Raw genomic sequence first — 61032 nt, forward strand, 5'->3', positions numbered from 1 at the left:
TCTGAATTTCATATTGAAGCCCCATCCGCTTTCGACTGTTTTTTTCTTTATCTTTGCAGTTTTACTTTTATAAGGCGAACGAGTTTTTATATATAAATAATGGCTTATTGCAAAGAAATAAAATAGCAATAAAGTAAGGGTGTAAAAAGCATGCATACTTTCCTGTTTACAAATATTAATTATTTTTTTCTTTTTTTTTGTTTTTTTGTTTTTGTTTTTGTGTTTGTTTTTGTTTTTGTCGTTGTATATTTAATTGATGTATTTATTTTTGCCTATTGTACATACTCTGTGCATATAGCCATTAATAAAGTATAAAAATTACAAACGATTTCAATCATCATTGAATATTTTTTTCCGTTAAAAAATTTACAAGCATTGTATTGGTCACTCATTTCTACATCATTTTATTTTTTCAGGCAAAAAAAAATGTCTTATGCAGTTAGACAAAACTGTGTTAAACACCAAATCAGATATTGCACAAAAACGACCTCATTGCTAGCGGAGCGCCAAAATCAGTTTTAAAAGTAATATCGATGTTGGTCAATCATGAAACTCCAGCCGTTTTATTTTCTGTCATGGTTGATTAAGCATTATGTTCGTATTAAGACGTCAACCATCTTGAAATTTTCATTGGTCAATATGTTCGTATTAAGACGTCAACCATCTTGAAATTTTCATTGGTCAACACGGCCGATCTTAAACTATCAAGGTGATTGTTTTTTTATCAAACCAATTATCAGGTTTCTGTATAATTTGTTCCATGCTAAAACCAAAATGAAACAAGAATGGTTGCTAGAAGGACTATCAACTTAATTACGATAAACTTAAAAGATTGATAGTGTTCAATAATTTTGTTATTATTCATGATCGGCGAGCCTACATTATTTTAGCACCCAAAATAGATCGTGCATTAAAACTGCCAAGCTTCATTTCAATAGGTACAATTTTGACGTCTTTGTTTTCGTTCTTAAGGTACAACAACTTTTGGCACATTTATATAAATGAATACTCCGGATTATTGATATTTTTATCGGTAAACGATTCTCTATCACTTTCACTTTTTTTCACTATTTTCATCACTTTATCCTCAGACAGTTTGAAATCAAAACCGCTACAGGAATGCACTGTCTGTATGTAATCCCTTAATATCCTATAGATTAACCTCGATACATGCGAAACTACTTTTTGCCACTGTCGTCTAACCCTTTACCATTACGTTACATTCCAGATGCATCAGGATTTGAATTTTATATTTAACAATCAACCCATTTGAACTAGCAAATATTATGGATAATCAGAATTCATCTTTTTTTAATTGAAAGCATTATTCAAAGTTTCCGAGGATTCTGATGAAGGTCACCTGAACAGACCATGAAAAGGATTAATTGAAGTGACTGGATGCAACAATTGATACGTGTTATTTTAATTAGATTGGTTTTGTATGTGTGTGAGGTTATGTTTTCTTCATGTTCAGTTTTATATTTCATAATATTTTATTTTGTTTGCTACATTGTGCATGTAGATCTTCCTTGTTTCCTGTTTTACATTCAGGCCATATACTTGTATTTTAATGTATCTAAATTGTTCCATTATTGACGCTTCGGTAATTTTTGCCAATATTACTTTATCTTAATGATATCCTCTTCGATAAGCTAAAATAATACGACATCATTTAATAAATAAAATACAAAACTAACTTTGTAATAACAATCTTCATTTCCCAAATTATGGAACTATATAACACTAAATGAAACGGGGGAACAACGTTTCAATATAGTACTTTAAATAAAAAGACTAATTCGGGATAGAAAATAATATTGAAAAAAAAAGAAACAAAGTATCCGACTGTAAATAACTACTTTTTCTTCTCGGACGGCCCCTTTGTTAGAATGGCAACTCGTAGAGTCGTGAGGTCAGCGAGGACTACTAAAACTAATACAGCCAATATTATTCCAATACCAAGGGTAGTACCCATGGAAATTGAAACTTGTCGGTTATCCACAGCGCATGTCTTTTTCCGTTTATACGAAGAAAGTCCTTTCTCCTTAACCAATAATTCTTCTCGTATTCTCTTCTTTTCTTTCATAATGATACTAGCTTTTTCCTCGTCAGTTAGGTTTCCATAGAAAAAATCGAACCAGTAAGTAGAGACTGTGCTACATGGGCATAAACATGAAGGGCTGGAATAACCTAACGTGTGTGTTGTTGAATTATTCATACTTGATGGCGTCGTGAAAGTTGTAGTTGACGTTCTTTCAACATCAGAATTTGGTGTTGTAACGATATCTGTATAATATAAAAGAAAGATATAAAAATTCAAAGGAAGTATGTATAAAGCGTGTTAACACAAGCACATATATATGTATATATAAATACATATATTTCTTTTTGCATTGAATTACTGTATATCGATATGATTTAGTATATAAGATCAATTGGTCTAAACATGAGTGAAATCATAATCATTAAATAACACTAGAACAATAAAGTTGAAAACGATAGCACTTTCCGTATATCCGTTACACCCTTCATTTCGTGCATTATAAAGCTAAGACATCGTTGCTTCTAGCAGGTCGTAGTGGATATCAACCACAAAAATTTCCGAAATTCGTTCGTAATACAGTTTTAGCCAATCATTTGCGTGATATGAGAGACGCTGACCATCAGCTGACTATTCCTATACTTGGTTTATTGTTATTTTCGTGCTAAAATGTATACTGTTAGACCCGATTTGCATATGTGGTATTTGTAATTCATTACGGACTGATGGGTTTCTTAACGCCCTTGGCTATTCTTTGGGGTCTCTCACGGACAGTGTAAAGCATCGAAGCGTTTACACAGTCCTCGAGCATAGTCATACCCGTGAATGTGGGTTATGGTGTATTCGGGGATATTATAGTAGTCGTGTGACCACGTTCATTCATTCAATTCATTAAATGCATTACCAGGTGATTTAATGTCGATACGTGACCTAGTGATCCAATTTGCCAGCAAAATACTTCTCGGGATAAAATCAACAGTTTCAGGTGCATGTAAGACAGATAGGTAAGTCAACTCATTGGTGCATGCCAGTTAATTGATGAGAAATCTCCAAGGCCCAAAAAAAAACTTAAGTTATGTTTCCAATCACAATTCTGAAATTTTTTAGGGTCGGTAGGTAGGGATTTATTTTTATTTTAAACTTTTGAATTAAAGTAAGTCATTACAGTGACACAAAACTCAGAATACAATGAAAACAAAATATGCAAAGACTAAACAACTACATTTTAATAATTTTAGACTTAGTTCACGGCCAAATCTCTTTGGGATTCGGCGCTTGAGATATTTTTTTGTTTTGATGACAGTGGTCTGGTCTGAGCAAATTTTATTATGATATTGTACCCATATGTACATACAAGATGAAATAAATTGCACATGCAACGTTCTTTAAAAAAATGTTTTATAGCCATAGCGATGTCAGATGATGTTTTCCTATGAAAATTCAATAGACATTGATTTTAAATTACACAGATTTACTGTATATGATTATAGATGTAGAGTAACACCATACACTCAATCAACAAATGCAGGCATTAATAAACAGCTACAAGTATGTTAAAAATATATTTTTGATTATTTTTTAAAAGTATTAAAAATAAATATCTACTCTTTTTCTTTTCTTTAATATATTTGCAGACAGACAAATATGGATGAATCGCTTTTCCGAAACCAAACGATACTGGCACTGCCTCTGGATATATTTTATACAGCAGCAAAACAAGTACTATAGTATACAGTTTTTGTCCAAGGAAAACATTTGTCAGGCTACAAATGTGTATAATATTTAGAAGTTGATTAAAATTGTTTGATATAAGATTTAGTTGAAATATCGATTTTAAAGTGTTAACTTTGAGCCAGTATCGATGGATTTAGTCTTAAAGTCCTTCATATACCGGTACTGTAATTTTGTTTCATAAAAATTTCGAATGTTATCTGTTGAGTACATGACTGTGAGTGATTTTTTTTCCATTTTGCAGTTTTTATTCTCTTTTGTTAGAGAAATGTTTAGCTAGGTTTACTGTAAAAACAAAGACCTTATAGATGTAAATTCTTAGCAAATCACAATATGGTCCTAAGGTAGAGTAATTGACCAGCTTTTTAAGAAATTGAAAATGGAGCATTCCAAAACCCCGGTTTAGCCTATATATATACATATATATAGTATAATAGTGTCACCGCAAAACATTGCGTATTGGTATGGTGCTGACAGCGGCGTCTGTGTCGTCGTCCATATTCACTTGGTTTTCGTGGGAGGACTTTATAGTGATGGTTGATCAAATGCTCTGAAATTTTGATATGATCTTACTAACTACTATAGAAATGCTCTTATTTGATTTAGAGTTTATGGCCCCAACCATTTTAAAATAAAAGCTATCCATGTAAATGACAAATACCACACTGTAGGTTTCTGTTAATCTAAAAAAAACTAAGAGCCCAGAATTTTATGAAGCTAACCTGTATAAAGTGAAATGGCCAATCCTTAACATGACATAGCAAGTTCAACACATACATGCAAGTACACCTTTAAGGAAGAAGCATTGTAATATGTATATGACTTGTCTTATGGCAATCCATCGTTGAATTTGTTCCCTATTTAGATGTTTAGTAACACATCTTAATGGATATATATCAACATGTGCATAATTCAATTACTGATATCAATAAATGGAGAAGACAATGAAAACACGTTCAAGACAAATCGTATTTATAATCGTTCAAATTTCCTCTTCAGGCAATACCAGTCTGCGTCCATAATTGCCCTCTGGCAGTGCCAGTCTGCGTCCATACTTGTAAAAGTATAAAAAAAAAGTGTGCGTTTTTTATACTGAAATTTTAAATTAGAAAGCAGGGAATTTTGCCCTACTGCACTACCTTATATGAACTTACAGATTTCATACTGAATATTGCATGTCAAAATCTGTATCACATGTGGTATCAACCCTCGATCTATATCACCCCAAGGGCCTAGGTATGCGATATAGGGTTAACGATATAGGGATTAAACAATAATTTATAATGAATTCAAAAAGGCATATTTTAATCTAAATATATGATATAAATAGATATGACATACCACTTGTAAGGATAAGATTATCGTCGTTTGTAGTAATAACTTTTATGTCATTTGTAGTCATGATATTATCGGCAGTTGTAGTCAGGATGATTTTGGGACTAGTAACTAGAAAAGTTTCTTTCTCTGTTGTTGGCCCTGAAATGAGTAAATAGCAAGGCAATTAATTGAAATGAATAAAAAAAAAGATTGTTCAGGGATGGATAAACGGAAAGCAGTGTTCAACTTGATAAAGCACATGCTATAAATATGCTTTTTTTCTATGTTTTAGATCTGATTCATCCAAACATTTATTACTGAATACGTGCCACAGGTCCAGATATGTTATAATGTAACAGAGATACAATGAAATGCTTTTGATTTCTAAAAAAGAAACCACGGGCTTTAAGCGAAAGTGATGTAATTTTTTATTATTTTTTTTCGAATCAACAGTATTTCATTGTTTCAGTTACTGGAACTATTGTTTTGACGCCTCCGTATTAATCTGTGTTGACTTCCAATCTGGTCTTTTATGTAACTCAAGTGAACTAAATTCGCTTCGGTATATATTTGATATTTTCAACATGGTGCCTCCATTTGTTTAAAGACGTTTCGAGTGGAACTCTGACCTACATCAGCTTAAATCCATATCAAGCTGTTGATAAGTGAACAGTTGATGATACGGAGTTCCAATGACATGGCCTGATACTAGAGCCAGATCCTCAATTCGACTTTTTCGAGTTTCCGATCGGCATATTTAGACATTTTCTAGATATTTTTTTTTCATTGAAAAAGATAAAAAGGGTTATCTACAATTCTTTCTTATTTAGAAAAAAACAAACTTACTCGTATTTCATTTATACATATGTACCCAGCTAGTACGAAAACGTAATACAAATGGTTTTGAAACGTTTTTTTAAAAAAGACTAAAAACATTTCTAATGTTTTTAAAACGTAAATATGTATGGTTGCAGAAATGTAATAATAACGTTTTCAAAAACCATTCATTATAATATTTTTATAACGTTTCCTTAAAAAGACTGAAAGCACCTTTTAGTAATGTTTTTTAAACGTAAAATGTATGGTTGCAGAACTGTTATAATAACGTTTTCAACAATCATTCACTATAATGTTATTACAATGCTTTTCAATATTTTTTTAAAACAATCCAAATTATGAATATTTTAATGCAAAAATCGCATACACAGGTTTAACATGAGATAAGAAATTTGTAGAGTTATCTATATCTTGTAGATGTAGCAACAAAATAAACGAAATTTCAAAGATAGGTTTTGTCAGTTCACTTATTAATCTTCAGGAATCTCAAGCAGCGTCCATTTTCTTTCTTTGGTTTCCTGAAAAAAAATGTACAGGATTAATGGTAAAGTCACAATATACATACCTACAGAAGTTAGGATCTAAATACTGAAAGAAAAAAATATACATACTATCAAGTACATACTACTTGATTTTTTTTGCAACACGTGTATGTGTTAATCATGGACATACTATTGTCTGTAAGATTAAAACATGCTCTTTTGTATCAAGATTTTATTTGCACTTTGAAAAACCATGGATTGAGTTTTTATGCTGAAATTGTGGTGAGCAGAGCTATGTACACCTTTAAAATGTATGTCCTCTTCAAACAGGAAGTGGATATCCACGGAAGTAAACTTCATACCTGTGTTCTATGATTAACACTTCATTGAAGTTCAGCAAAAACAGAGGTGGATCCATGAGGGGCCCAGGGTCCCCGTCATTTGAAAAATAATTTTATTTTTAGAACATTAAAGACACTACCTATAGCGAACCCCTCAAAGGCCATATTTCCCCACCTTTTCGGAGTTTCTGGATCCGCTACTGATTTATTTAAAACAGTTATTGCATACTGCGGTCAAATGAAAGAACAGACATACGAAAAGACAGACAAATGCCATGATCACTTGTCATTTCCAATGAGATTCTCATCACTACATAAAACTTACCTTGAAAAAATAATCATCTTGGATTATTGGAAACATGAAATCATTAAGTATGAGCTTCTTTTTTAATCCTTATTCCCTGCAAAAGAGGGAGATTATCTTGTAAGGTTGTAAAGAAATTAAGTAAAAATGACAAGCATTATGTAATCAAAATTGTGAACTTTATTAGTTTAATCCAAAACCCCGGAGACGGTAAAAACCTACAAGAAACAAAAAAAAAAAAACACAATTTTACAAACATGAATATGCAAACAATTGTAATATTCAAAACTAACAGAACATATTAAATATTGTGAACCAAATTTTGACAATATGTGTTGTGTAAATGTCAATTTGGCTTTCCAAACATGCAGGACATGAAGTAATGTTATAAATTCTACAATTAACTTGCAAAGTTTCAATGCAAAATATCAGCCCAAGTACTCATATACATAATCACAATATTCATACAACTAACATGACAATGGAAAATGGTTTAAACATACATCTAGTATAATGCAAAACTGTTTGAAAATACACATTTTTGACAACAAACGTCTATATTCATTCAGAAGATAGTTGTTCTCTTTGACACATACCTTAAAAGTACCAAGTTTGGTCAGAAATTAACGTAAAGTTTGAATATAAACATTGGCAATACTAGTGACCGGCTTAATATCTAGGACTCTCTTTGTGACGCTCAAAATAAACCTATTTACACAAATTTCGGCAATATAAACATATCAATTAATTCACCGAGACACTTACCTATCATAAGAAAATAATTAAAAGTTAAAAACTTACTCCGTGCGGAGTCAACACCTAATTGTTTAATATGAACTTTGACATGTCAACTTTGTCATCTTTTTCCGGACATGCAATTGAATCAATATTTTACAAAACCGGAACCGGAGAAACACGTAAATTTTCCGGAGCAGTACAAATTTTTGGGGAATTACAAAAACAAAATCAGAAATTACTCGAGTGTTTGACTTCACAGCGTGATGTTGGCTAGTTATTGGGATATTGTCTAGTAATTGGGATATTGTAAGATGACTAACTGACCAGCTATGTTTATAAAACAAGGTTACACAGACTAGTATTAATTCAAAGTACTTTGGCATACAGTTTTAACTATCTAATTATAAAGAATTGTACTTACATCTGGTTAGACAGATTCTTTAAATCGTCTTCAAAATAGTGTATGCTCCTTGCACACGTGTGTAGGATAATGCGCACACTGATTTGTTCTAACCTATTTCAATAGCAGCAAGTGGCACACCATTTACACTATTATCTTATTATTTTTATGGAAATGACATCATCTATATATCATCGATGTTAGTTAATTGAAAGACAAGGAAAAGAAGACTGGGAAGAATTAATTGTAAATCAAATATGCATGACAAATTAAGAAGACTAGTATTACATGTACATATATAATGAATATGTATAATATTCCTGTTCCTGTTCATTTTTTAAAAATTTTAAGTAATGATGTAATTATACATAACCTCTATTGTTTTATAGTGCTAGATTTTCAGAATTTCAATTTCACGGCATATCTATTTTTTTATTCTATATTTGGTATTTATGAGAAAATTGGTTTTTTTTTAATATGTAATTTAAAATAGTTTAGGAACATTTTCTAAATTCGTTTTAAAACGTTTCTTATGAAAATATTTTTCTTACATTTCTACAACTATTTATTGAACATTTCAGAAAACCTTATTAAAACCATTTCTGGAAGTGTTTTTAACCTGTTCCAAAGGAGTGTAACATATAAGAAACATTTTTTATAACAAATAATATATCCAAATAATGTTTGAAAAATAGATCCAAAACCATTACAGTGACATGTTATTTAAACATTTGAAAAACATTTCAATAAAAAATTCTGAAAACCTATTCAAACTTAAACGGTAAAATGTTTCAAAAACGTAATCAAAACATTTTGAAAAAAATCAAAATGTTTTAACAACGATTTTAAAATGTTCTGCTGAAAATGTTTTAGCAAACTACCAATAAACTCTAAATAAAATGTTTCGAAAAATCGAGAAAGGTTCGTGCTACCTGTGTAGTCCTTAAAAGTAATAATCATATTATAGAAAATAAAGTGCATGTTCTCTACTTTGACATTTAGTTCTTATAAAAATATGACACACTAAAAAGGATTTGTGTAGAAGCCGGGCACGTGAAAACAAAAGAGTACTTGCAATATCACATAAATTATTTTGGTATTTTTCATAAACTATGTTACATTATAGATGTGTGGTTACATGTAAGTATCAGTCTCTGTGTAGGGATCAGATAGTGTGTGTTTGAAACATGTTTAACCCGCTTCACATATTGACGCGAAGACCGACGTACGTTGAGCGTACAGGTAAAATCGGTTAAATTAATCTGCGTTGCAAACACCTGGAAGCGCGCTAGACAATCGTTAGTTGTCCGTTACATACGCTTACAGGACGCTGGAATGTAAACAGTAGAAGTCCAGGGAACGCTACAACTATACAATTTCTTTATGCAGCATAAAACATATTTCCACATAAAGCTTGTGTCAAGCGTATATCCGAACGGTATAGACAAGTAATGGATACATTATAAGCGCTGAACGCTCTACAGGTACGTTTGAAATGTGCGCTTGACGTTTTGCGGCTGGTTCTTAACGCTCATCGAACGTATAAAATATCCCAGCACGTGAAAAAAAGCGTATTCTGACATTTACTAAAACCTGTGCTGACATTTTTGTGGCATGCATGTGCATAGAATTGTCATGTAAAACTATGTACAGAAAGACCGATGTTTATTTTTGTTCTCATTTGGCAAGATGGATTGTAACGAAAGAGAGGAGGAGAACTTATATCTTAGCCATGGCTATGCAGCATGTGCAGCAAATCCACCCGAATACACATAATTATCTACAGAGAGTTGAAAGGCGTTGAGGAAGAGGATAGAGGAGACGGTTATGGCAGCAACCATGTATCTCTCGGAAAAAACAATTTGGACACCATGATCAACTATTAATGGAGCTAAGACAAGAGGACCAGACGGGTTTTAAGAATTTGATGCGTATGCCCGTCCAAATTTACGATGGAATTCTTCAAAGGATAGAGCATCGTATCAAAGCAACATACATGGTTCAGGTAAGACATTTATAGTCCGACTGTTTGTCTAGGGTGATGCATGAATATGTCAAAAATCATTAATATTGTTCAGTATATGTTGTCATGTATGAAAATGCATATACATGAAGGCAATACCTGCCGAGCAGGAAAACACAGAAACTATGTGTGGAAGGGTTTGTCGTTCCCGAATTGCCTTTCCTTTTAATGTTTGATACCTGAATCCCGAAAATAGAAAGGATTGATCTTGATTTAACATTATACATGTGTATACATATAACGGAAGTAGGTATGGGGTTTATGTCAAAGAGACAACAACCCACCTTTATTTCTTAATGTGTGATAGATTTGAATGCGTGATACTTCATGAACTTCAAAATACAAAATTTAAGTACGATTATTTGTATTTTTCCGCTTTGTACATTTTGAACCTGAATAGCTTAATAATGAATACGGTGTAAGAGAATGATGAGTAAGTATACCCTATTGTTGATAGTTTTTAGTATACTGATCATGTACATTGATTACCATACATTGCAGGAAATGGTGCCTGTTCTGATGCTCAGTTACATAACTAAATTAAAAGAAGAAGCAGCCTAAGATGGAACTATTGGTTTTCACGATGCCTAACCTCTCTCAGATGACACTGAAGACGTCCCCTACTATATTGTTTGAGATGACGCATTTGTTTGACAAAGCGTTCTTTCATAGAACAATGGGCAGGGAAGAACGAATCTTTAGTTAAAAACTATCGCTAGCACGTCGTATAGTGGAGAATGCGTTTGGAATATTGGCTGATGACTCGATGATGAACACCCAATCAACAGGGATCTTATACCAGGAGCTTGGAGACCAGAACCGAATCTACAGGAAACTCAAAATGTAACCGCTGCTTATATTGACACTTAAAAAGGGAAATTGCAGAGGAACCTGGTCAAACACTGTATTAAGCCGCCTGCTGGGTCAGTTTCCTGGCAATACTGAATGATATTATACTTTTGATTGTACAATTTCAATCTAGCTATTGAAATTATTAGAGCTGACGCAGTGGTTAACAATAAGAACATTTTCTAAAGTTACTATGTTTTTTCCATTAGCATATACTTCCACAACTTACCATTCATTGAGGCATGCATGTGAAATAAAGATAATAACTTTAAACGTAAGTTTCTAAATCAACAAATCAATGTTCCGTTTGATAATATTTTCTCAACTACAAATACTGTACTACATTCATGACAGTTACGCATCTCACTCAGTTATCAATATGAAAGTTCTTGTCGGCAGTTGATAACGGGTTAGAATCCGATTCTGCTTGTAGTGTTGTCCTTTAACCTTCGATCAAATCAGGTATAAGGGGTGTACCTTTTGTGGTTACGACGGCTCGAGTAAATTTGGACTGAACGGGCTGCCAGTATTCACGAATCTTATATTGAGTGGATCAAATGCTGCTGAAATTGTCTCTTTGACGAATGGCCTTGTAATCGGTTTCTTAAGTATTGTTGCATATAGGATGGATCTTATGAAATACCCTCTGTTTAAAAAAAACTAAAGCTTTCCAGTACCCACTTTTCCTCTGGAAAGCTATCTCCCGACTTCTTCCTTAGCCGTGTACAATGATCTCTCAGTGACTTGAACCATGTCTTAAATTCTTCAAAGCCTGTAATATAACAACACACACATACAGAATAATAAACGTGTTCACGGTGTTTGTAAATTGACAATTTACTTACAAATTCATGATGTGGATAGATAAAAGTTCACTCTTTGGGGCAAAATGTAAAGCTCGGTCCATTTAATTGAAAATACTTATTGTTTAATCCCAGGTCAGTTGATTTTTATACCAAAAGATTCTGCTTCTTATCCTCGTTTTTGAAATGCGCGTTTTTTATATTCCATAAGCACGGATTTTCGCGGAACCAAGAAATCAATTCAGTTTCTCCCGTTTGGTCTTTAATGCTCGCTTTTCAGCTCTCATTTTTTCTTATTTCTTTTTTTTTGGGGGGGGGGTGATAGTTTGAGCAGGATCATCCTTTGCTGACCTGGGGTTTTGGTGAGCTTTGGATATCGCTATTAGTACTACTGGTATCAACTGGTTGGATAATTAGACTAACTGAGCAACTATCTGAACTAGCAGTGCGAGTATACTCGACATATACTTTCACCACTTTATGTTCGGGACTTACCTTTTATTAATTTCTTTAATACAACGACTGTGGCCTCTTCCACGTCCTCTTCGTTTAGGTGGCATCACGAAATGACGAAAAATGAAATGTGGGAAAAGCGGGAATATAAAAGCATGAAATCTAAAATAACTCTAATAATAATACGTTCCAGATACGCCCAAATCACGTCGAAGCGTTCGATGTACGTTCGAGACGAGTCATACATACGTTCTAGACACGTTTATCTTGTTGACGTATATTCCGAATGCGCCACTTAAACGCCAGACACAAGCGTAAAATACGCCAGGATATGTTTCACTAGCGCCCAACAAACGCTTATACACGTAATCTTAAATTCTCTTGACACCTGTTTTAAGTACGCTACGAAGATGATTCAAAGGTTGAATACGTGCAAAATATCAACGTGTTTGCGGCGCGTTATGAAAAAGTACTAAACACTCAGTGATGCAGCTATCACCTTATGGAAATAGATTAGGAAATATTTTTTTGGGCATTTACATAATGTGAAATTGCACTATCATATATTCAGGTTCATTATGTATAGTTTAAGACTTGGATCATATTTTGCTAACTTGGGTTTTTGGTGAGCTTTGGATATCGCTATCAGTACTACTGGTATTAGCTGGTTGGATAGTTCGGCTAAGGGGCTAATATCTGGACTAGCGGTGCGACTATGAAACGCCCTCAAAAACCTCAATTTTCAAATGTTTTAATGAAAAAGTACCAAACAGTGATGCAGCTATCACCCTTTGGAAATAGATTAGGAAATATTTATTTTGATATTTTCATAATTTCACAATTATATATTCAGGTTCATCATGTATAGTTCAAGACTTGGAAATAATTCTATTATAATTATCCCTTATCTCTTTAATTGCATTTACTTGTTGACTGTTGTAAAATTATTAATACTTCTTTCAACATGTCACAACACGCCACAGACATTAAAATTACTCAATTCATTTGTCATTTGTTTGATATGAGTTGATCCTTCAATTGTCTGTACTATTTATATGTCTTTACGATTTGTGTTATGTTCAGTTTTAGAGTTTTAGTTTGTAATTTTAGTTCGGATTCTTCGGACTGCGGAAAATAAAAGATTAAGACCGTAAAACCTGTCCGTCCTGTTCGTTGACTAGAGACGACCACATCAACCCGGTCACAGTGATCAAAATGTTGATATCAATAAGAGGAAATTTCTTTGAATGAAACAATAATGTCAGATCGACGGTATTTTTACTTGCATGTTTCAAACGTTTTCTATTTTGTCTGTCTTTCACAGACTTGATATTCCTTATAATAAAAGAATAATCAAGGGATGTTGATAAACTGTCGAGAATTTGGTGTTATTAATTCCCGAACAATGACCACACATAAGTTTTTTTTTAATCGTTCTTGTGTTTCACCGACATATGTTAAGACAAGTGTTACATTATGTGTATACCATTTCCATAAAACCTCTCGAATCCCTGTCGATGGACGAAATTCTAGCCGACCGCAGTTATATACAATAAAACTTTCATATGAAAAGGGCATAATACACTCACCTATCTAGTTAGAAAATGATAACTAAAACTGTGATTTTTCAACACTGTATACTTCTATTCCCCATACTCAGTTAAAGTCCCGACTCAAAAGCATTATACATCGTTGTTTCTCCAAACAATATGGTACACCTATATACAAATATATAGTTCTTGGTAGAGACTCCCAGTAATAATTCCAAATATACAGAAGATGTTTTCAAAATGTTGGAATTTTTTATCGACAACATATCTGTCCAGTGTGGTGGTCGCGTTTTTCAACAAACGGTCGGCATTTAAATGGAAACAAATTGTTCTCCTCTACCTGCTGACCTATTCCTCCACTCTTATGAGGCTGACGTTATAGCTGATCTAATCCAAAAGAATGGTAAAGGAAAAGTATTGACCAAACTTTACTACAAACGTGATGACTTTTCATTCAGAATTGTCAATTTTTCTTTCATCTGTGGCAACATCCATTTAGCACTTGCGTATGGAGTGTTCATATCACAACTCATACGTTATGCCAGAGCTTGCCGTAACTATGCAGACTTTTTGTATCGCGCCAGAATTCTAACAAATAGGCTTCTGGGACAGGGTTATGTTGCTACATGATTGAAGTCATCACTACAAAAGTTTTATTGTCGTCATCATGAACTCGTGGATCGTTACAGTGCATCCATCTGCGCCATGAAAACTGATTTGTTCAACGTGTCATAGTTTTCCTTTCCTCTTTCGTCTACCCTGGACTTGACTTTTTATAAGCGACTCGGCGGCTGTTTCTTAAACAACAGAGGACTCTTACCCTACCGGTGCATCCAATTTTTTACTCACTCAAGAGACAAGAAAATTCCTACTTTTAGATGTGCGATATTTTCTTATCTCTCCCACTGCTTGATGCAGAACACGTGCGCTTTCCCGTAAAAAAATGGCACATTTGAACAAAGAGTTAATGGATGATCATATCTCACCAATATCGAATATGTGTTTGAAAGTTCTTTTAAACAATAATTTTATCGAGAAGAACCGGTGATTGATTATTTCTTGTAGTTAGTTTATACTGTTTATATCTAGTCGTGAAGTATCAGTGACCTGATACGTTACGATCAGCTGTTAAAAGCAGGTCGTTTCAATTCAAAAAATTTATCGGAAAACTAACTCGAAATGAGAACAAGAATAAAACACCCGTTTTTCTCGTGCAAGATTATCAGATTATTTTTTTTCAACAAGAAGGAATTTCTCACGCTTATCGCGTCATGCCGCTTCAACGAGAGAAGAGATGAGCATGAGAAACTCTCCGAGTTGAAAAAAATAATTTGTTTATCGCTGTTTTGCTGATGTGTATGGTATTAATTTTCCTTTATTTTTAGTTGTCCTAACCTAAATATGTAAATTTTTTGATCGTTGCAAAGTATCCCTTTCGGTGGAGTGCTACGTCACGAATGATGTGCAGCTTTACGATCATTTTTATTCTCACTCGACTTGCTTGAGATTAAAAATTACTGTATATCAAGATCAAAGGGATTTTAAACAAAAACGCGATAATAGGACATCCCAGACACTTACTCGGCGGGGCCTCGATTAGAGACCCTCGATTTCCCTATCTTGCACTCGTACTGGTGTTAGATTCTTAATGTCTATTGTTTATCCACCGTTGATTTGTAAAAAAAAATCCAATGTTAAAACAATAACTTAACGTCACAAAAATGAATTAATAACCTGAAATGTTTTATGAACTACATCATTAAATATAAGAAAGTGTAAACAGTCCTTTCCTTGATGCAAAAAATGCATCTGAACGCAATTATTCTCGTTGTAAGCTAACGCATCTAACCGAGTTTCGTAGAAATTCATCCAAAACAAAAAACAAAAACAAAACCGTTAACATCTTTAGAGCAGTAAAATCCGTGCCAATACAAATAACAGGCAGATCTTTATTTAGTAATCGTTATATTTCGTTTTTCTGAAGCCCAATTTGTACAATTATGTAACAATCCCTATAACGTTATAGTGTTGATCTTGTTTGATGAAAAAAATTCAAAAGTAAGCTTGTTTATCGCGTAAAGATATACAGTTTTGATAAAAGGAAAATACATGTACCCTTATACATGTTTTTTGGATAAAAATTCCGGGTAGTCTTTATGCGTACACCGCATGGAAATCCCTATGTATATACACACAATATGTGACTTACATGCATCTACACAGCCATATTCGGCATCCTTCAAAAAAAGTTGTGATATATAATTTAAAGCCATCCTCTCTTACACTCGATTACAAGAGCCATGAAACTACCAAAACATCAGAGGAAGCAGTGTCAACAGACTCAAGGTAGTGCATTTTCTGCTTCTAAACATAAAAAAAACACCAGAAACCAAGAGAAAACACCAGAGTGGTACCATAGCATCCACCAGCGGGAAACATGTACATATAATGCACAACCAGATACAGATATAGATATCGATCCAGATAATAACATAGACATGTCAACCTCTCAGCCAAAGATTCGACCGAGCTCGTCGACCAAAGCCATAACCAAGCCAACAGTACAACCCAATGGCAGAGGCAGAATCCAAGTTCTGAGTTTCAGCCAACTACCGTGATTCAGCATCTGTTCACCCAAGGCGGATTCAAGTCATACGGGTATGGTTACAATCAATTTAAGTTACAGCCATCAGACAGCTTTATCCCCCGTCTTAAGTGCTGGTCGGAATTCTTTAATGCCCAATAATACAACAAGTGTATCTGACCCCATAAGTGCCCACACACCCTATATATCAAAAGAAAAACATAAGCTGCGGAACACATTGCGCTATCGAGTTTGTTAAAGTCTGCAAAAGATCCTTTCCTTGACGCCCAAACGAACAGGATCCTATCATTGAATTCTAGCCAGAATTCCCCCAAAATATCCAATATTCATACGTAGATATCGGCTTTCCGTTTAGGTTACGGAAAGCTAAATATCCTGAGTCATCATGGGCTGTCATCGACATGGAGCTTTGTGTTCTATATGTAGCTACCCCTCAAAGAAGTTTTAGTCTCAGCAGTGTATCAGACAAAAATAGACAAGATCATAAATACGTAAATAATCCTTCAACCTCCTAAGAGGGGTATACAAATTCCTTACGTGCCTGTTGGGGATTTAATGCAGGAAAATGTAAAGCCAAATGATAATGCAAATATGCACACAAATGCACAAAATGCAGTATTTTATTATTTTAATTATGCGAACATAAATCTCTCTTTTCGCTTGAAGCATAACCTCTTCGTGTCGACAAGGTCAACAAATCATTAAAACATTATCCGGAAACTAACATTGCAAAAGAATTGATCCCTGGTATCAAATTTGGATTAAACTGCAATATGCAGGTACTAGGTTGCCTATGCAATTGTGACATGTCAAACATCTGCTATTTTACGTTAAGAGCTCCGTTAAAGTATGCATTAATGTCACTATAAAATGTAAATGATTGTAAGAAAGAAGGGTAGTTACAGGTTAGCTCTCGAATAAATCAGTTGCGTAGAAATTGTCTTTGGATTTTATAATAATATGGATTATAATAGAAATCGTCTTTGGATTTTATAACATGGATTATGATAACCTGTATGTATTCTATTGACTATTAAAGATGTAAACCTATACTGAGTTGAAAAGATTACTCATACAATGTGACACTACGTCAAAAGCTAGTTCCCTATGTTTACGGTTCAAAGACAATGAAAAGCAATATAAACAATACGAACCAGTAACAATCTGAGGTTTCAATGGAATATTGTGACAATAAATATATAACTTTAGAAATCGAACAATTGAATTGAAGGTGGATAATAAAAAAGATGGTGGCAGCGAAAATAGAAACGCTGAAAGCAGAGGTGCAACCGATGCCGACCCGAACCTAAGAACAAGATGGACTTTTACTGGTATTGAACAAATGACAGATGTAATGCATATTAGTTCTTAGAAGGAAAATAATGCATCTAATATTCCAATGAGTTCTTTCGCGGGAAACCCATGCGAGGGTGCCAAAGAATAGTGAAAGACATTTGAAGAATGGATTGCCTTTAACGGGTAGAAAAGACATAGTGATAAAATCAGTAGTGCGATGCAACTAAAACTAGAAGGAAACGCTCTGTTCTGGTTCCAAACAGTTTCGAATACTGTAAAGAAGGATAGTGGGCAGTTGTATCAGCGTTTAAGGAATTATTTCGGTTCAATTCATCCCACATGGATGCTAGAACAACAACTTAACGAGCGATACCTGGAGAAACCCTGGAGGATTATATCATAGACATTCAGAGGAGGTGCAGACGCCTTGGAAAAACTGATAGAGACAGTAACTGAATTTATTAGAGGTCTGAACGCAACCATCAGATCAGTTTGTTCTTCAAAGAAATCCAAGTGGCCGTTTAGGAAGCTATTCAAGCAGCCCGATTTGCACTGGAGTAATTAACTGCTTTCCCGACTTTTGGAAAAGATAATGCTCAAAAGATATGACAGAACACTTAAATTGCAACAAGAGACAATTTCACAATTAAAGCAGTCGATTGATGAAATGAAGACAGCAAATCGTGTAAATGTAACCGGTAGAATCTTTGAAACTAAATATCAATTGTTTGGCAAAATTGGGAACATAAGCCAAACTTGGCAGAAAATTCGATGTGCATGAAAAAGAGAATTCCCAAAGCTACGAAAACACCGACAGGAAGAAAGTTACGTGTTGGAATTGTAAGAAGGACGGACATTTCGCGTGTAATTGCATGGGAATCTAACATTGCCTGGCAAAAAAAAAGGCATTTTGCTTGGCCGTAAAATTATACAGATGCTGCAAGCCCTGATGTAAGTGAAAGTTTATAAAACAGTTACCATGTTTCTTTATGTCAATCTTCCTTGTTGAACAATTTTATAAATGTAAATATTGGTATGCTTTCGTGTCATACCATGATTGACACAGATGCAGACATAAACGTTGCTAATCCGCTAATTTTGTCAAAATTAGAAACAGCGGGTGTTGATTTAATTGTTGGACCTTCTGAAAAGAAATTTATCATCGCCGCTAGTGATGAACAGGTTGAAATTGAAGGTATGATTAATGTTGATTTCAAAGTAGGGGAAACATGTTCAAAGATTAAATTTTATTTAGTACCTAGATTAACTCCGCATTTGATATTGGATTTAGATTTTTTTAAATCATCAGAGTCAGTTGTTGATTTTAAGGCAAAGAAATTATTGTTTGATCCAAGACGTGCATTAATTTCGAAGTCAGGTATAACTGTTCCACCTAAATCGGAGATAGTAATTGCAGCGAAAATAAAAGGCGAGCAATTACCAGAAGATGTTTAGGTTTATCATCTGAGTCTCACGCTTTGGCTTCTCATGGATTATTGGCCGTTAACTCAATTGCGCATATTAGCTATGGAACAATTATGCATGGTATCTGCAATCTTTCTAATCAGCCAATCAAAATAAAGAAAGATATTAATGTTGGTAAGTTTGCGTGCATTTATGGTAACGATAAGGTTTATGACGTCAAGCTAGATTCTGTGAAGCAAGTGGGTGAGGCTTCTCTTTCACACAATGATTTGTATTGACCGAGATAACACGTGATCTAGACGAATGTGAGAGTGCGATCAGTTGATTGAGACATTGAGTAATTATTCTGATGTATTTGTAATCAAAAAGGGCATGTTAGTTCATTGCTATATTTTACAACATGAAATGAACATTCCGGATACGTGTAAACCTATCAGACAAAGGTAATACAAGTTAGGGACAAAACAGAAACTGGTTTTGGAAAATATGGTTAACAATATATTAAAAAAGATGAGGTTATAGAGCAAAGTACAAGTCCATGGGCCGCACCATGTTTGTTAGTTGCTAAAAAGAACGCTAAGTAAATGAATGTATGGACCTTGATGCTCATCTTTTGCTAACGATAGAGGACGCTTTGGAAAGCGTTGGTGCTTAACAACCTACATTTTTAGTACACTATCTAAAAAGTTGGTTTTATCAGTCATCTATACACCGTGATTCGAGACTGTTCACTGCATGGAGATGTCACCTTGGACTTTCAATTTAGGACACTCCCAATGGGTATTAAAAACTCACCACAAATGTTCAAGTGCTTGATGGTTTCAATTATATACCGATGCCACTTCTTACGCACGGTGCAGTTTTATCTCAAACTCAAGATGGAGTTGAACGAGTGATATGTTATGCTGAACATGCATTACCTCAGCTATAGAGATACAATGATATGCCGTCGATTCGTGAAAAAGAAACCACGAGCTCAATAGTTTAAGTAACAGAAACATTTTTTCACAGTTTCTGTTATTTAAACTATTGTTTTCACCTCTCTGAATAAATCTGTTTTGACTTCCAATGAGGTCTTTTGTGTAACTCAAGTGAGCTAAATTCGCTTTGGGTACATATTGTGTATTTTCAACATTACTATATTCATTCGTTTAAAGACGTTTCAAGTGGAACGACGACCTACAGCAGCTTTGATCCACGGCAAAGGGTCGATATGTTAATATTTGATGATAAGGAGTGCCGATGACATGGCCTGACCCAAGAGCCAGATCGTCAATTTGACTCTTTTTCGAGTTTCTGATCGGCATTTTTATTTTAATATTTTTCCAATGAAAAAGCTAAAAGGTTTGTCTCCATTTCTTCCTTATTTAGAAAACAATATTTTACATATGTGGTCCTTAAAAGTAGCTATCATATTATACAGAATAAAGTGCATCTACTCTTTTTTGACGTGTAGTTCTACTTACAAATATGACAAACTAAAAAGGGTTTGTATAGTAGCTGATGAAAACAGGAGAGTGATTGCAATATCTCATGCATTACATGTCCAGCTAATTTTTCGTAACCTGTTATATCATAAATGTATGGTTATATGTACGTATCAGTCTCTATGTAGGGATCAAACAGTGTGTGTGTGTGTGAAACATGTTATTTAGACACTGTAATATGATAATTTTACCATCAGAATCAAGAAAGAAAGATGCCATTTCCATCTATTTATTTTATTTCGTTAAAATGAATTTAAATGGCATAAAAATGCACTGCAAATGAACATTTAAAGATCACGAAACGCTCCCAAAAACCCCAATTTTCTGACGTTCTATTGAAAAAGTACTAATTGCGCAGTAATGCAGCCATCAAAATGTTCCTTTCAAATAGAGAATGTTTCGTTAATGGAACTATTTTGCCAGATCGTTTAGTTTTTGACTTTTATGTTTCGAACTTTTCCCATTTTGTCTGACTTTCTCAGACTTGTTCTTAATTATATGCATATTTCAAATTATTTTCGTTAGTTATTGAATTGCAGATGAGTGTATTTGTAATGAAGATATTAGAGCATTAGGGTATAAGTGTAGTCGGCCAGTTGTTCGTTCGTTAACAAGGATTCGAGAAGTTTTATGGAAATAGTATACACAAAGTCTTTTTATTTCTTTAGCAGTTGGATTTTAAAAACCGAAAACGGAAGACAGATAGCTGAGGCATATTCGTAGGAGTTTTTTTAGTAGTAAAAAAAATGCCTCAGGTACATGCAATAGACGCCCGAGTAACAAAACATCCTATCTAACCAACAGCTGCAACGCACATACATGTACCATCTACGGTTTTAATGGATTATTAATCTTGAAATCGCAGGTCATGAATACAAAGCAAGCGAAGTGTACAATTAAACGCCAGTTCGTGATAAAGAAACTAGCGATAGGACTAGCGGAAACCGGAAACCCAACTTAGTCAACGTTAATAAAATGACTGAACATTTTCGTTAGTTCTTTCTGGACTAACGGTAATAAGTTGCGTACTGATAAATCGAACAAAGGCTCACACGTTCTAGACACTACTCACTGAGTTGTTTTTGGAAAGTTTTATTTATTGTTGTCCCCCGTTGATTCATGAAAAAGAATCAATTGTTAAAACAATATGTTGACGTCTCAACAATGGTTTAATCAGAGCAACAGTATGGAAGAGCAGAAAAAGAGTGCTCAGATTAGGTGTATGCAGTTAAAAAATTTGACTGTTACTTGAGATTTACAAACTTTAGTGCGTATGTTGACCATTCAGCTTTAAAATGGTTGTTATCACAAATAGAACCGACGGGTAAATTTGCTACATGGATTGCTTTATTACAGTCATATGATATGGAAATATTATACCGACCCTGTGTATACCATGGAAATGCAGACAGAGCGAGTAGATGAGAATACCAATATAAATCCCATCACGACATGGAGTTACTTTTCGATATATTCCCAAGTGGCGCCGTCAATAATGACGCTCACGTTAAAACAGCAAAGCAACGCAAGCCATTTACACACAAATTGACTGAAAATGGCAAATAATTCATTGTCAATGTCATAAAGGACACAGCTAGTGTATTTTCTACAGATCAACTCAAAACGGAGCAAAGAAAAGACTATTATTTTAAAGACATTATTGTTTTCTTAGAAAGCGGAAACCTTCCCGAAAACAAACAAAAAACAAAAAACAAAAATTTGCGGCGGTATATTTTGACTTTACAACCGTTTAACTTCATAAATGATGGTGTAATGTATTATGTTAGTCAGAATCACAAAAGACATTGTAAAGACAGTGAGGAGACAATTTAAGTTGCCGTGCCCGTGCAATCTTGTTCCCAGGATTTTAAAAGTGAATCATAATGCTCTTTTATCACGTCACTTAGAAATCAATCGAACGATACAGAAAACACAACGTTTGTTTATCATGCCTTCTCTTGGGCATGACGTAGCAGAATGGTAGAAATCTTGTGAAGTATGTTGACAACACAAGAGACCGCAAAAACCATCAAGAGTGCCGATTTCTCATTTGCCAATAGCTTCAAAACCATTCGAACGCATAAGCACGGATATTTTAGGACCGATTCCACATCACGAAAAATAGAAGAATAAGTGTGTTTTAGTCTTCATTTGTTATTTGAGTAAATATGTGGAATTTATCCCACTTAGTGATATAAAGGCTCATACCATAGCAATTGCGTTTTTGCATAACATAATGTGTAAACATGGAGTACCGATGTGTCTACGTTCGGATGGGGTGTAGTGGGGGTAATTATTTGTCCCGTATAGTTACAGAGACATGCAAAATGCTAGATATTAGAAAAACACAGACAAGTTACCGACCTCAGTGTAACGGACAGAGTGAACGAATGGTGGCGACAATAAAAGTTATTTTGTCAAAATACGTGGAGGATACGGAAGATTGGGACCGTTTTATACCATTCATGTAATTTGCTTATAATACGGCACTTTCAGTAGTTTCGACAGACTATTCCCCATTTTTTCTGGTATATGGTCGTCATCCGAAATCGTTTTTGGATACACATTTACCTATTATAGATGTGAATGTAACTGCGCCAGAATATGTGCTTCAAACACTAGAAAATATTGAAAAGGCGAGAGAATTTGCTCTTGTAAAAATCTCGAAGAAAACAAATCTGAGATGTTAAAAAATACAAATCGCAGACGATAATATTCTAACGTTTCTGTAGGAGATATAGTGTATCTCTACACACCGGCAACTACTCCGGGTATCTTTAGAAATTATGACGTCCGTTGACAGGATTGTATTACATTGTTGAGAATCCACGTAAAACTCCAGAGAAAAAGAGACGGAAAATTGTTAAAGACTTACATCCATGTTGATCGAATTGAACGTGGTTATGTCTAGACACGGGAACCTTTTAACCCATCACCACTAGCTAATTAACTGGAACCTCTTGACCTGACTGATGAGGATGTCCCAAGTGACAATTTTATGCCTATAGATAATGAGACTGCCGAATGTTTGCAAAAAGAGATAACTCAAAATGACAATGAGAAAAACTCAGAATGATGACAATATTTATGTAGTTGAGAAAATGCTACGGAAGAAGAAATTTGGAATTAAATGGAGAAATAGAGTGAAATGGCTTGGTTACGATGTGGAAGAAAATACACGGGTTGATTATGAAGACTTGTGTTCAAGTGAACACGAATTTTGAAAAGCCGGAAGTGATATGACTTGGTCATTTTCAGGTTAATGAATCTTTCTAAAGATGTAAAGCATCTGCTATTTCACATTAAGAGTTCCGTTAAAGTACCCATCAAAGTCATAATAAAATGAAGAGTGTAAGAAAGGAGGGTAGAGGATAGCTCTCGAAGAAGTCAGTTGCATAGAAATTGTCTTTGGATTTTATAATGAAATGGATTATGATAGAAATTGTTCAGTTCGGTGTGCCATCGTAGATGACGCGGTATGTATGATAAAAAAGTTTGGATGTCCCTCTCCGACTTCGACCAATTAGGATTCCAGTTTGATATAAATTTTATTTCGACAAATGTTTACCTATTCATTATAGTTCAATTGGGTTCAAACGATCTAGGAACAACCAAAATCTCTGATTTGTACTTTGACATTGAAAAAGACATGTTAAGACTAAAACTTAAATGTCCGAAGGTTAGGATAGTGAGGTCAAAAATACTATTGAGGAGATATTAGCATGAAACCGATAATGGAAAGGCTATTGAACCGACCCGTAAATAAATAAACCTAATGGTTAGAAATATTGCTTTAAGTATCAGTGATTTTGTCATTAGACACACAGATATAAGGACTAGAGAAAGGTATTTGTTTTGATACGATAGTACACATCTTTCAACTACTGGGAATGATATTTATATGAACAATATCCCGGGGGCACTAGAGGTCTTCAGATGGAAAGAAAGACCAATTGTCTTTCCGACACTAAAATGAGGAGCCGCATGAGGATTACTAAATTAGGAGGAAGGGGTCTGTCTGCGTGTCGATGTTCAGATTCGCTGATCATTTGGAGGATATGACAAGATGATCATAGGACATGTGTACCAAAATTGTGCGCCGACTTATATTATGGGTTTAAGCTTCTGACTGTGAAACCACAGACTTTGTGATGGTTTTCTGTGTTTACCAGAATTGAATTGATACCTTAGTAATTGAACGTTTTATCGTTTAAACTAAAGAGTTCAGTATTGAATGTTTGCTGCCTACCAGTTTGGGTTTTTTTTCGTGTTCGTGTATCCGTTTCTCTCTTGATTGTGTGGTATTAAGATTTATTATTTTGAAACTGGTATGATATCCACTTCTACCATGAGAGTAGAGCACGAACTTGCCATATATACTTATAAATCGGCGATTCATCTTGGCGTATTCAATCCACGCAACATTTATTTTTTATCTTTTGGCGCCATGGCCATTTAAGCCAATTTCCATTTTGTCTCATTATCGGATTGAGTCTTTTATTAAATAATGTCAAAAAACCGAAGCTTCAGCAGTGGGATCATGCAAATACTACAAAATGAGACAGAGAAGATCTACATACTGTAACGCCCCAACTATTTTGGGAGTTGACTATAATTGTTGTGGGTCCCTGGTGTATGAAATAATAATAAAGATTGGATGGAAGTTCAATAATTTATATAAATAACAATCTTAAATTCTGTAATTCACTCGGTGCAGCACCAAACACTTTTAGTTGGTGTTGCTTAAGGTTTACTTGGAGTAATCTCCTCTAAAAGTAATCTCCAGCAGACGTCGGAGCAGTCTGCAGGTAATAAATAATAGCAGCATCAATGTTTACAAGTAATTAGAAATTACCAGTTCTGGCCAAAACTAATTTGGCTTTGGGCCATAATTTGCGTAGTAAGCTAATTGCTTCTGCGACTGTCTGTCAAAAGATCTAGGGAACAAATGACAGCTTGGTGCACGCCTACGCTATTTATTTACATCGTAACTAAGTCATGACATAGTACACAAACAACAGTAAATAACTACACACAAGTACACATCACAAGGAATGGAGCCGAATACGATGTTTAGCCCGAATACGGAGATAAATCAACAATAATACAGTCAAATGTGTTCGTGACAACGATCAAATGATAATTACAAGTATTATTTATAACAGGTAAAACAATTCTGCATTCAAAGCACCAAGCATAGGAAAATGACCGAATATCTGCATGTAAAAATACCGGTGAATGAGAATATTACACGAAACCGATAATTGAAAATAATGTCCGATACTGATATTCACCGGGCGTAACAATAATCTACATACACAACGAACAGAACTGATTTGAAAAATACACATATAAAGGTCTAGAGACTGCTTTGGATTCGAAATGGTTTAATTTTCGTGTCGGAACTCACAATTCTAATGGTCAAGCATTTATGGCAACAACGCCTGCAAGTTACAAAATAGAGCAACTATTCAACAAATATTATACGAAAGAAAATTGATTTAGAATAATGATTAAAGTAAAGTTATAGGACTGTTCAAGTTTCAATAATACAGTCCACATTTTATCGGGATGTGGAAGAGAGATTACGCAAAGGTTATTGAGATTTGAATTGGTAGAATAGTTAAAAACATTTATTAATTTTGAAATTTTTGAAATTATATTCATTCATTGGAAACTATTATTTAAATGAAAAATTAAAAATAACATGTTATTAGATAATTAAACAGTATGATAAATATCAAACCATAGAGGATCCTAGGAGGAATTGGAAATTTTCTTGGTTAAATGGAGAACTTGATATGAGGTATGGAGAAAAATGGAAATGAACATTTGTGAAATTGAGAGACAGTTGAACAGGTTTAATTATAACAGAATTAATAATAACTTACTACATCTTTCTATTGCACATCGTTCCGTCACAACATTTGCGTCGTTTGTATAACACCATATAAAGTCACTGCCATTGGGGTTGCGACAAAAGTTGTAATGTTCATATCCTATCCTATGCGATTCTAAAATGTTGTGCGGCCAAGAATTGTCCCATCGCTGGCAGATGATACCCGATACTGTTACACTTAAAGTTCCTGTGTATTCCCCAACAAAACATTCTGCAATATATTAATGGTATGCAGTAGTTTTTTTAAATCAGTTTATTCCGAAAAATATAGGTCAATCAAATGACCGGAATATCAGTGTTTATGAAATAAGTAAATCCAGATTCACATTATTGTGCTGTGTGTTATAGTTTTTTTTTCTTCTTTTGATAGTATTGAAAACATCATTCAGTAAGTTCAGGTATACTTTTAAGGGTGTTATTCTTGTATAGATGTTTCGAAATTATGATATTTGTTCATTTCAAATAATCAAGATATCCAATTAAGTGCATTAAAATGTATGATGAAGCAAGTATATTAGCATTGTTCTGCTGTTTATGTTCTCAAATTGATTTTATGGGTGAAGGTCGAGTGTTATAGCCCCACTCAAATGGCTGTTTTGGTATAAAACCTAAATTATATTTCGAGCCACACCATATTTCATTCCTGTGCAAGATAAACATCAAGTCGACCAGGAATCGGTGGTTCTGAATTGGTATTAGTTAAGGCTTTTTGCAAAAATATCATATGACAAAATAGTAATTAGCAAAAACAAATTGGAGAAGACGGTCAAACTAATGAGACATTGACACGCCCCTGAAAAAAAAACATCGGTAATCGGGGTGTTGGGGTGTGGATTGAACGAGAGTACTTTTGCAGTATTTTAAAAAAGAGAATGCCTTACTGTGTTTGATTATTGACTAAGATAAAATGGTAGTCACGTGATATATTTGTATACATTCAATTTATATTTAGACAATTAACCAAGGATATATTTGCCTGAAAAACGAAGTTAGCAATTAAATTTTCTCAGGTTTCCCTCAGAGGCCAGAGTTTGGTAGTGTATATAATCAATATTACGTGACGGTGTATCCATCTGTGCCATGAAAACTTATTTGTTCAACGTGTCATAGTTTTCTTTTCCTCTTTCGTCTACCCCGGCCTTGACTTTTTATGCGCAACTCGGCGGGGGTTTCTAAAAAAGCATAAGATGCTTACCCAACCGGTGCACCTGGTCCATGCTTCCAGTTTTTAGTGGAGTCCGAGTTGCTCACTTCCTTTTGTTACTTTGTATGTATGATTTAATTTACTCAGTGTTCTTTGTTGTGTGTGTCTGTTTTCCGTGTCTGGTCTTTGTCCCTGGATTACATTTTTTATTACCGCTATCACCTTGGTTCCCTTGATTACTCTTTTCTACTAATAAGTTAAAACTAATTTGCAATTTCTCACAAACTGATCAAAGAAGAGTTTTATATTCTTGTTAACAATTTCACGAATAATGGTCTCCTAAATGAAAAGTGAGTAATAATGAATAGATTATGTATGAAATAAACATAAAGTTTTGTAGTACCAGGGTTTCCAGCGACATAGAATATGGGTCTAGAATTTCCTTATATAGAATAAAAAATTATCGTTTTCATTAATTTTAGATTTACTACCTACACTTAGAGATCGATGATAAAGGAAAAATATTGACCAAACTTTACGACAAACGTGATGACTTTTCATTCAGAATTGTCAACTTTCCTTTCATCTATGGCAACATCCTTTTAGCACTTGCCAGTGGAGTTTTCATATCACAACTCAAGCCAGAGCTTGCCGTAACTACGCAGACTTTTTGTATCGCGCTAGACTTAGACTTCTGGAACAGGTTTATGTTGCTACAAGTTTGAAGTCATCACTGCAGAAGTTTTATGGTCGTCATCATGAAGTCGTGGATCGTTACGGTTTATCCATCTGCTCCATGAAAATTGATTTGTTCGATGTGTCATAGTTTTCTTTCTCTCTTTCGTCTACCTCGGACTTGGACCTGGTCCATGCTCCCAGTTTTAAGTGGAGACCGAGGTACTCATTTACTTTTGTTACTTTGTATGTATTATTTCAATTACTTTATGTTCTTTGTTGTGTTTACCATGTCTGGTCGTTGTGCCTGGATTATATTCATTTGATTTGCACTAGAACTTTGGTTCCCTTTATTATTCTTTGATAAAAGAAAATATGAATTTCAAAATAATTTGCTTATGAAAAGTAAAACCAAGAGTGAAGTACCCACTCCGAGACTTCACGTGAGTGTAAAAGCAATCCAAATGGCATTCTATAAACCCGAACATATTTATAAACATATCAATAAACGTTTGATATCTTTTTTAAATACTGGATGATAGATCATTTTGAATATATATTGATTGATGGCCCCGTGCGGGTGCGGGTGTCAAAAGTATAGGCCCGCAGCGGCACTAAGCCTGTCGTAAAAGGCAATTAAATGGTACTCAGAGACCACGCCGGGGGCTAGGGCGCTCTGCCCACAAAGCAATTGGGTTGTGTGACCAGATGATGGAATGGGATACCCCTGGCATGTTACATGCTGGGGTCGTCAGGCCATAATATGAAAAACCTGACCGCAAACCATAAAGGTGCAACGTGTTGGAAATGATGCCATGTTCCTCGCATAGTAAAGAACCTTGCTGTGGTATTCTATCGGAGTAAGAACCATTGGGCTCCACCACAGGAGACTAAATTGTCCGACCCTACCCATCTCTCCTTTTTACTAGTGGCAATCAAAATTTGTCGACCTTATCATCCTTTTGTCCCATCCCATTTTTCATTTCATCAACATTTCATGTTCATTTCATCATCTTTTTCATCTTTTTCATGTTCATCGCCGGATATGGCTGAAATATTGCTGCTCGGGCGTTTAACCCCAACAATCTATCAATCTTAATATCTAAAACGACAATCATTTGATATAAAAAGCAAGGGACAATATTTTCATTAAATACGGTTCTTTTGTAAATTTTGTCAGATTTCTGTTCGATTTATATGAAGTATGTAAAATCTTTAAACTTAAAATTAAAATCCGTTTTCTGATAATTTATGATTATGAATAATATAAAGGAAATATTTTAAAAAATAAAGATGTTGTAAGAGCTGAAACGAATTCCGATCAACAATAACAAAATATGATCGCATAGTTTTGAAATATTATGTACCGGGATAACAGGAGTCACTTCGCAAAAATAAACGCCGCAACTATGGATCAAATCCTGCAGAATTGGCAAAAGGTCAGTGACAAATCTCTTCATTTTCCTTATTAAGCAAAGTCGTGTCATTTAAATGACTGTTCAAATCTAACTAGCTACCACAACGCATATATGGCGTCCTAGGCCTGCCACATTTCTACGACCTCCAGAGTATTATACCATTTACTACTTTCAAACAACTTGCTCACAGCTATTCAAACCCATTTTGACGATTTAGTTAGGAGCCAAATGTAACAGGAGGTCATGATTCAAATTACAAAATAATACCATAGTAACCAAGAAATGTACCCTAGACAGGTGACAGGCAAGTGACAAACGGATTCGGCTGAACAATTGTACTTCTAGCCAAGTACATGAACAGGTAATTCAAATTTCACTACCTACTTCAACACAAGAAGGATGTACTGCCATAATTACTCGCAACTTACATACTTAAATATAATTAAAAAAGGATTATGATAATGTACATCAAAATTCCACATCACATGAAAATCTTCACTGGAAACTTTTTTCATTATGTCAATGTCTATCCCCTTTTAAATCTCCAATTATTGATCGCCAATATAAACCATTCGAGGAGAAGTTAATATGCTAAATAGGTTATGACATAGCTGATTAAGTGAATCATAATGGTGGATGATTGGAATGTTACATGTTTGTTTACATGATTTAAGGGTGGGCAGTAATTTATACACACACACACAAACCACGCCCAATAAGTCGCGTGCTGCTCATATAACAATCGAAAATCAACCACAGTTGTCGTCTCAAAGCCTTTTAACTGCTTGCTTGAAAACAGTTCAACCGTTCAACAGTAATTTTAAAACGTTATCTTTCTTATAATTCTGATTCGCTTATATTCATCAATTTGCAAGAATTCTGAACTTTGAATGGACAAAAACTTATTTGGCAAATTATATATACATGCAAGTAAACAGCTACAATCACTATGACTTTTTCACCTACCAGATTTTACTGGAAACAAAAATATCACAGTACCTGAAAAAAGATTGTATGAGTATTCCATCTACAAATCTTATTTTTACCAATTATACTAAATATATTTATACATGCTAAAAGGTACCAGCTGGCATTCCAAATAAAATGTTCAATTTATAAATATACCGATTCGAGTTTCCCTTAGAGACACATTCAGTATCGCATGGAATTACCGTTTTATGGTTTTGCATAATGTTTCCAATTTAACATTTAAATTGATATATGCTTGTGAGCTTAAACCAGTTTATAACCATACTATATTTTTGAATATATTAAAGTTTAATTAATTTCTCATTTCAGGCACTACAATTCATTTGAATTAGTTCAGTTACATGATTCATGTATTTCAGCTTCAAGCTAAGAGTCTACTACTATGAAGATGCTGGTCTCTTTATAAAGCGATATAAATTCTGTTGTTTCACAGCAGGCGCTGTGACACTTTTAAGTCAGTAGAATAAAGATGTAAGAAATTTTTTTCCATGAAATAATGAGAACACAAAATACTGATAACAAACAAGTGTTGTCTTGCCTACAATGCGGAATAAAACCTGCTCTAGACGGCAAGATCTTATCTGTATCGATGAAACGTGGAACAAAAACTTTAAAGAAAGTTATTACATATTTCAACTTTTAAAGACACAAAGTGAATATACACGAAACTAAACTACAAAAAAGATGAGTAACTTAGACTACTACAAAAATACAGTATGGACCCGATGAACCTGTATATAAAGCGGCTTCTGCTTATTATAGAAATAGCCACGGAGTTGGATCTTCGATGTCAAATCTGGGTTAAAACGAACGAGCCAACATTGTGCAAATATCTGTTATCATGCTAGAGATGCCAATACGATGACATCAGCGAAATCAAACTTAAAACTTTGATTTCATGATTATTTTTTTGGTAACACAACCTTGTTTCAACAACGTATTTGTAAAAAGATTAGCACGGTTCAAAATTCTGTGTAGCTGCAGCAGGCCTTGGTATATATAACTCCTGAGCAGCGATGTAAAACCTTCATTCGCGAGGGCTGATGAAATCCCAGCTAGCACAAACACGTAATAAAAATGTTTTAGAAACATTTCTTTAAACAGACTGAAAACATTTTTTAGAAATGTTTTTAAAACGTAATAATGTATGGTTGCAGAAAATTTATAATAACGTTTTCAATAACCATTCACTATAATGTTATCATACCGTTTCCTTACAAAGACTGAAGACATGATAAAGATTTGCTCTAACCTATTTCAATAGCAGCATGTGGCACACCATTTTCACTATTATCTTGTTATTTCTATGGAGATGCCATCCCCTATATATCATCGATGTTGGTTAATTAAAAGACAAGGAACAGTAAACTGGGATGAATTAATTGTAAATTAAATATTCGTGACAAATTAAGAAGACGTATTACATGTACATATAATGCATGTGTATAATACATGTATCCTTGTTCGGTCATTTTTTTTTTTAAATAATGATGTAATTATATATAGCCTCTATTGTCTTATAGTGCTAGATTATCATAATTTTAATTTCATGGCCTATTTATTTTTTATTCTATATTTGATATTTATGAGAATTTTTTTTTAAATATGTAATTTAAAAACATTTAAAACAATTTTAAGAATTAATATATTATAGTGTTTTTCTTGCATTTATTGATTATTGAACATTTCAAAAAACCATATTAATACCATATCTGGAAATGTTTTTAACCTGTTCCAAAGGAATGTAATGAAAACATTATCAGAAAATATTTTTTCGTAACATATAAGAAACATTTTTGTAACATATCCAAACATTTCAAAAACATTTCAATAAACAATTCTGGAAACCTTTTTCAAAATTAAACGGTAAAATTTTTCAAAAACGTTATCAAAACATTTTGAAAAAAAATCAAAATGTTTTAAAAACGATTTTGAAATGTTTTGTTGAAAATGTTTTAGCAAACTACCAATAAACTCTAAATAAAATGTTTCGAAAAATGTTCGTGCTACCTTGGATGTTTTTAAAGGCATATGGAATATTCACAGCTTTAAATGAGACACCATAACGTTTCGGGTATAGGCTAGTTATGTATGCGTCTTCCTTATAATCAATATTTAACATTAGATCAAGAACTGGGGCAGATCTCTCAGTGTCTGTTAAGGCCTTTACCTCTAGTTCTTTAGAATAGATGTGATAGAAAACCTTTGATTATTCAATGATATAACGTCATATGTGTAGCGGAATCTGAGGTTAAAAGACCTTGTCAAGTGTCGTTCTTTCCATTGAAACAGATCTGCTTTGTAGTTTGCCCCTTACGATTGGAAGCAAGGAACGTCAGACAGAGAGGCACAGTTGTTTCTCGTTGGTATACCGAGAGTCTGTTGAAACCCATGTCAACCATATTTGACAGGAATTTTTTACACTATTTTTTTTCCGAAATAAGAAGGTGATCAATATCTTTGTCTAAATGTCAACCATGATTGTTGGATGGTAGTATCAATAGTCTCAAAGCTTTCATATTTCAAGCATCTATGTATGTAAATTTCAGACACTGACTATGGTAGAGAAAGAGTATCAAGTGAACCACCAAGATACTAGCGAAAATCAAATGATTCTAGAGGTGATTTATGGTGAAGAAAAAACCAACAGAACAGATGATGCTTTCAAGTCTATAAATGCTATACTTTCACATAACGATAGTTTATCATGTAATAAAATCTGTGTTTTGGAGAAAACCATGCACTAATCTCCAACTAATATCATCTTAATCAAACTAAATCAAGAACGGTAATACTTGAAAAGTGCCAATTTCATACATAATTTATATTTTGTTCTACTCCAAAAGTGCAAGAACCAAATGACAAACTAAGTCCGGTTCTGTGGTCGATAAGCATTATTGAATTATAAATAAAATTGATCTTGGTGGGTTTTTGATATGCATGAATCCCCTCTTGTTTCTTTGTACGTCTTATTTTGGTTATTTCATGTTCTTTGTTGTTAATGTCTGCTCTCCATGTCTAGCCTTTATCCTTGATATGTATTCTTATAATTTCGCTCGAATCTTGGTTTCCTATATTACTCTTCCATTCTGTTCTGATTCATTCGATTGTCCATTGAAATAAAGTCCGTGCAACCATGAACGCTGAAAACTCGATTGCCTTTCAGAAAGGTCTCCAAGTCTCTTTGAAGTTTCTATAAACAATATCTTTCTTTCAAAAATATATGCAAATTTAGGATTTTTACATTCAGAAAAAATTACATTTTAAGGTTAAATATCAGCTTGACAAGAAAAGTAGCAAACTCAGATAACTTATTTCATTTTATACAACATGTGGAGACCTCCTATCAATTTTGTTGTTGTGTTGCTTTCCGTATAAAAGTAATAATTAAAAGATATTACAAGAAACGGTTATATTGAATTCTTCTACATCGGCTATACAAGTGTTATCAAGAGAAGTCTTCAGACTTGCATTTATCAAAAGGAAACGGAAAACAGTGTACAGCCAAAAGAACAAAAAACTAGTTAAAAGAAGAACTTAAATCCTTCTTAAAAGCAATATATTCTTTTGTTTTTATTTAGAAGTTGTATTTTGTTTAGTTTCAATTTGTTTAAATAATAAGTTCCTCAAGTACTCAATGCATATCAAAGACAGTCATTTTCATTTGATTAAGTAGTTCCACTAATTTTATAGAATTTTTTATTCATTTTTCCGGGTTTTGTTTTGGCGGCCATTTTGAAATCGGCAGCCATTTTGAAATTCCGGAAGTAGCATGCACAATCCCTGATCATGCTTGGTTTTTGAGCCAAGTTTGGTATGAATTGAATAAACGATCTCGGAGTAATCGTCCGGACATCTTTACGTTCAGAAGAAGTATAATAATAATAATAATAATAATAATAATAATAATAACAATAAGAAGAAGAAGAAGAAGAAACAGAGCAAAAACAATAAGTCGCAAAACTTCGTTTTGGCGACTTAATAATAATACAGAAGAAACGGTGCAAAAACAATAAGTCTTCGACACTTCGTGGTCGGTGACTTAATAAGAAACACAGTAAAAACAATAAGTCACCGCCACTTCGCAAATTCAAGGTTAATATGTACAAAAAGATGCATTTCAACGGTCCACTGTAAGATTAATACAGAATCTGAATTATACAAACTTCGATATCACCCGGACTAATATTTCAATTAAAAATTTATGTATTTAAGGTTTGTATTCACAAAATACATTCTATGGCTTGCAATGAGATTGAAATCAAATGCCACAAACTTACTGCGATATCATATGATCTTCTATAAAATTCAAAATTTTGATATGTTGCTCTCACATTATAGGAAGCTTCTTAGGAACTTAATGTCTATAGTCAAAAAAGCGTTTTCAATTATAAAACCTACTTCAACGTCAACATTGTTTCGCTCTCAATGATAAGAATAATCAAGGGAACCAAGATTACAGCGGTAATCAAAAGAATGTAATCCATTTAGACTAGACATGGAAAACAGACATACACAGCAAAGAACATTAAGTAACTAAAATCATACATACAAGGTGACAAAAGCAAATGAGCAACTCGGACTCCACTGAAAACTGGGAGCATGGACCAGGTGCACCGGTAGTGTAAGCGTCCTCTGCCTTTCTAGAAACACCCGCCGAGTTGCTCATAAAAAGTCAAGTCCGGGATAGACAAACGAGGAATGAAAAACTATGACACGTTGAATAAATCAGTTTTCAGGTTATGTTTAATAACTCTTTTATGCGATGACTTACCCATGTTTGATTTAACTATTGAATATTTATAAGATTATAGGAATGAATAATGAGGCATGCGCGTGAGGTCACCTTTCACACGGCCATTTGCAAGCTAACTGTTGTGTGTTTTAATGATGTTGAGATTTATCAAATTTGTGGTATTTTATTGACGAAACTTTTAAATACCATCCAATCCCTTTCTCCCTTAATTTCAGGTTCATTTACCTTAATTTGTAATGTACTTTTTCCCTATATTTATGTTGCACTACACACTGTTTTTGTTCGACAATTGCAGGTTATCATTTTGCTTGTATGTTGTTTTTGTCGAAAAACTGTTTTTCAATTTATGGGACAAATAGTTGATCCCCACCTTTGCTTTTCAGGACATTATTATTTGATTATTCAAAAGCTGTTTCTGTTTGTACAGTTGTTTGTTAAAGGTTTAATTTAAAATGCCACAAGCGTGGCACAAATTTTGCCAAATTGAATTTGTTGTTTCATTAATGGGTTATATTTTAAGAAAAGCAAACTGAGCTTGCTGCATACACTTATTGGAAAACATTATCAGAGCCACAGTCAAAAAAACAACTTAGAAATGTATCAGTTACATACCCCTATGATTAATCTCTACATTCTATATAGGAAGAAGCATAAATATATTTTGTTTGTAATTCTTCTAGTCTAAAGGATATTGCAAGATGAATGATTTGCAATACTTAAAATAATTTCGAATTTCTTCGGATTTTGTATCATTTGAGCGGTATATCCTGAATGGCATAAAAAGATTGTTTAATGATGAAGAAAATTTAACTATTCTGCCTATCGTCGATCGCTTTAAATTCAGATGCTCACATTTTTTGGAGAATACTCCAGATAATAGGAATCGTTTATAGGGTGTCAGCAGAAGATTTTGCAATCAGTCTGTGGTGTATGACCATATTATTTTTGCTGTTTTTGAGCACTGGTCAATATACATTCCATACATCGTTTGGTTGATTGTACCTGGTCAAAAGTATTAGCTAACTAATCAATGGCGAACGTCTGGTTGAAAACATCAATCGAGAAAATTGTGCCGATGAAATATCCAGGGATGAAATTTAATTTTCATTTTTCATTTGTCATCGGTCAAACATAGTTACTTTTCCTTTTGTTTATTTTTTAATCGTCTGCTAAAACAATGGCACCAAAACGTTAAGAATTTGTCACCCGATCATAAAAAATGTCACCGTAAATTAATCTATGAAGGATATTCAGAACAATTGCAGGAATCCATGATTTGAACGCAAGAACCGAATAGAATGTTTTGAAGCGATTCAAAGTGTGAGGAAGCATCGAAAACGTTCCTTGAACAGGTCGACCAACGAAACCACCTGACAGCATACAGAGGACTCTGCTGCACTTCATCAGTGAAAACAGAAGGGCTACTTTATCCGAAATTACAACTAAAATTAACAATACTGGGTTTGTTACTGTTTCATTTTGCACTGTTAGAAGGAGGTTCGTTGAATCTGGTTAAGAGGTCAGAACTATTACAGAGAAAATAAACATGATGATTGTCCTCTATACTGACCGGACTGTGAAATGCTATGCTATGCTTTATAAGTTGTACCTCATTCTTCGGTGTCGGTAACTCGGCTCCATTTGAGGAAAATATAAACTCATAAAATATGATAATATTTTATAGGAAAATTTATGGCCAGTATTTGCCAGACATATTGCTTATTCACCATGGGTGTTACAAGAAGATATTACACCATGTCATGTTTCGAAATGGACCTCTGACTCCATCTAGGATAGAAAAAAATCTTTGGCTTTATTTTCTTTTTTTTTTCTTAAAGACAATCGACAGACTTTTAATTATTATTTTTTTCAGTGTCACAAATAAAACTTTTGGGTAAGGTGTCTGATGGAGGGTTGTAGCTATATAGGTGTCCGGGGACATTTTTGTAGGCTTAAACGGATGGTCTATTAATTACTCAAGTAGTGCTCGAGGTTTTCTGGCAAGCTATTTTCTGACTTGGGTTGGGGTATGGAGGAACAGAATTCCAACCTTTTACATTGTAGTAGTAGTCAAATGGTTTGGGTTTTGGGTTTTCAAAAGCTGTTCTGAAATTTTTTTTAAATTGTTAAATATTTTTTCAATGGAAAAATGATTATAACGCAGTCTAGGAGGTATGTATAGATTCTTCAAATTGCATTTTATTAAGAACACAAGTTGAATATGGTCCATATTTATTTACATTTTGCTGGAGGAAAAACTTGGGGTCCAAGGTTAAATATTACCCTCCTTTCACATATCTTTCTGGAGTTTATGTTCCATTCACGCACGCATATATCATGTATATGAACTTTTCGACGTTTTGCTGCAAAACACGTTGCATTGAGAAATTTGAAATCAAAACACTTAAGTACATGTATAAACACGAACAAAATCTTAACTTGACATTTTTCAGGTTTCTGTATATATCTGCATGTATTTGTATTACACAAGTGTCTCCCTCAGTATTATTTTTTCATGGAGAATGGTAAAATTTGATTTGACATTTTGATTTTCAACATTTCAGCTTTAGTATAATAAGTGGAGAAATAGTTTAGGAAATTGAAATGAAGTTGTAATAATCATGCAGGCATTGATATACAACTACATGTATGTTAAAAGAAACATTTTTGATAATTTTGGTAAAGTATTACAAATAATTGTCTACTTTTTTTCTTATAATTGTAGATAGACAAATATGGATGAATCGCTTCTCTGTTAAAAGGATGAGGATTTTATTAATATCAAGACATTGATACTGCACACGTAAAAATAAATAAGTTTTATTCAATTGTGAATATTGACAGGATTTAATGAAATAGAGATTCTAAAGAAAAGTAAATGACAGTGTTTTGAAGTGCTGAATGTACATTCACGTTATGTTGGTTCTGAAACCAAATGATACTGGCAGTGCCTCTTGATATATTTAATACAGCGGCAAAACAAGTACTATAGTATATAGTTTATGTCCAAGGAAATGTTTTTAAGCTACAAATGTATATAACTATTTAGAAGTTGATTAAAATTGTTTGATACAAGATAGAGTTGAATATTGATTTTGAAGTGTTAACTGTGAGCAAGCATCGATGGCTTTAGCCTTAAAGTCCTTCATATACCCGTATTGTAATTATGTTTCATAAGAATTTTGAATGTTTTCTGTTGAGGGCATGACTAAGTGGGAATTTTTTTCCATTATGCAGTTTTATTCTCTTTTGCTAAATAACTGTTTAATTAGGACCAATGTAAAAATGAAGACCTTATAGATATAAATTCTTAGTAAATCACACACTACTAAATTTGTCATAAGAAAGAGTAATTGACAGGCTTTCTAGGGAATTAATAATTGGAGAATGCCAAATTATATGCATATGTATATATTTAATGTAATAGTGTCAACGCAAAACATTGCGGTCCTATATTGGTATGGTGCTGACAGTGTTGGTGTCATCGTCGGCGGCGTCCGTGTCGTCGTCCATATTCACTTGGTTGTCATGCGAGGACTTTATAGTAATGGTTGATCAATTGTTATGAAATTTTGATATAATTTTCTAACTACTGAAGGAATCCTATTTAATTTTGAGCTTATGGCCCCTACCATTTTAAAAAGGGCCATCCATGTAACTGACAGATGCTACACTGTAGATTTCTGTTAATCTATAAAAAAAAAACTGAGAGTCCAGAATTTTACCGAGCTAACCTACATAAAGTGAAATGGAAAATCCTTAACATGACATAGCAAGTTCAACACATCCATGCAAGCACACCTTCACGATCTTTCAAGGAAGAAGCATTGTAATATGTACGTGTATATGACTTGTCTTATGGTTATGGCAAGTCATTGTGGAATTCGTTCGCCATTTAGATGTTTAGTAACATATGTTAATGGATGTTAATCAACATGTTCATAATTCAATTATTGATAGCAATAAATTGACAATGCAAACACGTTCAAGACAACGTATGTATGTTCAAATTTGCTCTTCGGGCAAAACCAGTCTGCGTCCATACTTGCCCCTCGGGCAATACCAGTCTGTGTCCACACTTGTTTATTGAAAAAATGAAAAAAAGACAACTGGTTTGTGTATGGAATGTAACAAACATATTGTTGACGTTGCCAATTACTATTTTTTCGCATAAAATTATTTGATATCTAATAAAACAATTCAATTTAATGCCATTGTCAATATTTATACTATTTTATTATACAATTTTATAACAACTGAATAGTTGAGAAAGTTTCACATTGTATCGCATGCATTTCATCTAAAGAAAAAAAACGCTTGATAAAGATAGTTAAAAAAAACAAAAAAAAGTACAATAGCACTTACCACTTGCAGCTTTTATTGCTGAACGTAATATCACGATACACAAATACAGTTTTCGTAAGTATTCCATATAACCTTAAGATCTTAAAAATAGGTCTGGTATGAGTTATACAGTTGATTTTGATTATTTGTAATTAATGTTTATATTCCTAGGATTATAATGATATCGTTCCACAGCTGTAAAGTATACATTCATTCTTCAAAATGTAAGTTTATATGGACTAACTCGGTGATACTATGTTGTATACATTGTCTTTAAGCCGGTTTCTAACCACGATTCAATACGCTTGCCGACAGTATGCAAAGTTCTCTCATTGATCGCTACGAAGCATTTAAATAGAATAAACAGGAAGAAAGAAATTAAGAATAGGTCTTGCACATTTGTTTAAACAAACAGAAAAACCATATACTCGCTATAACAGCTATTGTGACAATTATCTAACGGAAACTCAGAAATTCTACCCGATATTGCCATTCCGAAAAATGGCCATTTAAAAAAAAGAACGTTTTAATGGTCCTATTAATACGTTACGTGTTACGTCAAATCTCCCTTGTAATTTGTTTTCATTTATACTTCCATTTAGTGAGGGACAAGTCCAAAATCAAATTTAAAGAACAGAAAATCTCGGCCATAACTAACGAAAGTATCAAAAAGAAATAAAAACAAAAACTTGATAAAAAATGAGGTACTACCCACCATAAAATAATCTGGTTACATCTTACGTTTAAAGAAAGTATTTCAGTTCTAATAACTGATTGCTGTATAGCTTCATATCTGTCCAGACGTCGATTAGTGCTTTAAAAGATTTTGATTATTTCTTGGTAACTGGTATACTTAAAGCCCCGTTATTTCTTGGTAACTGGTATACTTAAAGCCCCGTTATTTCTTGGTAACTGGTATACTTAAAGCACCGTTATTTCTTGGTAACTGGTATACTTAAAGCCCCGTTATTTCTTGGTGACTGGTATACTTAAAGCCCCGTTATTTCTTGGTAACTGGTATACTTAAAGCCCCGTTATTTCTTGGTGACTGGTATACTTAAAGCCCCGTTATTTCTTGGTGACTGGTATACTTAAAGCCCCGTTATTTCTTGGTAACTGGTATACTTAAAGCCCCGTTATTTCTTGGTGACTGGTATACTTAAAGCCCCGTTATTTCTTGGTTCTCGTTTTAATATAATGATAGGACTTTATTCACCAGAAAGAAATAAAGAACAAGAGTTTCAATTTATTTGTACTATGATGTAAAAGGTTTCTTACGAAAGTTATTCATGAAAGAGTAATAGTAACTTTGCTGATTTTAACATGATAGTTTTTATAAACCGATTTGTTCTGTATAACTTATTCGGCAAAGCGCTTCATATAAGGGCATATTTTAATCCCAGAAGCAGGGATAAATGTCATAACCCTGTTGGTGCACCTTAATCTCGTTGATACTAAAATAGTGAAACTTGACATATTGACTTAAAAAAGCACTTCTCTCTGTGTGGCATGTATTTGAACATTGCCATTTTACAAAATATGAAAAATATAAGATTCTCATGTTTAAACTAAACTAACAGAAATATCTATTTTACTTTCATCGAGTAGATTGATTCAAAACGATTTAAAGCCCAAGTAATAAAATGTTCAGTTTGTTTTACACAAGCTTTATACAACACTGATGGAGTTCTTCTAATAAAGGATTCCGTTGTCAAACAGAACATTGAACAGAGTTGTAGTTTCACAACACTTGATAAAGCTTGGTTTTCTCTTTGATAACAATTAACAAAGTAAATGAATCCATTACAGTTATAACATGATAATTGAGGAACGACATCCATCTGTGAATTGTTTAATATACATCTGCATATGAATTGAAGTAACAAGTCTACTATGTGAATAGGTGCAAATTGAATTCCAACAGATTGGCGTGCACCGGAGAGAAAAAGTGTACGGAAGGGCGGTAAAAATGCATCAAGAAATTCGAATTAAAGCGTAGGCAAAATTATCCATCGATAAACAAATAGATATTCCATTTTGTTGGAGATACGTATGCTAGGACGTGTAAACGAATGCCTAGTGTAGATTCCAGGCTTAAGTAAAGATGTTAAACTGCTTTCAGAAAAGAATTTTTGCAATGTAAAAATTAAGATGTTTACTGTATTTTTCCTTCAGTGAAATCCGTCTTTAACGAAAGTTTATTAAAATTGATGAATGTGCAATGCGTAAGCTGCAGTAATTGCATTGTCCAAGTATTTATACCTCATAACTACCAAATGTTTGTTAAGATATTGATAAGTCAAATTTAATTTTAAAGCACTATGGAAAAATGGAAGGAAACATTTCACGTACTTTTGACCTATATAAGCAGTAAAAAATATCTACGTCATCGATGCTCCAGGATAATTTTAAATAGCTTTTCGGTTGTTTACCAAATTTATTGAAAATTTTCAACCCAAAATAGCCAAATGGACAAAAATGATGTGCCGCCCATTGTTTAATTCTTACACAGGGTGAAAGACAGAAGGTTTAGTTTTGACGAGAACCGAGATATTTATGTTACTGTAAACTCATTTCATGTGATTTCAATATAAGTAGATTTTAGGTTTTTCAAACAAATAAAGCGTTTGGAAGTCGTGAAATCGTGTTTCACTTGTCATTTTAAAACAAGCATCGTTGTTCTCTTTTAGTTTTTCCTACGAAAACATGTAGTCTTACCTCCAGTGTGGTGGGCGCGTTTTTCAACAATGGTCGACATTCCAATGGAAACAAATTGTGCTCCTCTACTCGCTGATCTATTCCTACACTCTTATGAAACTGACTTTATAGCTGATGTGATCCGAAAGAAAGAACATTGTTTAGCTAGACCTTTTAATCTCCGTTTCCGCTATATAGATGACGCAAACAATCCTAGTTTCGGGGTCTTGATATATTGCATCTGCCCTAAAGAACTAAGATAAAGGATACTACAGACACTGTGACGTCAGCCTCATATCTTGACCTACACTTAGAAATGGATGTTAACGGAAAACTATTGACCAAACTTTACGACAATCGTGATGACTTTTCATTCCGTATTATCAACTTCCCTTTTATATGTGACAACAGCCATTCAGCATCTGCGAAGGAGTTTTCACATCACAACTCATCCGTTATGCAAGAGCTTGCCGTAACTACGCAGACGTTTTGTATCGCGCAAGACATCTTACAGTTAGGCATCTAAAACAGGGTTATGTTGCTACAAGATTGAAGTCATCACTGCAGAAGTTTTATGGTCGTCATCATAAACTCGATGATGATTCTTACGGTGTATCCATCTGCACCATGAAAACTTATTTGTTCATCGTGTCATAGCTTTCCTGTCCTTTTTCGTCTACCCCGACTTGACTTTTTATGAGCAACTCGGTGGGTGTTTCTAGAAAAGCAGAGGACGCTTACCCTACCTGTGCACCTGGTCTATGATCCCAGTTTTTAGTGGAGTCCGGGTTGCTCATTTGCTTTTATTACTTTGTATGTATTATACTAGTTACTTAATGATCTTTGTTGTGTATATCTTTTTTCTATGGTTGGTCTTTCTCCCTGGATTACAGTCTTTTGATTTCCACTAGAACCATGGTTTCTCTCTCCATTACGGTACGAAACTTACTCTAGATGTCATGATCTTATCTGTATCGATAAAACCGTTGAACAAAAGCTTTCAAGATTGTTATAACTTAATTAAACTTTTCAATACACAGAGAATATATAAAGACGTTAAAGAAGAAATTAGTTAATGTAATATCCATGTTTTTTCCGGGAACTTATATCATATAAAATTACAGCCTCAATTATTACATTCTGTCATTAGGGCGAATATCTCTATATTGATTTGAGTCCGCCATTAATAAATGTTCTATTTATGTTTCAGTTACCTGGAGTACTACAAAAATGGGGTATTCTAGAAAAAAAACACTGAGTTGCTTCTTTGATGTCAAAAGCGAAACAGCTACATCTGTTCATATGCTGAAACTGTATATACCATGACGATGAGCGAGTTAATGACCTTATAACTGAAGGCATGATTAGTCTTTTGGTAATACAACCTTATTTCAATTCTGTATTTGTAAGATTTTTAGCACGGTTTAAAGTTCCGTGTTGTTTCAGTAGGCCTTGGTATAACACCTGAGCAGCAATGTACAAAACTTCATACGTGGGAGGGGGGCAGATGAAATGTTGCCTAAAACATATGAAAGATTTGAAGTTTCATATGAGAAGTCATTGCGTATGTCGTATAGTTCAGTAATGTATCTTCCTACTTTATCAATCTCTAACAGTATAAATTCTTTAGAATAGAAGCCATGTAAAACAAGTAATATCTTTAAAAAACTTTTTCCTACTAAGTTTCTACATTTCTTTCAAGAAAATAAAACATGGCACGCAATTTCAAATTTTCGTTACAGTTTTTTCGAACGCAATTTCCAATTTTCTATACCATTTTTGAACGCCACTAATTTATTAGTATTTGGCCAATCGGGAAACAGAATTGCTATCAGATGACTTGCGTTTCCATAGAAGAGCGTCCTTAAAGTCAAAGGGTAAAAAGCGAAACTATACCGACTGCGTCGGAAAAATTTTAGAACTTTGGATTATTCATTAAAATGTCATCTATGTAGAGGAATCAGAGTTTAAAGGACCAAGTCAAGTACTATCTTTTGTTTTAAATCAAATCAGCTTCATAGTTTGCCTCGTTACACTAGAGATCAGCAAGGAGATGGGCACAGCTGTCTCGTTGGTATGCCGACAGTATGTTGAAACCACATTGGACAATGATTCCAAGATTTTGATAATGATGAATTCTGAAAATGATTTACACAAGTTTTTGTCCAAAACGTGGTGATAATCAGCATTGTTTCTTGTCTGAATGTTAACCGTATATGCTTTGGTATCAAAAGATATAATAATAATGTTAAGAACAGCACAATATTTCGTCAGATCTACACCTTCTAATTGTAGTGTTCAGTCACTACAAGTAGAATCGAACAACACTCAATTCTACTTAAATGACCAGTTCTGATTCATCTGAATTTTCTTTTAGATAATGTTCGTACAACTATGAAAAACTGGAATTTGAATGGTTGTTCAGGTAGGTCATCCAGCTTCTTTAAGGTGTTTTTAATGATAATTTTATTTACTGAAAAAATTAGGATTTTAACAATTGCAAGAAAATTTTAAATTCCTTTATGTCATGAGTCCTGGTTATTTAATTTCACGTAGCCATTCTTAAATTAGTAAAAAGAAAACAAATCCTTCTGAATCCTCATTTATACGTGCATTGTCAACAGTGACCCCAGTTGTTACAATTGACTTGTGTTAAAAATTGTGAACCCCATAGATATTATTGCTATCAATCGATAAAAGTGGTATTATCAATATTATTTTGTGTAAAATGCAAAATATGTACCCCTACCTCACCAGGAATTGCTAAGTTTTAAGAAGCCGGGATATGTAGTGGTTAAATAACGTTTTGTGATGCCGTGCATCTACAAATGCAGGAAATGTATCAACCAACTTTCAGGATTTTCCCACAAAACCAGGTAATATGTTGTCCTTGTTTGAAATGAAGGTTTTAACTAGCAGCTCGCATATATTTATCATTGAATATATACAAATGAAATCTATGATATACATGTATAATTCATAATCCCTTCATTCGATTTTGTGAGATCTTTTAAATCTATGCTAAGGACATATACATGTGCATATACTTCAGTGGGATAGCTATTAACAGGTAGGTATTGGTAAGACACACATCATGTATGAAATTAATTTTAAGGATCACAATGCCACACCATAAAGCATGTTTGTAAGATATTGGTTGATTTCTATACAGTATAAGCATACGTTTTTTCAGGGTTGCAATAGAAGGAATTCTAGTCATAATGACACTTGTTTAAAATGGCACTTGGTCAAAATGGCACCTGTATATGGTTAAAATGACGTCTATCAAAAATGTATATTTAATCATTTAATAATATAAAAATAAATTCTGTGATATATTTAGTGTTCGTCAAGGTATTTTTGGAGGTTATTTGTTTTGGATAGATATAAAATTAAAGTCTTTTTGCATGACATACCATGCATTAATTGTGATAAAAAATGTTTTGTAATTTCACCTGAATAAAGTTCATTTTGTCCTTTTATTTACTATATTTTTTCACATATTTTATTATTTTCATTGAATTATTTATAAAAATGGGAAAATATATAACGCAATAAAAATACTTTGAGAAATTAAATGAAATACCAAACAAAATAAGGTGTGAAATTTATCACAAATAAAAACTAGATTAAAATACAGAAGTAAAAATCACATTTCTTACTTTGTAAATAATCTTATATAACTTTTTACAAACGTGATGCTAATATCTGGACATATCAAGATGGTAATTGAAGTATAGTGAAATAATCTAATTAAATAATTATAATAATACCTGTATCACCTATTAAATAAACAAAGCCATAATTATAAATAATTAGGAAAGCCATAAACAATAATCCGATTCCCAAACTAATTTACTTAATGAATTTGCAATCAGAACTTGAATAATATTTCCTTTTCTTAACGATAATAAATCAAATAAAAAAATATTTCATTGGTAATATTTATGACTTAATGTGTGTGTGTGTGTGTGTATGTGTGTGTGTGTGAATCCACATTAGTATGTTTAATGAAAATTAAACCTTTGATCAATATTATCATTCTGTCAAGTTAAGCCTTTGATCAGTCTAATCACTTTAACAAATTAAATTTTGATTAGAATGATTAGGCATAATCATCATATAATCATATTACAGCAGGAACATCAATTAATTAAAATATATTTTACAAAAAATACAATAATAAACCAAGTGCCATTTTGACTATATTAGCTGCCATTTTAACCAAGGTCAAGGTCAAAGGTCAACCACTCCGGTACGTTACACTCTGCCTCGAGAGGATATACCAACATACCAAATATTAGAAGTTTAGATCAAAAGACAAGAAAGTTATGGTTTGGACAATGTTTGTATCAAAAGTGTTAAGAAGAAGAAAAGTCTTTACGGGTGTGATATAAGGTCCAAATGAGCAAAAAACAAAGATATGCTACATATTTTTATTTTTGATATGTTTCAGTGGAGAGCATCCACTACACATCCATGCATACATTTGGATAATATCTTCTTGCTCTTGTTAGCAAAACGGGTCTGAACATAGCCTATTTTTGTATATTTCAAATTGTCAAAAATTAAGAATTTTGGTTGCTATGGTAACCAGATCTTAACCAATCAGATTGCTTTGTACTTTAGTGTAAATTGTTTTCCATAAGACACACTTCATTAATATAATTAGTTAGTATGGTAAATTTCTACCATAAGATATAAAAATAAAATACATTCAAATTGTGACATGTTTGCGATTATTATGCCCTGAATTGGTGGTTGCTAAGGAGTGGTTTACCTAGTGCATTGCTAACATGCAAAAGTTTTTCATTATATCTATGTATGAACTAGGCCGTTGTTTTACTCAAAAATGACAAATTTTCGTCATCGCTTTCTCCGAAATTTCTACTCATTGTATATCTTATTGAAAAAAAAAATGCAAATTTAAGATTTTTTGTATTCCCAGACAAAGATTTACTTTCAGCTTAATAATTAATGTTGTTCGTAGTGCCTATAAAATATATATTTTATTAAGAAATTATGCAAAATTATGGTTTGTACCCAAAAATAAATGATTGACAAACGAGGCGATTTTGTTTTAAAATCATAAATTCCCTTTCTTGTGCAGTACTAAACCAGCTTACTCTGAAAAGGTGTATTTATTTATAAGTTGTTAAGGCATGAAAGAGGTAGTAGTCACTGTTCTGACTACTTAATGCGCCAACATTTGCTATAGGAACTGGCTTTTGGACCAAGGCTATAAAAATACGTCTCATTTTCTACCTAAAATATTTATTTCCAAAACGCAGATCTTATTGAGAAAAATTCTATTCTTGACAAACCGATTATAGATAATGGGTTTTTATAGAGTCAACAAATTCGTTTTCTGTAGTTTTTACTTGTATTTTGTTATTTTTGTCTTGAATATTACGCTTATTCACCATAAAAATCAAGATTTTGCAGTTGATGTCTTCTTTGTTGAACTTGTCTTTCAATTGGGTTTGGTTTCTTTTATTTTCACTAATTCATGATGTTTTGACTACTGATTTACAATTTTGACCGGGACACGGGTGGCAATTTTATGCTGCCCGTTGACAGTGTAATATACCGAAAATAATTAACTAACAACTTTATATCAATTTAATAGTTACGAAGGTTTCAAATGGTATCGCATGCATTTCATCTATAGAAAAATAGCCTGATAGAGAAAAGTTCAAAAGCAAAAAAAGGTACAATAACACTTACCACTTGCAGCATTTATTGTTGACCGTAGTATCACGACACACATGTAAAACTTGCCTAAGTATTCCATATAACCTTAAAATCTCCCAAAACAGACCTGGTATATGCGTTTCTTATAAAAAGACGCAGAGGTTTCAAACTGATTATAATTAATGATTATTTTCCTATGATTATAACGATATCGGTCTGTAAACATACATTCATTCTTCAAAATAAATATATGATTCAGGAATACTATGTTGCAGAAAATGTCCTTATGTCGGTTCCTAACCACGATTTATCCATCAATGTGCTTGCATACTATATGAAAACTTGTCTAATTGATCGCTACAAAGCATTAATATGAAATACGCATGGTGGAAGGAAACCATTAATAGGCCTCGTCAATTTCAACAGCGACTTTTCAAACAGAATATAAAACATAATCACTAACTTTGCTTTCCTGTTGTATTGGGACAATAATCTATAGGAGATATGATTATTTGTTAGCATAACTATTTATTGGAATTTGTACATCAGAAAAAAATAAAGGACAGGCGTTTCAGTTATTTTTTGTTATAATGTGATGTTCTTTTTAGGATGATTGATTGATTGATTATTGGGGTTTAACGCCCGAGCTGTTTCTGAGGAAAATGATCTGGAAAGGTATACGATCATGTACTTAAAAACGTTGCTGGTTTTATCATGAGAGTTTTTTTTATCGCTTTGTTCGGCGTAACTTAATTTACACAGTGCTAAATATTAGAGCATAGTTGAATCAGAAGCAGAGGTAAATGTCAAACCTTGTTCTCGTTGATACTAAAACATGTCAGGTTGCACTATACAAATGGGATTTAGGTGCATTGTTTCGTACACAAAACTGACCCGGTCTAATTTTGTATAATTTCAAAATAAAAGGTGAAACTTGATGGAAATATGGATTATGGGTAGTAAAGCAATCGAACATAAATAGAGGCAATACTTGTGAAGGTAAAGCGGTGTAAAATGCATGCTTTAAGCTATCCGGAAAGATTCAAGTCCTCGCCGGATTGGGTTCTCTTCCCTGCACTAACTGGGTGTTTTTCCAAAAATACAAAATTTCGCACGAACTTTAAGAATTAAAATCATGAACAAATGAGCAGAAAAAGGTACCCTTTTTATTTACTTTTTTATAATATTGTTTGTTTGTTTGTTGGGGTTTAACGTCCGAGCAGCAATATTTCAGCTATATTCAGACAATGAACATGAAATGGATGATAAAATGAACATGAAATGATAAAAAAAGGATGGGTCACAAGGACAACAGGGTCGACAAATTTTGATTGCCACTAGAAAAAGGGAGGGGTGGGTAAGGTCGGGCAATTTAGCCTCCTGTGGCGGAGCGCAAAGGTTCCTACTCCTATCGAATACCACAGCAGGGTTCTTTAACGTGCGAGGAACGTGGCATCTTTCCCAACACGGTGCACCACTATGGTTTGCGGTCAGGTTTTCCGTATTATAGCCTGACAACCCCAGCATGTAACATGCCAGGGGTACCCCATTCCACCACCTGGGGCACACATCCCAGTTGCTCTGTGGGCAGAGCGCCTAGCCCCCGGCTAGGTTTCTGAGCACTATTTAGTCGCCTTATATGACAAGCTTAGCGCTGCTGCAGGCCTATTCTTTTGACACCCGGACCTGCACGGGGCACTTTTTTATAATAATACCATGCCAATTTTTCTGGCTGTTTTTAAGTGCCTGATATTTTAGAAAACCTGTTTTTTGACAATCATTTTTGGGAAGGCACCCACAATTTGTTATGAAAACTGATGTGTAACTTTATTATGTTACCATGGCAATGGAATTTTTATAACAAAATAGAAAAGAATATCTATCTTTTTTTTTCAAGGATCTCCATAATGTAAGGTTTTGAAAAATATATACTTTTTACAGGTAAAAATGTTGGATTTGCTTGTTTAAGTGTCTCAATACAGCTTTATTTCCACAAATTGTCATAAAGTTATCTGCAGTGACCTATCTGTATAGTGGAATCTAAGAAAGTTGATATCGCAAATTTACTTAAATACATCATTTTTTTTAACAATTTGTCGGAACAGACAGTTCAACGGTATAGGTGCAACTTTAATTCTAACGGATCGGCGTGTACTGGAGCGGGAATAAGTTCAAAAGGGGATAAGGAGCTAAATTTAGCGTAATTATCCAAAGATAAACAAACAAAATAATGTTATTAACAATTGGGTGAGCCTGTGTGAATCAGTTCCTAGTGTAGATTCCTGTGCGAATCAGTTCCTAGTGTAGATTCCCGTGTGAATCAGTTCCTAGTGTAGATTCCAAGCTTTAGTCAAAATGTTAACTTACTTTCAGAAAAGTGTGTTTTTCTCAAATGTAAAAATGAATTAATATGCTGTTTTACCTCTTATGTTAAATTCGGCTATCGACGAAAGTTTATTCGTCCTCATTGTCAATATAAATACGTGTGGTCAATGTCCAGTGTATGTGAAGCAGTAAAAATCTCCACTTCTTTAGATGAGCATGGAAGGTTTACTTTTGACCAGAACTGAGTCATCTTTGTTATTCTAAACTCATTTCATATGCATTCAATATAAACAGACGTTTGAATCTTAGAATATGTTTCAGCTCCTCAAAAATATAACAGGGTTTGGATATCTTGCAATCATGTTTTACTTGTCATTTAAAACCAAACATTTTTTTATCTCTTCCCGTGTTTCCTTGTGTCTTCGGAAAACCTAATTAATCCCTTTCCTGTGATTTCATGCAATTACAAAAGATATGAGTATTTCTCAGACACAAACTCCTAATATATTAACATTGTACCGTACATAGATGCGGAGCTAAATAATGAGTGTGGCAAATGTATGAAAACTATAAAATAGCGAATATAACCTGTGTGCAAGAGATTGTATTTTTATTAAAAAAATATGATTTTTAAGTATTTATTTTAAAAAAAAGACAATCCTGAAATTCAGGAATAGCATTCCCTAGATACGAGTACGTTACATTGATTTTATGTAAAACTTAATCGAAAACTGCCATGACTTTTGCTCTGCATTTTCTTTTTTCCGACCTACAAAAGATAAACAAAAATAATTAAACACCTCATTTTCACTTGATTATAGTCCATTCTTTTACAATTGATTACAGTCCATTCTTTTACAGTTGATTATAGTCCATTCATTTACAGTTGATTATAATCCATTCTTTTACACTTGATTACAGTCCATTCTTTTACAGTTGTTGACCAGCTCATCAGTTTGAATATAATTCACCTTTAATATGCGGGAAACATTACCTGAGGTTAATTTATTTTGGCACTCTCTGCAGAATTGATGAACAGAATGCACAGCAAAATCAAGTTATTGTTTTAATATTTTAAACATAAACTGAATTTTAATTTTCTAGGTCTAGCCATGCTTTAAATTATTGCCAAGTGCACAGATTTGACTGTATTCAGAGGGAAAAAGTGTGGAGAAATAAATCCCACTTTTGTCAAAAGAGGGTGATGAACCTTCAAGTGATATGGAACGACAATTTCTGTGCTTTTAAAATTCATCATAAAGTGCAAGAAAAAACACTGACCCGTTGTGTATTTCCCAAGAAATGTGAATAATTGCGATTAATTCGAAAACTCTTTGCCCGTATGTTTCGTCATTTTCAATATTATGAAAATGTGGATCTATGACCTCGAATGAATCCACCAGTCTTGGGAAAATGGTATAGCTAAGACGCGTTTCAATATTGACTGTTCATGTAACTTTCGGTAGTCATCATAGTAATAGGATCTAAGAATAGCCCGTATTTTCATTTTAAACATGAGCAGAATGGTGCAGGATAGTACCTCTACTTTTTCCAATACACATTGAAGAGTATACGCAAAGAAAAGAATTCGAAAACATATATATCGTTCTTTTACAAAACACGTTTAAGACCTTGTACTGCAGTGTGTGCGGTCATCTGGGCATTAGTCATTTGAGTCGTCTTCGTATTACACTAAAGATGAATGTGTCTTAGTGACTGATAAGAACGATTAGAACGATTATGATCTCTTTCCTTTAAATAAAATTTAGTGTAAATGTTTTAGTACTTGATCCTTTCGATACCATGTACACCGCTAAAATAAATTACAGGCAATTGGTCTGAAATACAAATAATTACAATTTAAACAATTTTTTTCACAATGCAAAAAATCATATCACCTTCTTTGTTTATTATGGAAGGCCCAGGGTGTTAGTGCAATACACAAGCTTGTAAGCTTTGATTAAATACATTTCTTAAAGAGAAGTGCGTTTTGGTATAAAATGAAACATACTGAATTATGTCAAAATCTGCATCACATGCTGACATTCAAGTATAGTCTGTGAAGGGGTTCAATATAAGGTATGCGATATAGGTCTAGGGATGTGATATAAGGTATGCGATATAGGTCTAGGGATGTGATATAAGGTATGCGACATAGGTCTAGGGTTGTGATATAGGGTATGCGACATAGGTCTAGGGGTGTGATTTAAGGTATGCTATATAGGTCTAGGGATGTGATATAAGGTATGCGACATAGGTCTAGGGGTGTGATATAGGGTATGCGACATAGGTCTAGGGGTGTGATTTAAGGTATGCGATATAGGTCTAGGGATGTGATATAAGGTATGCGACATAGGTCTAGGGGTGTGATATAAGGTATGCTATATAGGTCTAGGGATGTGATATATGTTATGCGACATAGGTCTAGGGGTGTGATATAAGGTATGCGATATAGGTCTAGGGATGTGATATAAGTTATGCGACATAGGTCTAGGCGTGTGATATAGGGTATGCGACATAGGTCTAGGGGTGTGACATAGGGTATGCGACATAGGTCTAGGGGTGTGATTTAAGGTATGCGATATAGGTCTAGGGATGTTATAAGGTATGCGACATAGGTCTAGGGGTGTGATATAGGGTATGCGACATAGGTCTAGGGGTGTGATATAGGGTATGCGATATAGTGTAGCTGATATAGCATTTAAACAAACACTTATAATGCGTATACAAAAAAGTTATATTTTAATCTAAATACATGATATAAGTAGTTATCATTAAACACGTACATGTATTATTAACTAATTTAATAAAAACTAACATTATTTTGTAAGGTGCATGTATTCGTTATCAATTTTTTGTCGGGAAACTCATTGATTTAAGACCTTACTGGTCTCGTAGAAAACAGAGTATACATGAAAGATAGAATTACTTTATACAACACAGAGTTACTGGTAACCTTGTAATATCCGCTAGCACTAATAAAATAACGACAAACGATATAATACCTATACCGAGTGTAGCACCCATTGAAATAGAAATGGCCTGTTATCATTTGCGCAAGTCTTTTTACTGTTATAAGACGAAAGTCCATTTTTATTAACAAAAAGTTCTTTTCTTATTTTTCTTTTTCTCTTCTTTTGGTTTCAGCTTTCTCCTCGTCGGTAAGGTTGCCGTACAAATAACTGAACCAATCAGACGAAATGTTGCTACATGGACAAAAACATATTTGGATGGAGTTGGTCGATATTAGTGATGTCAAATTGTTTGTGTTGTGTGGTGTTGAATAAGCAAAATTCGTCACTTTTTTATCACTCGTATTCATGACTACTTTGCCACTCGTACTCATGGACTTTTCGGGACTTGTGGTCATAACTTGTTCAGCATTTGAAGTCTTGACTTTAACTACATTTGCAGTCGTGACTTTTTCGCCACTTGCGGTCAAGACTTTTTCGCCACTTATAGTCATTACTTTTCGGCACTTGTAATCATGACTTTTTCGATGCTTGTTGTCGTGATATTTTTTACCATTGCAGTAAGAACGTTTTCGGGAGTTGTAGTTCTCATTTCCTATTTGGGTTGTTTCGCTTCCTGGTGTTTGGACTGAAATAAGAAGATGGTTAAGTAATAAATACCTAGAATTTAGTAGTCCTTTAGTCCGATAATTAGTCCGATACTGCGTTTCTATTCGTCAAAACTAAAAGATTTCGGTTTTTGTTTTGTTTTTTTTTTCTTTTGTTTCTATGTTCAGTTCGTGAAATTTCTATTCCTTTTTTTCTATTGATATCCTGTTTTAAAAGTCTGACGATCTATTTTTCGTAAAGAATATTTGCTAATAACATACTATATTTTGTAAGCCATATTCTTCCGTTACAACTTTTTCATCCGTTGTGTAACACCAAATGAAGTCACTGCCATTTGGATTGAGACAATAATTAGCATGGTCCGTGCCTATTCGATGTGACTCATCAGAAGTACGTGGCCACCAAAAGTCCCATCGTTGGCGATTGATATCCCACACTGTATGACTTAAAGTTCCACTGTAATCCCCAACAAAACATTCTGTATGAGATAAGAATTGAATTTTTTTTTTCAAGACGAAACTTCAAAGCCAACTTCCTATAGTATAATTGAGTGAATGGTTAAAGTCAAGTCATTTTCATCTAAGGCAGCTCAGCTAATGCCACCATTGTGACTAGCTTTGAACCAAAAAAATTGGAAATACTTATAAAATCATTCATTCATTGCTTAACCTGTTCAATATTCCAAACATCATAGAGATTCTTCAAAATCTGATTTAATGGAAACATTTCATAATACTTATCGCTACCTTGATGATATTTTTCCGATGAATAATCCTGATTTTTTTCAAATATACTGCTGAAATTTACCCTTAGGAATGGATAGCTTTAATTGTTCTTTTTTGGATTTGGATGGTTCCATTTCACAAGGTAAACTCATAACTAAACAATTGCGACAAGAGGGACGATTTTCGTTTCCAATTGTTAATTTTCCCTGCCTTGACAAGGACATTTCTTTGACCTCCATGCGGTGTACATTTTTCTAAACTTGTTCGATATGCCCGTGTTTGTAATGATGTTTTATGCTTTAATGAACAAATAGAATCTCTTTATTACCGGTAAATTGTTGAGTCAAGGTTTTCGTTACCAAAAATTAGTTAAGAGTTTTACTAAATTCTTACATAAATATAAATAAAGATTTGAAGCTGAAGTTTTGCTACATTTGTCGTAACTTCATAAAAATAGTATTTCACAGTCCTAGTTTTTTATTGTAATGTAATGCTTGAAAGTTTAAACAGGGTCTTTTTAATCTGGAAAATATTTGAATAGGCTTGTCTGTGTGTTATTTTCACCGTATCATTGTTAAATCTTTTAATTATGTTTTATTGGTTCTAACATGGAATTCGCTTGTTAAGAAATTAAATATTTATCAACTCTATTACATTTCTTCTTACTTCCTGTCATAACTTTTTATCTTGGCATTTGCACGAAGACCTTGTTTTCTTGGACATTTTAATATATGTTCTCTATAAATTAAGTTGGTTAACATACAGACACATGTATAATCAATTAATAAGATCGTCCTAAATCACTCTATTCCAGGTTTTCTAAGCGTGCAATATTTCTTTCACAAAGTTCAAGAATAACGAATCCCACATAACAAACATTCTTATGTGAATGTCATTGCTTTTATCCTGGACATTTTATGCTATATTTTCACTTAATCGTGTCGGACTTGTATTTTTATTTATTTTATTTTATTTTATTTTATTTTATTTTATTTTATTTTATCTTATTTATTTATTATATTTTATTTTATTTTATTCTATTTTTGGAGTAAACACGGTTTGCTTATCAGTTGCCTTTGAACTAGCTTACATAAAAAGCAAGTACTATTTTGAGGTAGATAGAGTATGTTGTCTTTTGTCCTATTTGTTAAAGTGTGTGTATTGTATATCGGTCTCAAGATTTGAATCTATTTTCAACTGATTTTTATAGTTCGTTTTATTGTTGAAATTTCCCGATACTGACCCAGATTAGGGGTGGATTGAGCGCTCACAAATCATGTGAAACCCAACACACACATAATGTGCCTGTCCCAAGCCAAGAACTTGTAGTCAAATGGTTATCGTTGATTTTATGTTCATTGATATTCGTTATTTTTTTCCGTGTTTTTTTCTCTAAATTTGGTCGATTTTTGTCTTTTATGAACAGTACACTTCGTCTGTTTTGGGGCCTTTTACATGTAAGCTTGCTTTATGGTATAGGTTTTGTCCATCATTGAAGACCGTGTGGGGATCTGCAAAAATCTGATTGTTTGTTGCTTAGCTTTTGAAGTATGACTGTCTCATTGGTAATAATACCACCACTTCTATTTTTATATGTTGTCTAGTAAATTGTGTGATTTTACGCATCGTATTGCTGGGGTATTGCCTTCTATTGACAACAATTTTTTTTTTCGACAGTCATTAAATCGATTTTATACTGCAACATTCTGTTGCATTCACTGTATATATAGCGATACACGGACACTGACTATGAAGTAGCACTCCAGCTAAGAATCATATATGTGATTCATGGATAAAAAGCATACATATATATTTTTGATAGTTTGTTATAATTGCCATAGTAAACAGAAATTAACATTAGGTTTTTCATATAACCCATGTTCTTAGGAGATAAAACATGTATAGAATGCATTGTAGATTTCAAAATTAAGGGATATAATTCTGTAAATGACACTAAAAAACAATAGAATCTATTGGATTTTCAATGTTGATTATATTCTAAGAACAGACAGATTGAAATGAAAAATTACACATTTCATAATATACGCCCAATTGATTTAGACGTTCCATCTTCCAAGTCTAAAATTTATCAAATAAGGCAGGAACATTTGACACTTGTTGAACGATCAAGGTCTCGATCTTAGGTAATTCTTCGTATATGATCATTTCATTTTAACTGTCTTAGAAGTAACATGTTGATAATAATATCATTACCAATCAACGTTCCACTGCAATGAATAACATTCTTCCAAATTTAATGTTGAAGTTAAATACCATATACATCAATTATATAGATAGAGAATTACACATGGCAAGATCTGTATCATATACTGTATCATCCCGAGATAAATATCATCACAAGAGCCTCTAGACCAAGTGCTTATATTGTTCGAAGGTGGTTATACAGTATGTTATACAGATTTTTCCATGTAATACACACTAAATCATACGTCTAGAGAGTCGGTCCGTTTGGTAATAAATTTTACAGAATAACCCTCACTAACTCGAACTCGTCAGCCATTTTGTCAGCTTGGGTAATAAAAGTATTATAAAAATGTACTACGAATTTTCAATTTTGTGTCACAAAAGTCAATTCTTTGTCACAAAATTCAATTCAGTGTGATAAAATTCAATTTTGTGTCACAAAAATCTATTTTGTGAGACACAAGTCTATTTTCTGTCACAAGATTCAATTTTTCACATTAGTCAATTTTGTATGCAAATTAGTTTACAGAATCCTTTGGATATGCAAATGAATTCTCTCATTGGGTATAGTAAGCGCGGGTCTCGACGACATAGGTTTCCGATTAGTTCGAGCAAGGACATATCATATGGGTGATGAGAAAGTAAGTAATATATAATAAAGTATTACTTTTGCAGATTAGCGCATCAACCATATGGTATTCCCTTGCTAGAAATAATCGGAAACCTGCGAGACCAGCGGTTGCTATATCCAATGAGAGGCCTTACAAAAATCGTAATGAGAGAGAATTAATTTGCATATCCAAAGGATTCTGTAAAAATTCTCACAAAATTGAATTTTATCTCACCAAAAAAAATTATTTCGTCATTACAAAATCAAGTGATCATAAAACAAGTCTGTGTTACATTGTTTTGTACGACAAAAATTATTTTGTTATGAAGTTTTTCAATTTTGTGTACACAAAATTAATTTTGATTACAAAAAGATCAAGTTCCATTCGGCGCCCCGTTCTAGAGACTTCACAGCGAAAAATACGGTGCATTCCGTGGAGGGGTACAGAAGGTTCAGAAGGCGATAAATGAGTGATAAACAAAAAGGTTTGCATCAAACTCCGGAGCATTGGTCTCTTCCATGCCGGCACTACTTTTGCCATTCCAGTATACAGTGATTAGTGGAGGAACGTCAACGGTTCGGAACTGGAGCTGCTTTGGAGTTTGGGTTTGCATGTGATACAAGGGAATGATAAACGGCATGACGTCACAATGTTTAATACGGGTCAAACACTTTAGAGTTTCTCGGAAGTAAGGGACATAACTCTTGAAATCAGTGATATGTTTGTATTATATTCGATTTCACCTGCTCAGCATGCAGGTAACTTTCTGTTATATTTTTTTTTTTTTTGTTTTGTTTTGTTTGTTTGTTCTACTTGAATAATAGTACTTCTGCTTTAGATATAGATTCTGTATGTTTATATATTTTTATGCTTAGTTCTCTGCTATATTAGTATGTTTTTTTTAATATTTGCTTGCTATGCTTATTTTGTGGTTGATTGTATGTATAGCTTTGTGTGTATGTCCTTGTCTTATTTTATGTTATGTTATTGTTTTATATTCGGTCAAAAGCCCCCTAAAGCTTGTGTTTGTATTTAAGACATGCCGAATCAAAATAAAGTGTTCTTATCTTATTGGCTTATCTTCTCATGGTCCGAAATGAAGAACTGATGTTGACGTCAAAGAAAATAAACCGTTCATTTTCTAGAGATAAGGTCATGGTTTAACACAAGAACATCTAGAGATAAGGTCATGGTTTAACACAAGGACATCCAGAGATAAGGTCATGGTTTAACACAAGGACATCTTTTAAACCCTATTCCATAGTTTGAACCCCGCCTAACACAACACGTAAAAGGTAGTACGCCATGTTGGTTTCTTTTTATGGACAACCTGCACGTACAAAGTATTAGGTCACTTTATGTATGATTATTTAACTGTTGAAACTTTCACAAAGATGAAGTCTGGTCTCTCTTCAACCCACGAATAAATCTTTCGCCTTTTTTACAAAGATCATTATCGGGTGCTTTCCTCGAAGTACTCGTTAGTGCGGAAAACCTTGTTTTTACACAATAATTTCAAATAATCTGAGGAGCCATTTATGTACATTTCAATTTATCTTCAGCTTACGTCTTCTGTGAATCCATTTTTAATCATGTTAATACGTCTGCAGTAATGTAACTATAATAGTTGTACTTTTACAGCTCTAGAGTAGTGGCAAGCCTAAAACCAATTTCATTGGCTGAATGTTATGTTACAAAGCATATACCACGATCAGGGAAAAACTTCAATCACGTGGTGCACACCAAATAACCTGCGTATCATGTTATTTTCAAATGTGCACCGCGGGCGTTCAGGTTATTTAAAAAAAACAAACGAAAAAATGTAATAGCCATTCCTTATAATTTAACTTAAGTATCGAAATTCAAGGAATAAACCCACAAATAAAGGTTGATGACGTCACAGTCACTTTACGAAAAGTGGTCTGTGAGGTGATGGGCAAAATTTGTTATCCAATTCGAAGGCGTGTTACATCTGAAATTAAATTATTAAGAAATTAATGGAGTAAACTAGGGTGTATTAAATGAAATTTTAAAGTACATGGGCATCTCAATAATTCGAAATCAAACTTGTTTGATTACAAATATGCATGCATGCGCGAGCCGGAGAGAGTTTAATCTGGTTCTTTACGGTCGGTTGACATGGGGCGCTTCATTGTTACAGAGGGGGGGATTGACTCGTTTCCAATGAAAAAAATATTCATACTTCCCAGCAATTAACCCATACTCGTCCAGCACCTCACACACTAAATACAGAGAGTAAGCTGTTCTAGATTTGAATTATTTATTATAAGTAGGCTATCGTACAATGCTAACATGTCATGTATTTTCTTGAGCATTGTAATATAATGACCTATTGAACAAGTTTATTTTTAAATACCATGTATATCTTATTTCTATTTTGCTTGATCATCAGTTGATCCCTGTACATGTATTGTATTTTTAGAATCGTATTTTTACTTACTAGGTAGCTAAAGCATTAATGTACAAGATGAATATTGTATACGGTTTTTTTTATTCATATAAGGTATTCTATCATTAAGATAAGAAGTGTGTCCTACTTTAATACCCCGTGCATGAAATCCTGCTTTGAAGTGTAGTAATTCAAGTTTTCTTCAGAAATATATTCATCAACTTATTTCAGTAAAGTTGAACGTTCCGTGACTATGTAATATGTTTCCAATTTAACATTAAAATTTATACCTATTTAACTTTCCTTTAATTGAAGTCACTGAGCGTTTACCGGATCTAAGCAAGTACATTTTATCCTATTTTTACCAAAGATTGCGATGCTTTCTAATTGTTTACACTATAGTACACTCGAGTAAGTTCAAACAGCTTATTTACTCCAGCATTGACTATATTATGTAAACTATTAGATATAGATGTCTATATACTATGGCTTACTTATACATGTAAGTATGTAATGATGTTGTGAAATATAAAAAAGAAATTAATTAAGTGTAATAAACTAAGGTATCGAATATGCAGCATGGTGGGTCCAGGATTTCAGGTTAGGGGGCGTAAATAGAATGCGAGGCAAAATTTGGCAAAAAAAATAGCAAATAGCCTGGACCCCCTTTTTGGGAAACCATTTAGGACCCCGGGCCCTTTTTCAAAATTTCTGGACTCGGTCCCGCCTTTGATAGTACTATTGAAGACAAAAAATAACAAAAAATATAACAATATTTAGAAAAATCTACTTACTGTTTTCCTATTTAACGTTTTTATTATCATCCTCCCAAGTCTGGGTTTGAGTCCAACGGGAGGATGGTGGACTCAAAACCCT

The 61032-nt window shown here is 33.6% G+C and overlaps 1 protein-coding gene across 2 annotated transcripts; it reads right to left on the reverse strand.

Annotated features, from left to right (window-relative positions):
• Positions 1-1702: 1702 nt before the first annotated feature.
• On the reverse strand, positions 1703-48603 carry LOC148624662 (uncharacterized). 2 transcript variants are annotated; one of them, XM_088567474.1, is made up of 4 exons: positions 48333-48603; positions 26574-26792; positions 5114-5248; positions 1703-2286 (listed from the first exon to the last, which is right to left on the reverse strand). In XM_088567474.1, the coding sequence occupies exons 1-4, from the start codon at positions 48397-48399 to the stop codon at positions 1856-1858; spliced, it is 852 nt and encodes a 283-aa protein (XP_088423600.1). In that variant the 5' UTR covers positions 48400-48603; the 3' UTR covers positions 1703-1855. The 2 variants fall into 2 exon arrangements, with proteins under 2 accessions (XP_088423600.1, XP_088423599.1); XM_088567473.1 differs by lacking the exon at positions 48333-48603 and adding an exon at positions 39930-40220 and having other exon boundaries at positions 1704-2286.
• Positions 48604-61032: the final 12429 nt, after the last annotated feature.

Source organism: Perna viridis, chromosome 2 (genome assembly GCF_037379345.1).
Source record: "Perna viridis isolate PV_CMFRI_1.1 ecotype Kerala chromosome 2, ASM3737934v1, whole genome shotgun sequence".
NCBI classification, from domain to species: Eukaryota; Metazoa; Mollusca; class Bivalvia; order Mytilida; family Mytilidae; genus Perna; species Perna viridis.

Bases quoted from the DNA above. Each gene is read 5' to 3' on its own strand.
- LOC148624662 (XM_088567474.1), bottom strand. From the start codon at position 48,399: ATGGAATACTTAGGCAAGTTTTACATGTGTGTCGTGATACTACGGTCA. The intron at 26,793-48,332 runs GTAAGTGTTATT...AATATATTGCAG, and splicing joins AACAATAAATGCTGCAAGTG to AATGTTTTGTTGGGGAATAC. The intron at 5,249-26,573 runs GTAAGTTATTAT...TACTCATTTCAG, and splicing joins ATGTGCAATAGAAAGATGTA to GGCCAACAACAGAGAAAGAA.